This window comes from Notamacropus eugenii, chromosome 5 (assembly GCF_028372415.1).
Source record: "Notamacropus eugenii isolate mMacEug1 chromosome 5, mMacEug1.pri_v2, whole genome shotgun sequence".
NCBI lineage: Eukaryota > Metazoa > Chordata > Mammalia > Diprotodontia > Macropodidae > Notamacropus > Notamacropus eugenii.
Window position 1 is genome coordinate 292896245 of NC_092876.1, and position 72089 is coordinate 292968333.

A 72089-nucleotide genomic window follows, 5' to 3' on the forward strand; every position below is an offset into this window, starting at 1 on the left:
AAGGAGAAAGAGGGAAATCCAAAGCTGGTATGTGAGGACTGAGGCTCTTAGTATTCTTCTTAGAACAATTTGATGGAGTCATGGAACAACTGGGGGTATATCCCAATGGCTTTATCATTGAGGGTAGACTCAACCACCAGGAAAGTCTATGGCACATAAAATATCCAAGAAGAGAAAGACCAAGGTACAGCATACTGCTCCTAACCCTAACAATCTCCTTAGTCGTCAGGAATATGAGGAAAACCCTCAGAAGTAGTTTTAAATTTGAGAAATTTCCCTGGATGTTCAGACATTTAACCATACCCATACTTAGGACAAGAAATTGATCTGAATCTGCATTTCTCTTCATGAACAACTGAAGCACTCAAAGATACCAGAACTGCAGGGAGACTAATAATTCAATAGTAACAAGGTTGGTCATTCTTTCTTCTTAATCTCACAACCAAATACTACTTCTACATGGTCATAACTGCTTAGGAGGCAGTTCACTTCCTCCATCTATCTTCTTCAGCCTTTCCTAATTGAAATACTAAAGATTTTAGCAGCTTTGTAATAAAAAAAAAAGCAATTCCCAAAGTATATCCTGGAAGAGTAGTTATGCCAGTGCAAATTCATTCTAATACTTTAATTTTTCTATAGCTATACTTGTGAATAATGAGAATTCACATTCATTTTGGTAACTCTAAAGCAGAAATGGTTCCTTAATCACCAAAGAAACATTCTTTTTTATTTACTGTATACTGATTTTCCCCCAAGGTTCTGTCTTAGGTCTCCTCTTGTCTTTATAATTTCTCATTTGGGGATCTAATAAGGTCCTATGGCTTCAATTATTTCTATGTATAATATTGAAAAGATGAAAATTAATATTACCTCTAGTTTCTACTATATGGATTTCTACTGCATTTTTCTACAATGTAATTGATTTTATGCTGTATTGATTTAATAATTGAGTCTGTATCTGCCTAAAGCCACCTTTCTATATCCTTGAGTTTAGCACAGAAATAGAGCTTTCCCTTTGAGTTAGCTTGAAGTTAGTTCAAAAGAAAAGTTGTTATCTCTCATACTATTATTCCCTTGTGTGCTTCCTGGATATATTTGTTAAACCCCACAAATTACCATCCCTAAAAGATATATTGTCTCTCCTTGCATATCTTTGTGTAGTTAGGGGAGTTTTTGTCTCTTCCAAGGAGTCAACAAATCTCACAGTTGTGATCCTCTAGCAAAGACTACAAGATGCAGGTGGGTCCCATAAATTAATCAAGCATTGCGTAACTGTCAGAGAGGGATGGTTATTAGACCCACATAGGTGCCAGCCAGTGATGCAACCATTCATGTTGTCATCCCCTGTTGATGCTATCTATCATGTAACGAATTACATTGTCTTCCCCATCTACCCAACTATTCCCCAAAACTATATGAAGACTAGTGAGCCCTTCCTTGGAGTCTTTGATCATTGAGAGTCCATTGACCCAATTTACTGGTCACTGATAGCCTAAATGATAAATTGATCATGCTCAGACCATTGTCTCTAAGTTTACCTTCATTTTTAAATGTAACAATATGTAGATATTTCCCATATCTATGTAACTAGTCATAGTCTATCTTCTAAGCTATCATCATCTATCTTCAAATACCTCTCTACATGCTATCATTTTTGGATTTGCTCCTGGTCACATAGCTAGTAAGTGACAAAGATGGGCTCATTATGAGGACTGATTACTTCATTCATTTTGTTTGTATCTTCAGAACCTAGAACAATGCCTAGCATATAGCAGGTTAATAAATACCTGTTGGCTTATTGACTGCTTAGAAACTATGCCTTCTACTCTTACTCTGATGTTACTTTCACTATACCATACTGAAGTGTTCTTTTTAAAACTAAGCTTCATTTATGAACAGCTACACCTGCCGAATACATCTCCCTAGGAATAGCAATCTATTTCTATGTTTATCTATATGTGTATCTATATCTATATATAATCTATCTATCTATCTATCTATCTATCTATCTATCTATCTATCTATCTATCTATCTATCTATCTATCTATCTACAAAACTCCCCTAACTACACGAAGACATGCAAAGGCAGACAATATGTCTTTTAGGGAGGGTAATTTGTGGGACTTAACAAACATATCCAGAAATATATATATATATATATATATATATATTATATCTCAGGCCCTGCTTAGGATAAAGTTGTGCTTTTTCACTTGCCAGATATTTCATATACTTTGAAACATTAATATCTTCTTTTTCTTACAGCATTAGCACCTAACAAACTATTACAACCTTAAATTTATCCTTTCTTTCTCTTCTAACTACTACTTTAGTTCAGGATCTCATCACCTCTTACATTAACTATGGTAATAGTCCTATAATTGCTCTCCTTGCTTTTAGTCTAGTAGTACATTACACATATGCAAAATAATTTTCTTGACCCTATGTCAATCTTAAGTGATCTCCATTGCCTCTAGGATTTCTAACCTAGGGTTTGTGAACTTTTCAAAAAAAATTTTTTTTGATGACTGTATTTCAATAATGTTGATTTTGTCATCCAATATATTTATTTGAGCACTTAAAAATAGTATTCTGAGAAGGCATTCATAGACTTCTCCAGACTTCCAAAAGAGTCCATGATATTAAAAAAAGTGTAAGAATCCCTGCTCTAGGATAAAATACAAAATCCTAAATCTGCCATTTATGGCCTCCCATGATTTTGCTACTACCTGCATTTTTAGACACCCCCCACACACAGACCCACATTCCTTTTTCTTTTCATACATTCTATGTGAAATCAGTCTTGAATACTTGATGTTCCCTATATTCCACATAATTTTTCTTCTCTCTACATATTCACAGAGAACATGATGGAGAACATATCTGAAATGGACCTCTTCAGTACTCTCACCTACATCCTTCTCATCCTTCAAGTCTCTGCAAAGGAACCATCTCCTCTGTGAAGCCTTCCCCAATTCCCCAGCTATTTAGTACCTTCTCCTTGTTCAGATTAACTTGTACAATAATTCTATACTTCGTACCTGGTGTATCTTTTCCCCCTGCCACCCCCTCCCTTCTCAATATATTGTAAGCTCCTTGAACATGGAGAGGCTGAGAGGCTAAGACTTTCTAAGCTTTGCATGTCCAGTATTTTGTGTTCGGTGATACACAAAAGAGCCACTTAATAATAGAACAGAATTCCTACACATGCTTCTTAAATCAATAGTTTTTTTTTTTCCATTTGCTTATAAATTTAGCTTTGCTCATAACTGCCTTCTGCATCATCAGGATGTTTGTGCAATCTATTAGATTCAATAAGGTGGCCCACAATACCACATTGTTCATTTCTTCAACCAAATACTTGAGTCATATGGTCATGTGTCAGTGTTCATGAAGATCATTTTTTCTTTAAAAAGGTACTTAAATAGAATAGAATTGATTATATTGAACATATTATGCTGTAACCAGTTGATTTGACCAAAAATATAAATAGATGATTATTTATTGACAAAATTTTACCAGTTAAAAATGTTAATTGCTTTCTATTAATAATTTATGAGATTCCAAAAGAGTGGAAAAAATTGCTTCAAATTCACTAAGACAATATTTCTTCAGGTATATTTTCATTTATTTTTATTTTAAATTGATACTTTTATTTTTACATAAAAGTTGTTTCTCAATAAACATCTCTCCCCATCCCCCTCTTTGGTGAATTGAACCCCTCCATTTGAAAAAAAAAAAAAGAAAAATAAACCTCCACAAAGATAAGCAATATAGTAACCTTGTCTGACAATGTATATAATATCTTGTCTTTGAAGTTTCCTGTCTCTTTTACAAAAGGGAGTTCTTTTTTTTTTTACTTTCTTACCTGTAATAAATATTAGTTGTTATTATTGCCCAGAAATCAGTATACTTTTATTGTTTTTTTCACTTACATTATTATGGTATGTGTTATTACATGTATTGGTCTGGTTTTGATGAATTCAATATACATCTTGTATGAACATTTGATATATACATATGTCTTCCTATATCTCTAAATTCTTCATATTCATAACGTTTGACTCTACAATAATATTTCATTAAAGCCATAAACTCTAGGTTGTTCTGCAGTCCATGATTCCTCCCTGCATCTCCAAATGAAGTATCTTTCAATGAATATTTAGGTCTACGTTGGTCCCTTCTTTGTGTCTTTTACATAATTGAAATATGTGCACAGTAGAATGCATACTGTTTTTTTTTTTTTAATCACCCTGGGGTTCTCCTAAGTAATTCCACCAAGATCATAAAAAGACAAACAATGAACCCATTCACTTTGCTGTATGTTCTGACTATACACAATAGATTCATTGTTCCTCAAAGACAGAGAGCCATTGGGAATTGATTTTAATTTTTAGTCTATTAGTACATTTCCTTATCTTCTGTAACCTTGACACCTAGAATCTTAAGAAGTAGGCTAAGAGAGCCAAGTGTAGGTGCACAGCCCAATGTAGGTGCAGAGTGGAGTGCAGTCAAGTGTAGGCATTGAGCAGAGAGCAGTAGCAAGAACAGAACTGGAGTGGGCTTCAAGATGCCATGCCACCAGCAGGAACTGTGGGTCCCAGATTCCTCAAATCATACATGGCGAAGACGGCTTCAAAGGTCAATGAGAAAGCTCTTTCACTTGGGTGAGAAGAGAACCCAGCACAGCCCCAGCCCCAGGCAGCAGCAGCTTCCATTGTTGGAGCCCTGGCCTAAAGCCCCTAGAGGAATTGAACAGCTGATCTAGATCTCAGCCTTGAGTGGGAGTCCTGGGGTGAGGAGTAGTGCTGGCTGGCATGATGGAACTTATGGAGGCTCTGGAGAGGGAATCCTGCTCACAGACCAGAGTGCAGACCACAAGAGGAATAAACACCTCTTCCTTGATTGTGCCACCTTAGAACTGAGAACTTACAGGTCCCCAGAGTATATTCTCTCCTTGACAAAGAACTCAAAAGTCAACTGGTTGGGAAAATGTCCTCAAAAAGAGAAGGAGAATAAGACAACAGAAGGTTACTTTCTTGGTGAGCAGATATTTTCTTCCATCCTTTCAGATGAGGAGGAATAATTTAGGTCTTCAGAGCAAGACCTGAAAGTCAAGACTTCTGCATGCAAAACCTCCAAAAGAAATATGCAATGTTCTCAGGCTATAGAAGAGCTCAAAAAGAATTTTGAAAATCAAGTAAGAGAGGTAGAGGAAAAATTGGGAAAAGAAATGAGAGTGATGAAAGAAAATCATGAAAAGTGAGTAAACAGCTTGCTAAAGGAGACCTAAAATAATGCTGAAGAAATTAACACTTTTAAAAATAGACTAACTCAAATGACAGAGACCCAAAAAGCCAATGAGAAGAATGCTTTAAAGAGCAGAATTAGCCAAATGGAAAAGGAGGTTCAAAAGCTCACTGAAGAAAATAGTTCTTTAAAAATTAGAATGGAACAGATGGAAGCCAATGACTTTATGAGAAACCAAGAAATTACAAAACAAAACCAAAAGAATAAAAAAAATAGAAGAGAATGTAAAATATCTTACTGGAAAAACAACTGACCTGGAAAATAGATCCAGGAGAGACAATTTAAAAGTTATGGGACTACCTGAAAGCCATGATCAAGAAAAGAGCTTAGACATCATCTTTCATAAAATTATCAAGGAAAACTGCCCTGATATTCTGGAACCAGAAAGTAAAATAAATATTGAAAGAATTCACCGATCACCTCCTGAAAGAGATCCCAAAAGAAAAACTTCCAGGAATATTGTAGCCAAATTCCAGAGTTTCCAGGTCAAGGAGAAAATATTTGAAGCAACCATAAAGAAATAATTCTTGTACTGTGGAAATACAATCAGGATAACACAGGATCTGTCATCTTCTACATTAAGGGATGGAAGAGCTTGAAATATGATATTCCAGAAGTCAAAAGAATTAGGACTAAAGCCAAGAATCACCTACCCAGCAAAACTGAGCATAATACTTCAGGGAAAAAAATGGTCATTCAATGAAATAGAGGACTTTCAAGCATTCTTAATGAAAAGACCAGAGCTGAATAGAAAATTTGACTTTCAAACACAAGAAAAAAGAGAAGCATGAAAAGGTAAACAGCAAAGAGAAGTCATAAGGGACTTACTAAGCTGAACTGTTTACATTCCTACATGGAAAGATTATATTTGTAACTTTTGAGACTTTTCTCAGTATTTGGGTAGTTGGAGGGATTACACACACACACACACACACACACACACACACACACACACACACACACACACACATACACACACAGATAGAGGGCACAGGGTGAGTAGAATAGGAAAGGATGATATCTAAATAAATAAAACTAAGGGATGAGAGAGGAATATATTGGGAGGAAAAAGGGTGAAATGGAATGGGGCAAGTTATCTCTTACAAAAAAAGGTAAGAAAAAGCTTTTTCAATGGAAGTGAAAAGCGGAAGATGAGAGGGAAAAAGTGAATTTTAGTCTCATCACAGTTGGCTTAAGGAGAGAATAACATGCACACTAAATTTGGCATGAAAATCTATCTTACACTACAGGAAAGTAGGGGAGAAAGCAATAAGTGGGTTGTGGGGGGATGATAGAAGGGAGGGCAAATGAGAGGGGAGGGTAATTAGAAGTAAACATTCTTGGGGAGGGATAAGGTCAAAAGAGAGAATGGAATAAATGGGAAGAGATAGGATGGAGGGAAATAGTTAGTCTTTCACAACATGTTTATTATGGAAGTCTTTAGCAAAACTACACATATATAGTCTATATTGAATTGCTTGCCTTCTCAGTGGGGATGGGTGGGGAAGAAAGAAGGGAGAGAAGTTGGACTTCAGAATTTTAGAAACTAATGTTGAGAATTATTTTTGCATGTAACTGGGAGATGAGAAATACAGGTAATGGGGCATAGGAATCCATCTTGCTCTACAGGAAGGAAGAAAAGATGCAAATAGGGGAAGGGAGGGGTGTGATATAAGAGAGGGCAGATTGGGGAAGGGATAATAAGAATGCATGGCATTTTGGGGTGGGGGAGGGGGGAGGGGAAAGATGGAGAGAAAATTTGAAACTCAAAATTTTCTGGAAATGAATGTTGAAAACTAAAAATAAATAAATAAATAAATTGGGAAAAAAAGAAGTATGCCAAAAAATAATATTATTTTTGTCCTGTCAATCAAGTTACTAACATAAGTAACACTATCCATCCCTACACAACCATCAATGAACACTATATTTATCTTAGTGTTGAAGCCTCTTAACTTTAAACATTGTGATTTTGTTCTGTATTTTCTGGTTTTCTGTTTCCTGGTTTTTCTTTTTCTTTTTCTTTTGTTTTTGGTTTCTGGTGTCATAGAATTTATTTTGCAATCAGTTAATCTGGCACTATTTTTATGTGATGGCACCAATTGTTATTTATTGCACTTTCTTCCCCAAACAGTGTTCTGCACAATTTTAAAGTTATATGAAGAAAAATATTTGGAATGGTTGCCAAATTCATATTTTGCTCTTTGTGCTTGTCGTTAACAATATATGCACTTGGCTGAAATTAATAGTAATCAGATATTGTTTGGAGGTCAAATGATTTAATAAGATGACTTCCTGTTAGTCTAGAATATTTCATTAAATATATACCAAAATGAATGACACACAGCTCACTTATCTGTTTATTTTGGCAGAGTCAATTCAAAATAATCAGTTTTCATTTATGTTGGGTTTCTTGACTATAAGTATTTCATACAAATTTCCACTCTGAATAACTAAGTAAAATTGGGAGGTTTCAAGTAGTACTAACTAAAATCCTGACATAATACAAACGTCTTTGAACTTCATTTGAATACAAAATCCAAAATTTTGTAGAAATTCAAATTAAACAATAGTTATTTCCAATTTGGATTTACTGCTAGTAATCCCGAGGTTCAGTGCCTGTGTTATCAATTATAAAAAAAAATTCCATGGTTTTGGGAAAATTGCCAAGATATTTACAAACAAAATGCAGTGAATTTAAAAGTAATGCCCTGAAATATTATAAGAAAAACTGTCACAATGAACTGAAACAATCAGCTGCAATAGCAGCTAATGTATATAATAAAGGACTTTAATGTTGGTGGGAAACATTTTAAAAGATGCACTATTATTCTCTAACATAAGCCACTCACTGATGCAAAATAATAACAGACTGTTCATTAAGCAAAATGGTGTACAATATTTTATATATAATATATGTATATAAATATATGTATAATTATATAATAATATTTGGGTGGGATTGATCTGACCATATGTTTTTTAAAAATCATATCTTAACTTTTTTAATTAGTAAAAAGTTATTTGGTGCCTTGCAAGGAAAAATTGCATGAATGAAGTTATTAAGCACATGTAAGGATAGGAAAAAAGGAGGTAAATGGACCAATCATGCAGTGAAAAGAGACTCTGAGAACAGCCAGGTTCAGTCCCAGTATTTTTTTACTGGGTATTTGAAGCATGCTTACCCTTTCAAATGCTAAGGTATGCACACACACACACACACACACACACACACACACACACACACGTACACATGAACATACCTATATCTATCTATACAGACATATTTGAGCAGATACAAAAGTATATATGTGTGTTTATACACATGTATGTATATGTCTATAGCACATATATCATCCATCCATCCATCCATCCATCCATCCATCCATCCATCCATCCATCCATCCATCCATCCATCCATCTATCTATCTATCTATCTATCTATCTATCTATCTATCTATCTATCTATCTATCTATCTATCTATCTATCTTTAAAACATTGTTATAGTTGGCCCACATCAATAGCCAAGCTGGTATACTGATTCATGTTAAGATACCTACAAAATATGAGGAACACATTCAGTTCATTGTGTAAGTCCTCTATAAAGATTTTTATAATGAGAATGTGTGGAGATTTTGCAGTGTCCACTGATAGAAAGAGCCTCCTCATAAAAGAAGTCTTAGCCCTACCAAAGTGGTATAAACGTTTTCTCTTACTGTTATTGGTTTTTGCTTGGTTTTCACCTGGACATGTAACTTTGCCATATAGGGGAATTCCCATGCTTATTTCCCTGCCACAGATAATCTTCTTTCCCTGCCTAGGAGACTGAAAGTTTAAGTGACTTGTTCACTGTCACATGCCAATAAGAGTAAGAGGAAATACTTAAATCCACATTTTGCTGATTCCATTTTAAAATTACTTTACAAAATCAGATTTTAGAAGCTCCATTTCCATTTTGTTTCAAGTGAACAATTCCAAAACTGCAACAGTTTGAAACTCAGCGCTCTATTCCAGTAGAATTCTTTTTGTAGATTTCAAAAGTTCCAGGAATTTTCATAACAGCTTGTCTTCCAATGACTTTCTGTATCACCAAACTATTAAAGTGATTAGTCATGGAACATTCAAAGTCCTGAAATAGTTTTTTCAATAAATATCTTCTGCTTCTTTCCTCTCATACGTGATTATGTGCTAGAAACTTCACCTTGCCCAGCAATTTTTTTTCCTAAGGAAGATATTTTAGAAAATTTTATTAGGCAGATTTATCTAATGAAAGTACATTTCAGATGAATATGTTTATGACTTATGGTTTTAATTGGCTCTGGGTTCTCTTTAGGGCTTGCTAAGGGCAACCAACTAGGTAGAGGAATATAAACTTTGGGATTTGCATTTCATTTCTTGCTTCATTAATTTCATTAACTTACAAATTGATGAATTCTCAGAATTAAAATACCATTTATTTTTAATACCCCCCAATCACTTTCTTAAAGTGTTCAAACCTTTTAATCTGTATTTTTGAATTTTAGTTCTGATTGTGTTTTCAAAGACATAATTAGATTCATGTCGTGGAGATAGAACAGTTGCAAAACATCAATGAATTAGGTAGGGAAGATTCCTTCTGCTGAAATCCCAACAGGGGCCTGTACATAGCATTTGGTGTGGTCAACTAGAATCATCCGCATTCTGCAGGTAAGAGTTTTAAAGAATTGTCTAAAATGATTGTGTGGAGTAAAGGAAAGTAGATTTATGCAGGACAATCCATTCTTGGTGTTTGGAGAAGAGACCCTATTTTCCTCCAACGACAGACAGACTGTGTGGGATTTTTAAGAATGCTCATGTAATAGGTGTAACCTTCATCCTGTTTCTCACCCATAACAATGACAAATGGTGACCAGAAGGAAAAGCAAGGAATGTAGTCAATCTTAACACTTTTGCTGTTTTTCTGAGAGAGGGGGAAAAAAGGCGTGTGTGCATGTGTGCGTGTATGTATGTGTGTGCGGTCATGTTTTTTAAGAAATAAAAAAGGAAGGGAAAGAGACAACAGTTTGTTGAAAAAAGGTAAAGAATTGCTCACTTTATAAAAAATATTTTGAGAGTGGTAATGTTCATCCTCTTCAGCTGGAGCCAAGTTCAGTGCCGATAATCTCTTCCTGTGTGCTTGGAACTTGTGTTTGCCCTTTCAAATGCCATTGAACTTTATTTTTATTTTTCAAAAGGCACTCATATAATTGACCCACATCCAAATTAGACTGAGACATAAATGCAATCTGTAAGATGCTCTGAAGACCCCAAAGACATGCCAACTGGGTATTATTGAAGCAGGCAAACCACTTTGGGATTGTTAGATTGTGGCTGATGTTGCTTGACCAATGTTACAAGATTTCAATAATAGGGCATACAAAAAATAATGGAATCAATTCCATATTGACCACATACTGTCCAGTTCTGACACTTTCCCTGATAAGTACATGCTTAAAAGAATTTGCTATTAAATAAATGACTTGAAAGACTCTTCTAATATTCTATTTGTGAACATCCCTGCCTGAGATTATTAGCTGTGTGACCCTTAGAAAGTCTCTTAACTTCTCTGAACTCACTTTCTTATCAGCAAAAAGAGCTCCTACTTCAGACAGTTTGTCATGAGTATCAAGTGAGATCATATATATAAAGCAATATAAAAATACCACTTATTATCCCAAACAAGGTTAAATATATATGCTTATAGCTCTCCTGTATAAGTTGTAGAATTTGACAGCACTTGTCTCACAGAGACGTAGCTTGTTACATTAAATAAATGCTTGCCATTTGGCTTGGAACTTTGGGGAAAAAACACATTTTTTTTTCTTAATGGCTTGTTGCGTGGACACATGGTGAGTCCAGTTTACTTTTCTGTAAATCTCATAGAAGTTACTGGAGCGTCAAGGAGAAATTAGAGGAAATCAGAGGTGAGTATGGGGCACTTTGACCTTCCTCTTTTCTGGATATTATTATGAACTTCCCCTTTGGTAGGGGAAATTTTAACTCCCTGGAGTTTCTGTCAGCCTGGACCTCAACCACAGAATTCTTTCAGACATTATTGCATTTTGTCCGCTAATCAGGGTGAGATGAGCAGGTAATTGGGATCTGGGGGAAATGAAAGTTTCTGATTCTTCAAAGAATCAAAGAATCTTGAAGTTGGAAGAGACAATCAGAGGATTAACTCCTATCAGACACCATGAATGTTTTCCAAAGGAAACTATCATATAATGTTCTTGGTAGAAGAAAAATTCTACATAGCAAATAGAGATATTCTACTCCAGGGGAGATCTGCTTGTTTTTTCCTTTTTATTCTAAGTGCTAAGTTTTGTCATATTCATGTTAACTGGTTAGTAATGTGTTTAAAACTGCAGCATGCTTATTATGATAAAAAATGCTTCCCAGTTAGTATTAGCTAATGTACATTAAATTGAGACACGATTGGTCTTGTATCTTTGAAAGATCTTTGGCAAGCATTTTCTGGAATCTTGGGATATAATTTGGTAGTAAAGGCATGAGGGAAAACAAAATCTAAACTAAACAGAATTAAACCAAGTTAAGCTAAATGAATGGAGTTATATTCCCTCAATTCTACTAATATCAATCAAAAATATTTTGAAATACTCTTTTCCTCAATTCATCTATAAGATAAAATATAAACTCAGCCTCATATTAAGGTCCTTCAGTGGCTTCAGCTACTTTTATAGCCCTATTAAACTCTATTAACCCTTTAAGCTTTCTACATTTTTGAGATACTTATTGACCAAATGGACCACTAACTGGTCTTTGATCTCATCTTTCTCCTGATGATCTTCATGTCTACCATATATCATACGCACATCTTTGCCTCCTGACATCCTTCCCTTCCTTCAAAGACCAGTTCAGAAACTCAAATTTTGCCTCAGATATGTACTAGCTATGTGACCCTTAACAAATCACTTACTCCCTTTTAGCCTCAGTTTCCCCATGTGTAAAATGGGATAAAAATGCACCTATCTTAGAGAGTACTTGTGGGAATCAAATGAGAAAGCATGTAGCAATTGAAAAACTTAAAGTACCTACATAAATGCTTATTGTTGTTGTTGTTGTGTGTGTTTAGCCTAATTTATAAGATTATGGATTATTTTCATTACTGTTGGATTAGAAGCCAGAATAAGAGTAATTTCTTTCTTGTTCTATTTTTAAACTTTTGCCCTCCAAACTTCTCAAACTGTCTCTTCTTAGCCAAATTCTTACCCTTTGATTTAGTTGAGCAAAGAAGATGACAGACAGACCTCTTATACTGATGAGAAACATATGGAGGGGCCATTTTCTGGTTCTCTCCAGCAGTCTGATTTCTGGTGTTCTGCACATGTTTATTTGGGATGTAAATCTCCTTTTCAACAGCAAGAGTTTTGATTCAATTGTGGAAGTTGTTTGGTGAAATTTCAGCCAAACTTTCAGGTCTACAATGAATTGGTATTTTATTTAGTTTCACAGCCATCTTTAGCTCTACTGAAAAAGAATGAGTTGTACACCTTCTGTTTGGGACCCTCCCACTCTTTTGATCCAACAGGTTTGAACCTTCCAATGTGACCTTCAGTTTAGGTCAGAGTTGATTTTTTTCTATTTCCAATGAACAAAGAATAGACATGTAAGAGCTTTGAATTATTGCCCCCCTAAGTCTACAAAGCAAGAAAATAATGTTGATTTTAGTATCATCTTTCTGCCCACAGTTTCCAGATTTATACTTGAGTGCCCTGTTTATCTGGGGGTATCTCTAGTAATAATTTAAATGGCATGGCTCTCATCACAAGTTGGATATGCCACAATTTTCAGATGCTGAATATAGATGACACTGAGCTCAAACAGATCCTAGCACGCAGATGTCTAATCTAATTTATTGGGCCAAATCCTTACTTTCTTTTAGCCAAAAGCACATTTAAATGAAATAAAATTAAAACTTTGTGTAATATCTACCTACATCCTGAGTCATTGACGGAAAAGGACTTAGTCTCTGGATATTTTCTGTTTCTATTACCTACTCAAAAACCATCAAACAATAGGGTTGGCCACTTGTAGGCCATTCTATCCCAGGTTCTAGAGCTGACACCATCTCATAGGAATAAGGAACTGCTAGGGAACATTGGAACGAGAGGTCTCAGCAAGAAGAAAACAGCAAGGAACTCTTCAAAAGCAGCAAAGCAAAAATAAGGAAAGTATCAGAGACCAAAAGTATAGCATTTCTAGTGAGGAGCCAGAGGGAAGTGACTATTGGAAGATGAAATATTGGATGTTTGCAAGGAGTGAAGATATTACTACATTATAGTGTCTGTATATTTATATATATATATATATATACATACATATATATACACACATTACTACATTATTATAGTAAGCAACAGAGGATGTGCTCTTGAGAGAGACCCACCCAGAGCAGTACTGTGAATTTTAGGAGCTGCACAGCTCCTTAAGGTGAGAGAAAGGAGGGTCTACCCTCCTCCAGGAGATTTCCTGACTATGTTGGTTTGGCTGAGTCCTTATGGTATCTTTTCCTCTATAAATCTAACTTGTTTTATATCTGATGGCTTATGAGCCTGAGTATTTGTAAGGAGAACTGATGTTATCATTAGAGATTCCTAGAATGGTATTCCCATGTTTCACCTTGGAATGGAGCAAACAAGCTAAAATTTAGAGGAGTCCTTAAAGTATTAGGAAGGGGAAGGGGATAAGCATTTTTATAGTGCTTACTGTGTGCCAGGTTCTTTTCCTAGGCATTTTAACAAATATTATCTTATGTAAGCCTCAAGATCTAGGTGTCACTATGATCTCATTTTACAGTTGAGAAAAATGAGGCAAACAAAGGTTCTCACTTGCAGTATCTGAAACCACATTTGAACTCAGGTCTTCAAGACTTTAAAACTAGCACTTAAGTCTTTGAATACAAGGGTTACAATACTAAGCAAACAATAAGCTACATACACACTAACTCCAAAATATATATTTTCCACCTTGTTTTATGTAATTTCCCTGATGTCTTAACCTAAACTATATATTTGCATAGATAGAAATGTATATCTCTGTATACCATCTCTCTCTCTCTCTCTCTCTCTCTCTCTCTCCCTCTTTTTGTATTTCTGTCTCTGTCTCTGTCCCCCTGTCCTTCATTTATCTTTTCCTTCCTTTCATTAGGTAGATTCTATATCTCTTTGTTTAGACTATACTTTTCCTAGTTACAGCATCTCAGACTTTTTGCTATTATGTTAGAAGCTCAGGTTCACCCCATTCATTAACTATTGAACTTAATCGCTCTACTTTTATTTGGCAAAACTCAGGATGTGAAGGAATTCATGGGTTTTCACCCTTGTTTATGAACCTTTCATGTGACCTTAAATGTTTTTTAAAGGCAATTACCCTATTTTAGTTTTCTTTCTATCTCCTCAATCTCCTAATTCAGTACTCTGGATATAGCAAACACTTAATATATGTTTTTTCTTGAGTGGATGATAGATACAAGACTTGGGGGATTGGTATGGCATAGAAAAAAGAAAACTGGCTTTGGAATCAGAAGATCTGGGCTGAGATCCAGTTCTAATACTGATGATGTTTTTGTGAAGAAAACACTTTGTAAACCTTAAAGCTCTCAATAAATTTGATTTATTATTCCTATTATCATTACTGTCTGTGTTTGTATTTCTACTGAGTCCCTAGCTTCCATGGTATCCTATATGCATTTAAAGTAATGATTTACTTCCTTCATTCACAGAGCTTATGGGCTCTTTTTCCATATAATAGGCCAGAAGAATTATCTGCTTTCTGATTCTTAGGCTTCTTATCTGCATTTTTAAAAGAAAGATTTCTAAATGGCTTCACCTTTTTTTTCTTGTCCATCATAATATTTTCCAAATAGAACATAATATAACATGACCTAATATAACACAGTAACATATCAGCATAGAATAATAGAACATAGTACAGAATAGTATAACATAATATGTAAAAAAATGGTCAAAACATATATAATTTTCTCAAGAATTGACTTTAGAGTGTTTTATAAACTTGGTGCCATGGTTAAATTTTGCTCCACAGATTAGGAATAACCACCAGATACAAGTAGCTACCATAGAGGTTCTATTTCAGACTAAATTCCAAATTCAGGTACAAGAAAACTCTAATATAAAGAATCAAGAATTAAAATGACCTCATGGACTATTCTTTTAAAAAGGTAATTTAATTAAATATTTCTCATTTACCTGTGAAATTTTTTTGACAATCTTTTTTTAAATTTTGAGTTCCCACTTCTCTCCTTCCTTTCCATTACTTCTCTCCTCTGGAGAAGGTGAGTACTTTCATTTCAATTATGCCTGTGAGGTCATGGAAAATGTATGTCTACATTAGCCATGTTGCAAAAGAAAACACAAGCATAATATAATAATAAAAAATAGTAAAACAAAGTATGCTTCAATCTGCATTCAGAGTTGTTCAGTTTTTTATCCGGAGGTGGATAGCATTTTTCAACATGGGTCATTTAGATTTGTCTTGGATCATGGTCTTCATCAGAGTAGCTAAGTCTTTCACAGTTAATCATCTTTAAAATTATGCTGTTACTTTGTACAATATTCTCTTGATTCTTCTCTCTCCAATTCTCATGAGATTGTATAAATCTTCCCAGACTTTTCTGAGAGCATCTCATTCATCATTTTTGTGACGCAATAACATTCAATCACAATCATATATTACAACTTGTTTAGCCGTTCTCTCTCTAATTGATGGACATCCCCTTGATTTTGAATTCTTTGCCACTATATATATATATATATACTTAGTAGTGGTATTACTGGGTCAAAGAATTTACACAATTTTATAGCCCTTTGGGTATAGTTCTAAATTTTTCTCCAGAATGGCTGAACTAGATCACAACTCCACTAACAGTGCATTAGTATCCCAATTTTTCTACATCCTCTCTAATGATTGTCATTTTCCCTTTCTATCAAGTTAATCAGTCTGATAGGTGTGAGGTGGTATCTCAGAGTTGTTTTAATCTCTCTAATTTAATTTCTCTAATCTGTAGTGATTTAGAGATTTTTTTCATGTAATAATAGCTTTGATTTCTTTTGAAAACTGTTCATATTCCTTGGTTGTTTATTAACTGGAAAATGGCTATTTTTGTAAATTTGACTTAGTTACATATGTATTTGAGAAATGAGACCTTTATCAGAGAAAGCTGTTGCAAAATTTTTTAACTGGTTTCCTGATTTCTTTCTAATTTTGGCTGCATTAGTTTTGTGTATTCAAAAGGTTTCTAATTTCATGTAATCAAAATTATCTATTTTACTTTCCATAATCTCCTCTATCTCATGTTTGGTCATAAATTCTTTCATTCTCCGTAGATCTGACAGGTACATTTTTCTATACTTCCCTAACTGACTTATGACACCACCCTTAATGTCTAAATTGTTTATTCATTTTGGTCCCTCATAGACTATTCAATCCAAACTCTTCATTTTCCAGATGAGGAAAGGGAGGACCAGAGAGAATAGATGCCTTGTCAAAAGTCACACCAAGCAGGAGAGGTGATACTTGAACCTAGATTCCTTGATAAGAACCAGTGGGCTTTCTACTATAGCGTTGTTTTAAAATCTGTTTCATTAAGACGCATTAATTTCTTTTTATTTATTGAGACATGGGAGTATTAAGAAGTTATTTTATGTTTTATAAAAGAGAGCTAGTTTGTTCTCTTATTAAATTTGGAAAATTAATTTTAATTGGCTATGCTTTTTATGTTTAGTCTGCCAGACATTTGATCCATTTCTTTATCTACTGATTATCATTTAGTTTTGTCTATTTTTTACTTTTACTAACTTTTACTGTTCCCTTCATTTAATGATTTGAGTGATTATGCTGTTTGTGCTTAAAATAGAGATTCATTTTAAGGTCTTGTCAGTTAGCCTTCACACCTTTAATGATACTCACTCTAGGCAATGAAAAAGATTTATTTAAATTTCACAGTCGCTTTTTATGTTTTCTTCTTCCTTTTGGGATGTGGAGATGCTTATATCAAATCAACAAAAAATATCAATTAAAAAAATAATACCTCTGACTTCTCTTGGGAATGTTTTGTTTTTGCTGGGTGAGTGACAGATCTGTACCTAGGATAGCAAAACTGGGGCATTTCTCTATGCTGAATTAAGATGGTGCTAATAACATGTTTAATTCTTTAGCAGGGAAAAACAACAAAGTTCAGCATGCATTTAACAGTGGGTGTGTTTGTCCTTCATTGCCAAAGAAGACCATGCCACCAGAGAAATAATGACATGACTTGCACTTGACTTTGTTTGGAGTGAGGGAGGGCTGAGCAGGTTATCAGCCTCACTTCTCCTCCAGAACCCTCTGAATCCAGTGACCAGATATTCATCAGGATGACTGGAGATGACCCAGGATGAGGCAGTTGGGGTTAAGTGACTTGCCCAAGGTCACACAGATAGTACGTGTCAAGTGTCTGAGGTGAGATTTGAACTCAGGTCCTCCTGACTCCTGCACAGCTACTATATTCACTACACCAACACAATTCTTTGAAATAGGAAGCTATCGGATATTAGGCTAAGGTGAATATGATGTCCATATCACTCTGCTTGCCCCCTCAGCTGAAGACATGTATTGTAATACTCGAGTCAGGCATGGTTTGTGATACTTCTCTTGTGTTAAAAAAAATTCCTAGTTAGAATTATAGTTCACTGATTCATCCGAAGTCATTCTGACATTTTTGACTTTGTTATTTGCTTTTGCAACAGCATCTGGTTGTACTAGTTTTGTTTTACTTTTATAGACACAAATCACCAAAATCCATGATTCCTTCTTGACATGTTCCCCACCTTACAAACATACTTACTACTTTCATTAAATCACTTTGGTCTCCATTTGTACCAGCATTATTATTTCCTCGTATTTTTTAAATGTATAAAGTGGCAGAGATCGACCCACTCCACCACCCTACCCTAAACCATTTAGTACTATCTCTATTCCTACTCATTGATTACACCCTCCTTCAGTTGAAGGAGCAACTACTTCAATTTTATAAGGCATTTTAGGTAACTGATACAGTTTTAAACGAAGCACTTTCTTATTTATACTTGCTAATATTTCAGGGGACTTGGATAAGTATTAGATTAATTTTAACTCATGAACTTTGAATTCATGAATTTCTTTGTTTCTGTCCAAAACCCAAAATAAACTTTATTTTTATATTGCTGATAGAAATACCTTCTTGGTGCTATGGGAATGATACTTGCCTGTGAGTTTGAAGACAGGTTCTAATTTCAACTCAGGTATTAAGTAGATGTATGACCTTTGGAAAGTTACTTAGCCTTTCTAAACAGTCATTTCCTCTTCTTTAAAAGAAGGGAATTGAACTAGATGATCTCTGAGGTCCCTCCTAGCTTTAGCAACTCACAGATCTCTCAAGGAAAATAGTTTGGATGTATTAGTATCCACTGAGTCTTTGGAAGTGTTGAGACTTGCATAAGGAATGCTCTTGCATAGTGGGTAATGATTTCCCATAAGTTATCATAGAATCATGGCAGTGAAATGATTTTTATTTACCTTTAACCTTGAACAAATTGGAACCACTAATCAAGTAATTAGATTCAACACATTTTTTTGTGTTTATCATTCTGTTCTTGTTGGTTGGCACTGGACTGTTAATGTGTTATTCCATATGCATGGTAAGTCCTCTTGAAGGACAATCTATTTTTGTTCTTTATGATTTGGGGAATTAAGTTGTTCCTAGCATTGATTTATTAATATATTATATTTTGATGTATTTCCTGTCATCAGCTTAGAGTTTTGCTGATAGGTCTGATTGAGAAAGGAAGTGTCAAGACATGTATGACCTTATTTCCAATAGTTTGGGCTACCCAACCAGGAGAAAAATAGTTAAATTATCATTCTAGTAAAGATAATCATTTTTAAATGGTAGAACCAGGATCTCTTTGGTGTAAGGAGGTCCTAGTGAGAACTTCCTCTACTTATTCAGACTGGCACTTTTTTGGAATGCATAATCTTAGAAAATTTCCTAGAGGCACTGAGAAGTCAACTGATTTTTTTTAGTTCACAAAGACAGTGCTTTTGAGAGGCAGAATTTGAACCCAGGCCTTACTAGTTCCAAGACCTATTCATACTGCCTTTCAAAAGTAATTATGCCTTTTCTAAACTGGTGAAGGAATCATTGAACTGAAGTTTAAATGACCATTACTGAAATAGTATCAATGCTCTTATTTCTTTTAAAATTATACAGCGACTTTGAGATGATGGTTCTTAGTTTCCCTCAACTTACTCCCACCCCCACATTCAATTCTTTATTTTCCCCACCTTCAATTCTGCTCCTGATTTTTCAAGAAAAGAATGAGTTGGCAAATTCTATTCTAAAGAGAGAAAGTTAGGGGAAAGAACTTTCTGAGTATATGAATGAAGTAAATTGTTGGTTTCTGAAAGAAAAAAAATTCTCCATCACTGATTGGGGGAAAATATATAGCAATTTCTTTGTAGGAAAGATTTCTTTCCTGTAAAGACTCTTGGAGGAAAATAAACCCTTCAGTTTCATGTTCAAATTACTTTTACAAGGAACTTTGTTCAGGGAAAAATATATTTCTTCACTAGTTATATCCTGAAAGATTGGATGCAACAAAATTAGTCATTTAAAAAGAGAGATAAAAAACATACTTTGACATAGGTGAATTTGAAATTCTCATAATTTAGATTATTTAGGATCTTGATTTTAGTTCATTATATTCAGACTAGCAATCTTCATGTGAAATCTAAAACCTTTAATTTCCTCTCTAGCATGAAGGCACAAGAAGATGAACAACCCTAAAGACTTACAAGTTGGAGATATGATAATAGAAAATTAGGCCATAGAAATGGCTTTGTAAAAGTAGAAAATTATCAGTCATTTCAAAAGTTTTAAGGTTTCAGTTGAAAGAGAAGTTCTACACATAGCAGTTAATTATGTTGGAGGACTTCCTAATTACTTCAGAGATATTTATGATACTTTTCAAGCAAGCAAATTCATTGTGCAGGCCCATTCTAGTTGGTATTCTAATCTACCTGGATGATTTGTAAATGATGCGTTGATAGCAGGAAAGTCTCTTTATTTTAAAAATCTCCAGGGTCCTAAAGATTTATTTTAGGCAAGATAATAGTTTTTGTTGAATGATTTCTAATTGAATATATCAAGAAGTAGAAAATCTTACAGCTCTCTTAAAAGGAAACCAACACTAATGATTACAAATTTGACTTATATTACATCATTGGCTCATTTTTTTCTCTTATAGACTTATCTGAATGCTAAAGTATGCAGTTTTAATTACTTCTCAAACATACTTGAGATTTTTTTAAAAAACAATTTCTCTCTCCAAGAATCTGGGAATATAGCAAACTCTATCTGAGCTTGGTGTCTGGATCTCAAAAGATGTCTTGAATGGAATTTCTAATCTGTAAATGGTTCTTATCAGTTACTACGTAAATACATGTACCACAGATGTTTAAGTGGATATATATAATAATGAATATATTTTCTAGCCCTGTTAGTATAGTGCTGTTTTGAAAGTAACATGTCATAAAATCCTAAGAAAGACAGCTAACATATATGCCCTCAGAAGCAAAATGTCAACAGGAGCAGTTTACACATTTGTTGGTTAGAGATGATTATAGCTACTTCAGCAGGAACAGGGGTGGGGAACCTGTGGCCTTGAGGCCACATGTGGACCTCTAGCTTCTCAGGTGAGGCTCTTTGATGGAATCTGAACTCCTATTCTTTGGTGTTTGGATTCCACCAAAGGGCCTCACTTCAGGACCTACAGGATCATATGCGGCCTTGAGGCTGCAGGTTTCCCGCCTGAGCTGGAGCAACTAAGAAATCCTCCCTGCCTGGATGCTATTTTTCTTTGTTGTTTTTAACAATATTTCCTTCTTAACTTGAAATACTGATAAATGATGTGAACATGAAAGTTTTTTTAAATGGCTACCCCAGAGCAGCTTGAAGTCTTTAAGCATGTTCAACCCCAAAGGTTGAATGTTATATTTATATTTTGAATGTATATTTTGAAGGTAAAAAATGGGTTTTTCTTTCCCAAATGAAAGACGAAAGATATGGAGCTGGTTGGATTACAATGTGTTTAAAGTCATGATGTTTCTATTTAATTTTCAAGTTTTAAAGGCCCTCTAGCCACTTCAAAAAAAAATCAGGAACTGAACTTATGGACTTTTTTTTTGAGAGATCAAATGTTTTAAATCCCCCAAATTCCAAGGAACAAATTTTTTGAAGTACCTAGAGAACTGTGTAAGTAAAATATAACCACAATCAGTGAAATGCATGATAGACAGTAGTGTAGGATTGTATATAAATATCAAATATCTACCTTCTCATGATTTTCTGCACCTGTCAATTCTTGTACCAGGAAGTACATGGGCCATAAAGTAAAGGAATTCAGTTGTTTTCTACTTACTTGACATGAATGATTACTTTTCTTGGAAGAATGCTTACTTCTAAAGTTATAATAAATGGCCCAATAAAATGAAACAGAAGCATAATTAAAGTTGTGTCTACAAGCACAAAGCAATATTTGAGATCTTTACATTTTCCCCTAATTTTATAATTGTGTGCATTCCTGTGTGTATGTCTATGTGCAAAACATAGTGAGCAAATTGGCATCTTCTACAAAATGTTTCCAGACCAGTGATATGTATGTGTTGAGAACTTTCAGTCCACTCATTATAATTTGAAAAGCACAATTAAATATCTAATTTGGAAAAAAAAAGCCACTGGACAGAACAAACTCTAATTCTCAGTAGCTTCCATGATGGATTAATATGATATTACCATTGAAATAGCAATTTACCTGGAAACTTGAGAAACAACAACACTTACTTCCAACTTGAGGTGAAAATTTAAGGTTGCCTTTCTTACAGAAAAATAAATATTCCCACAAGTACTTCTATTTTTTGACTCACTTGGGATATATAAACACCACCTTATCTGTAAGGCAGATTGAGCAAAAGAGCCAAGGATTTAAGCAATGGACAACATTTAAGAGATTTTTGTGAAATACAAGCTATTACTTTCAGTTCAAATAATGATCTATTTATAGTGCCCATTGTGTGCAAGGTTCTTTGCTAGCACTGGTGGTACAAAGACAAAAATAAAAGATAATTTCATCCCTCAAAGAGCTCAAGTTCTGCTACTGGCATACAACATGACATAACTGACATGCACCTATAATCATACTGGCTCTTACACAAATAATTGTTTCCCCTATCAAAGTAGTTACCATAGATGGTTGTTTTTCTGATGATATTCCAGTTGCTCAAATCATTGGTATAGAATTCTTTCTTATTAATTGGAAACTCTTTGTTATTAATTACCTTTAGTGTTTGTGACTTAATGTTTTGAATATTTTCAATAACAGAAATTTCTGTGGGGGGAATAGTAGATTTGGAAGATGATTTTCTAATTTAGTTCAGAAAGCTAGCACTGAAGAAGGATAGAGTTGAGTCAAGATAAGTCTTTGATTTTCTGGACACTTTCTCAAGATCTCTTTTTGATAAAAACAAATGAACTTACATAGCAGAGTGGGTAGATCACTGATCTTTGAGTCAGGAAAATCTGGATTTGAATCTTGCCCCAGTCACTTACTGCCTGTGTGGCTCTTGGAATGCCACTTTGCTCTTTGTGACTCAGTTTCCTCATCTTTGAAATGAGATAGATGGACTCTTCTTTTTAAATTCCAGATCAGAAAATACTTTTAAGATAGAGTTACTTATATGTGTCATGCCTCTCCAAGAGATGAAGGTTTTAGAAGAGCAAAGATAGTCTCTTCTTTAATCTTTGTGTCTCTCCCATCCCAACATTTAGTGTAGTGTTTTTTATGAAGAGGAAACTGTGTAGCTATTTTACAGTATTGAAAGCAACATGGTGGACATGAAAGAGTTCTAAGTTTGGAGTCAAATAATAGAAACTATCATTAGCTTCATTCAAAAGAATGACAATAATGAGACAACCTATCAAAATTTATGGGAGGCAGCAGAAGCAGTTCTTAGGGGAAGTTTTATATTTCTGGATGCTTACATGAATAAAATATAGAAAGAGGAGATCAATGAATTGGGCATGCAACTGAAGAAGCTAGAAAAAGAACAAATTGAAAATTCTCAATCAAATACCCAATTGGAAATACTGAAAACCAAAAGAGCAATTAACAAAATTGAAATTAAGAAAGCTATAGAACTAATAAATAAAATTATGAGCTGGTTTTATGAAAAAAACCAACAAAATTGATAAACCTCTGGTCAATTTAATTTAGAAAAACAAAGATGAAAACCAAATTACCAGTATTAAAAATGGAAAATGTGAAATCACCTCCAATGATGAAGAAGTTAAACCCATAATTAGAAATTATTTTATCCAACTATATGCCCATAAATTTGACAATCTTAGTGAAACGAATGAATATTAAAAAAAAAACCCATAAATTGCCCAGATTAACAGAAGAGGAAGTAAAATACTTACATAGCCCCATCTTAGAAAAACAAATTGAACAAGCCATCAATGAACTCCCTAGGAAAAAATCTTCAGGGCCAGATTGATTTACAAGTGATTTTTATCAAACATTTCAAGAACAGTTAATTCCAATACTATATATATTACTTGCAAAATTGTGAAGAATGATTTCTACCAAATTCTTTTTAGGATACAAATATTGTTGTAATATCTAAACAGGGAAGAGACAAAACAGAGAAAGAAAATTATAGACCAATTTCCCTAATGAGTATAGATGTAAAAATTTAAAATAAGATATTAGCAAAAAGATTACAGCAACTTATCATGAGAATAATACACTTTGATCATGTAGGATTTATACCAGGAATGAAGAACTGGTTCAATATTAGGAAAACTATCAGCATTATTGATCATATCAATAATAAAACAACAGAAACCATATGATTATCTCAATAGATGCAGAAAAATCTTTTGATAAAATACAATTCACATTCCTATTGAAAATACTGGAGAGCATAGGAATAAATGGAGCCTTCCTTAAAATAATAAGTAATATCCTGCCTAAAACTATCAGCAAGCATTATATGAAATGGGGATAAACTAAATGCATTTCCAATAACATTGGGAGTGAAATAAGGATGTCCATTATCACCACTATTATTCAATATGATACTAGAAATGCTAGCTTTAGCAATAAGAAAAGAAAAAGGAAGAAGGAATTAAAATAAGCAAAGAAGAAACTAAGTTATCACTCTTTGCAGACAATATGATGATATACTTAGAGAATCCTAAAGAATCAAGTAAAAAAACTACTTGAAATAATAAACAACTTTGTCAAAGTTGCAGGATTCAAAATAAACTAACATAAGTCATCTGCATTTCTATATATTACTAATAAAGTCCAACAGCAGGAGATAGAAAGAGAAAACCCATTTAAAGATACTATACACACTATAAAATATTTGGGAGTCTATCAGCCAAAACAAACCTGGGGACTATCTGAACACAATTACAAAACACTTTTCACCCAAATAAAGTCAGATGTAAATAATTGGAAAAACATCAGTTGCTCATGGGTAGGCCAAGCTAATATAATAAAAATGACAATTTTACCTAAATCATTATTTACTCAGTGTCATACCAATCAACCTACCCAAATTGTTTTATAGAGCTAGAAAAAGTAATTTCAAAATTGATCTGGAAGGAAAAAAGGTCCAGAATATCAATGAAATTAATGAAAAGAAAGACTAGAAAAAGTGACCTAGCCATACCAGATCTCAAATTGTATTATAAAGCAGCAATTATCAAAACCATCTAAGAAACAGAGTAGCAGATCAGTGGAATAGATTAGGTCCACAAGACTCAGTAGTCAATGATCATAGCAGTCACTGTTTAAACCCACTCCAGCTTCTGGGATAAGAAGTCACTGTTTGATAAAAACTTCTGAGAAAACTGGAAAATAGGTAGAAACTAGGCATAGACCAATGCCTGACACCGTATATCAGAATAAAGTCCAAATGAGTACATGATCTAGGTATAACAATTGATACATACCATAAACAAATTAGGGGAGAAAGGAATAGTTTATTTGTCAGATTTATGGAGAATGGAGAAATTTATGACCAAACAAGAGATAGAAAACATTACAAAATCCAAAATGAATAATTTTGATTACATGAAATTGAAAAGTTTTTGCACAAACAAAGCCAATGCAGCCAAGATTAGGAGACAAGCAGAAAACTGAGAAAGAACTTTCAAAACTAGTGTCTGTGATAAAGGTCTCATTTCTAAAATATGTAGAGAATTGAGTCAAATTTACAAGAATACAAGTCATTCCTCAATTGATAAATGGTCAAAGGATATGAACAGGTAGTTTTCAGAGGAAGAAATTACTGCTATCTACAGTCATATGAAAAAATGCTCTAAACTACTACTGATTAGAGAGATGCAAATAAAAACAACTTTGAAGTGCTGTATCATAGCTATCAGATTGGCTAACATGACAAAACAGGAAGATGATAAATGTTGAAGAAGATGTGAGAGAGTTGGAACACTTCAGATTGGCTAACATGACAAAACAGGAAGATGATAAATGTTGAAGAAGATGTGAGAGAGTTGGAACACTAATTCATCATTGGTGGAGCTGTGAGCTGATCCAACCATTCTGGAAAAAAAGTTGGAACTATGCTCAAAGAACTATAAAAATATGTATACCCAGCTATACTACTTCTAGGACTCTATCCCAAAAAGATCATAAAAATGGGAAAAGGACCCACATGTACGAAAATATTTATAGCAGCTCTTTTTGTTATGGCCAAGAACTGGAAAAGAATTGGATGCCAATCAGTTGGCAAATGGCTGAATGAGTGGTGTTATATGAATGTAATGGAATACTATTATGCTATCAGAAATGATGAACAGGCAAACTTCAGTAAAACCTGGACTTATATGAACTGATGCCGAGTGAAATAAACAGAAACAGGGGAACATTATACACAATAACAGCCAGTGTGTGAGGAGTATTTCTGATAGACTTAGCCCTTCACAGCAATGCAATGACCTAAAGCATTTCCAAATGACTCTTGATACAAAATGCCATCCACATCCAGAGAAAGAACTATGTAGTCAGAATGGAGAATGAAGCGGATTATTTTCTCTTTTGTTTTGTTTGTTTTGATTTTACTCCCATTCATATTAATTCTATGCAACATGACTAATGTGAAAATGTGTTTAATAAGAATGTATGGGTAGAACCCATATAAGATTGCATGCCATCTTGGGAAAGGAAGAAGAGGAAGGGGGAAAAATTTTAGAACTTATTGATGTGATTGTTGAAAACTGAAAACAAATTAATTAAAAAAAACGTTCTTCAAGCAAAAAGACAAACAAAATGAATATTTTCTTTTTTTGATTACATGTAAAAACAATTTTTAGCATTAATTTTTTTTTTTAATTTTGAGTTCCAAATTCTCTCTTCCTCTCCTTTCCCATCTCCTCTCTTGAGAAGGCAAGCAATTTGACACAGGCCATGCATGTGCAGTCATGCAAAATTTACTTTCATATTATGAAAGACACAGACCAAAAGAAAAAAAAAACACATAAAAATTTAGAAAGAATGCTTCTATCTTCTCTCAATATCCATCAGTTCTTTCTCTGGAAGTGGATAGCTTTTTTTCATCACGAGTCTTTTGGAATTGTTTTGGATCATTGTGTTGCTGAGAGTAGCTAAGTCATTCACAATTGATCATCATTAGTACTGTTCATGTGTGGTGAGGTGGGACACTGTTCCAAGTTTCAAGTTTTTGTTAATTTTTTTTGCTGTTTTCAGAGCTAGTTCTAGATGTATGTAAGTTTTCAGTTCTTCCAACGTGGTGTGATCCAAGGAGAGGTGTGGTCATTGTTCTCTTGGCTTTTACTGTGTTCTGTGAGTGACCATTACCTCTTTTTTTTTTGCCTTAGAACTGTGCCCAGGGTTCCTGATCCCCTGTATCAGCAAGCTCTAGTGTGCTAGTGCCCCTCCTCACCCTGGGTTTGTGACTGCAACTGCATATGAGCAATGCAACCGAATCTTACACTCAGCACCAACATAGGGTCTTCTGTAATGTGCTCCTTATCAGATGTCTGACCCCCTCCCCCACTCTCTGTCGACTAAGAACTCCAGTAACCACCACTGCTGATTCAGTTGTCCTCAACACCTTCTGCTGGTTTATTGGTGTGCAGCCTGTGCCAATGTTGGACTGTGTTCCACTCTCACCCTAGTGAGACAGACTTTTATAACTGACTTTCGAAGTTGTCCTAGATTGGAAAATTGCTTTGCCCTATCCTTTTGTTGTTTCTGCCCCTCCAAAACTATTTTAAGGTGTTATTTTAAAGTTGTTTGGAGGGGAATTTGGGAGAGCTCAGGTATGTTCCTGCCTTTACTCTGCCATATTGTCTCCCCCAAATTATTATTAATTAAAAAGTGAAAATCAAAATGACTCTTAAGTTTTACATTAAACTTTTCAAATAGAAAAAGATAACATGCTGAAACAGCCAAATATTGGCCAGTTTGGGATAGATAAATGCAATAATATGCTATTGGTAAAGAGGTAATTTAGACTACTTTGATAGAAAAGTGACTAAATTGTTCATCCCTCCATCAAGGGATGCTGCTATTACTATTTGAAGGCCCTAAATGTACCAAAATATTTATGGAAGCATTTTTGGTGGCAGCATGAACCTGAAAAGGAGAGTGGCCATTGATTAGGGGAATGACTGAAAAAATTGTGGTATGTTAATGTAACTGAATGGAAAAATTCATTGTTCTATAGAAATCTGCCATGAACACTCCAAAGAAACTTAGTAATACTTTATGAATCTTTGTAAAATGAAATAAGTGCAATGAAGAGAAAAATATATGCAGTGATCCCTGTAATGAAAAGCAAAACACTAAAGGACATCAGAATCCTGGCCATACATTGAATGATTTTGCCTCTAGAAGACTGATGATGAGATCTACCTTCTTGGCAGAAAACATAAAAACTATATAGATTCAGAATGAGGTATATAATATCAGACATGATAAATGCATGAGCTTTTTAAAAAATTGTCTAAAAGAGAATGTTTTATTGAGGGGAAGATATAAATTGCAAGCTTCCTGAGAGCAGGTAAACTTTATCTTTCCCTAGTGCTTAGCACAGTGATTTCTTGACAATTTTTTAGACAGAAGAAACTTTCTCTTTAATGGAATAGATACTCTTAGAAATTTGCCATGTCTGAAAATTTTGACATCTTGCATTCAGTCTGATCTTGAACCTCTCTGAATTGTCTAATTTGGTGCCTGAATGACAAACATAGCTGAAATATTTAAAATTTGATAGAATCTGCGGCTGGCATCAGTTTTGAGAACCCAAGATTGCCTGCATAGTACAATTAACATCAGAATTAGTCTAAAGAAGAGGATCTGCACACCGCAGGGGCTTAATGAGGGCTTATTATTATCTATACTTCAAACTATAAGAGACAAGAGCTAGGCATTTGTTCCTGGTAAATCTCTAGGTAAAATAAAGGAGTCATTTGATTAAATGAGAAAGAACATACAAATCAATCTTTAATATAAAATAAAAATAATATACATAGATATTAACTTATAAAATTATCCTATCAACATACTGATAATAGTAATACCCACATCCATATTTACATGTGGTAAGTTTTTTTTTGATGCATTCATAAAATGCATCTTTAATGACTACTTATGTTCTTTTCTTATACACCTTTTTTATCTCTTATAATCTGTTACTCTTACTCCTTTACTACCACATTGAATAAATTAAAAAAGAAACCCTGAAAACCCTCAATACCTACGTTCCATTAAAACAACTTACCACTTGCTATTTTTGAAAATAGGCAGCTAGGTGCCATAGTGAATAGAGCAATGGTCCTAGAGTCCAGAAGATCTGAGTTCAAATCCTGCCTCACTTACTTATATGTGTGACCCTAGCAAGTCACTTAACTCTGCTTGCCTCAGTTTCCTCATCTAAAAAATAAGATGAAGGAAACAGCAAGCCACTCAAATATCTTTGCCAAGAAAGCTCCAAAAGGATCACAAACCATTGCAAATGACGAGAAAGACTGATTATTGAAAACATATATTCTTTCCTGCATTTTAAGTTCCTCATCCCCTTGGTAGGATATTTCATCTTCATTCTTTTGGACTCATGTTCTATCTTTGTACTGATTAAAGTACTAACCCTTTAAAATTATTTTTCTCCATTATGTTACCATTGTACAGACATTTCTGTTGTTTGCTTCGTCCTACATCAGGGCATTTTGTCACTTTTCATGGGACAATATTATTATACTACCTTAATATGCCACAATTTCTTTAGCCATTTCCCAGTAGGAAAATGACACCTTAGTTTACAGTTTGGGGAACACCATAAATAGAACTGTTAGGAATATTTGTGTGTGTATAGGTCCTTTTCCTCTTTCCTTAATTTCTTTGGAATATAGCCTTAATAGTGGTACAGCTGGTTCAAAGACTACGTACAATTTAGTAACTTTTGGAGCACAGTTCCAGATTGTTTCCAGAATGTTGTACTAATTCACAGCTACAAAATAGTTCATTAGTGCACCTGTTTTCCTGCAACCTCTCCAAAATGCATTTTCTTTTCTTTGTTATCTTTATCAGTCTACTGTGTGTGAGTTAGAACCTCAACAACACTTTAATTTTCATTTCTATAATTATTAGTGGTATAGAGTGTTTTTTCATTGAAGTTGTTTATAGCTTAGATTTTTTTCTTTTGAAATGTAACTGTTAGTGATTTCTGTTCCGGAGAAACCTGCAAACCTCTCACGGGGGGTTCTTCGCGCTGCAGACTGGGAGCCGGGACTGGGAGCTGAGTACAGCCCTGCCGCGGCCCCGGCACTGAGAGGAACAGATTTGAGCAGGCTTCAGGGACGGGATCTCCAGCAGCCGCACAAGTCCCTCCACCCACAGGTGACGGGGGTCGGTGAGAGAGTCTCTTTGGTGGGTCGAGGTGGGAGTGGGGTGCCCCCATGGCTCGGGCCCCCTCGGGAGGCAGAAGCTGAGGGGCAGCAGCAGACTGGGGCTCCCCAAGCAGGCAGGAGCCTGGATCCATTGTTGAAGGTCTGTGCATAAACTCCCTGAGGGAACTGAGCCTGAGAGGCAGCCCTGCCCTGACCTGAGCATCTGAACTTAATCTCACACTGAATAGCAGCCCTGCCCCCGCCCAAAGCCCTGAGGCTGGAAGCAGCATTTGAATCTCAGACCCCAAATGCTGGCTGGGAGGATCAGGAGGCGAGGTGGGTGTGAGGAAAATATTCAGAGGTCAAGTCACTGGCTGGGAAAATGCCCAGAAAAGGGAAAAGAAATAAGACTATAGAAGGTTACTTTCTTGGTGAACAGGCATTTCCTCCCTTCCTTTCTGATGAGGAAGAACAATGCTTACCATCAGGCAAAGACACAGAAATCAAGGCTTCTGTGTCCCAGCCCACCCAGTGGGCTCAGGCCATGGAAGAGCTCAAAAAGAATTTTGAAAATCAAGTTAGAGAGGTGGAGGAAAAACTGGGAAGAGAAATGAGAGACATGAAGTCAAAGCATGAACAGCAGATCAGCTCCCTGCTAAAGGAGACCCAAAAAAATGCTGAAGAAAATAACACCTTGAAAAATAGGCTAACTCAATTGGCAAAAGAGGTTCAAAAAGCCAATGAGGAGAAGAATGCTTTCAAAAGCAGAATTAGCCAAATGGAAAAGGAGATTCAAAAGCTCACTGAAGAAAATAGTTCTTTCAAAATTAGAATGGCACAGATGGAGGCTAAGGACTTTATGAGAAAGCAAGAAATCACAGAACAAAGCCAGAAGAATGGAAAAATGGAAGATAATGTGAAATATCTGATTGGAAAAACAACTGACCTGGAAAATAGATCCAGGAGAAACAATTTAAAAATTCTGGGACTACCTGAAAGCCATCATCAAAAGAAGAGCCTAGACATCATCTTTCATGAAATTATCAGGGAAAACTGCCCTGAGATTCTAGAACCAGAGGGCAAAATAAATATTCAAGGAATCCACAGAACACCACATGAAAGAGATCCAAAAAGAAACTCCTAGGAACATTGTGGCCAAATTCCAGAGTGCCCAGGTCAAGGAGAAAATATTGCAAGCAGCTAGAAAGAAACAATTCAAGTATTGTGGAAGTACAATCAGGATAACACAAGATCTAGCAGCTTCTATGTTAAGGGATCAAAGGGCATGGAATAGGATATTCCAGAAGTCAAAGGAACTAGGACTAAAACCAAGAATCACCTACCCAGCAAAACTGAGTATAATACTTCAGGGGAAAAATTGGTCTTTCAATGAAATCAAGGACTTTCAAGCATTCTTGATGAAAAGACCAGAGCTGAAAAGAAAATTTGACTTTCAAACACAAGAATGAAGAGAAGCATGAAAAGGTGAACAGCAAAGAGAAGTCATAAGGGACTTACTAAAGTTGAACTGTTTACATTCCTACATGGAAAGACAATATTTGTAACTCTTGAAACATTTCAGTGTCTGGGTACTGGGTAGGATTACACACACACACATGCACACATGCACACATACATAGAGACAGAGTGCACAGAGTGAATTGAAGAGGATGGGATCATATCTTAAAAAAAATGAAATCAAGTAGTGAGAGAGAAAGATATTGGGAGGAGAAAGGGAGAAATCGAATGGGGCAAATTATCTCTCATAAAAGAGGCAAGCAAAAGACTCATTAGTGGAGGGATAAAGAGGGGAGGTGAGAGAAAAACATGAAGTCTACTCTCATCACATTCCATTAAAGGAAAGAATAAAATGCACACTCATTTTGGTATGAAAACCTATCTTACAATACAGGAAAGTGGGGGATAAGGGGATAAGCAGGGTGGGGGGGATGATAGAAGGGAGGGCATGGGGAGGAGAGTGCAATTTGAGGTCAACACTCATGGGGAGGGATAGGATCAAAAGAGAATAGAAGTAATGCGGGACAGGATAGGATGGAGGGAAATATAGTTAGTCCTACACAACACAACTATTATGGAAGTCATTTGCAAAATTGCACAGATTTGGCCTATATTGAATTGCTTGCCTTCCAAAGGGAAGGGGTGGAGAGGGAGGGAGGTAAAGAAGTTGGAACTCAAAGTGTTAAGATCAACTGTCGAGTAATGTTCTTGCCACTAGGAAATAAGAAATACAGGTAAAGGGGTATAGAAATCTATCTGGCCCTACAGGACAAAAGAGAAGACGGAAACAAGGGCAGAGAGGGATGAGAGAAGAGAGAGCAGATTGGTCATAGGGGCAATTAGAATGCTTGGTGTTTGGGGGGGGAGGGGATAAAAGCGGAGAAAATTTGTAACCCAAAATTTTGTGAAAATGAATGTTAAAAGTTAAATAAATAAGTTTAATTGAAAAAAAAAAAAGAAATGCAACTGTTCATATTATTTGACTATTTACCAACTGGGGAATGACTCATAAATTTGAAATAGTTCCTTATATAGCTTGAATGTAAAACATTTATCAGCTAAAGGTATTAAAAATATTTTCCCAAGCTACCAGTTTCACTTCCAGTTTTAACAATATTAGGTTTATTTGTTAAAAAAATCTTTTAAGTTTTATTCAACATCCGTTTTATCTTGTGTGATCCTCTTTAACACTTATTTAATAATGAATTTCTTACCTATCCATAAATCTGAAAGATAATTTTTTTATTCCTCTAATTTGTTTATAATATGACCTTTTATATCTAGATCATTTATCCATTTGAAGCTTATGTTGGTACATGGTGTGAGACATTGGTTTAATCCATATTTCTGCCAGAGTGAGATCCAATTTTCCTAACAGTTTTTCTTAACTAATGAATCCCCTAATAACTGGGTATTTGGGCTTATAGAACACTATGAAAAGGTAAGAGTTGATCAGTTATAGCCACTTATCAAGAGCAAGCCATGACAAGCTAAATATATTTCCTTTTTTGACAGGGTCAGTAAACTAGCAGGTCAAGGTAATTTCATACCCAGATTATCTCTGTATTTCAGCAAATCATTTGATAAAGTGCTAACACTTTTGTGGAAAAGATGGAGAGATGTAGGATGAGTACTATTGTGGTTAGGTGAGTTGAAAATAGGTTGATTGGACCACAAAGCCTTTAAATCATTAATATCATTCTTTCCTACATGCACACACACACACACACACACACACACACACACACACACATTTTCATGCGCAATGACTTGGATGAAGCGATATGTTCAGATCATTTCCAGTTTATTATATTCATTTCTATACATGATTAAGAAAGAGAAGAACATGAACAAGTTAGAATACAAGCAACAGAAGGCAATAAACACAGTGAAGAAATTTAGCATTTTTCCATATTAAGATAATTCAAAGCAAAATAAGATGTCAAATATAAAGAAGAGATAGATTGGAGAGACTGTGCTCCAAAGCTATGACTGCTTTCTAAAAGGCAGCTGGAAGAGCAGCAGAGTCAAGGCAGTGCAATAACGGAGCTTTCCTCCAAAACCCTCCAAATACCTTTAAACAATGACTCTAAAAACAAATTCTATATTGGCAGAACCCATAAAAAGAGGGATTGAAACAAATTTCCAGGAGAAGACAACTTACAATGTCTACAGGAAAGGTCTGTTGTATAAGCCTAGAACAGGCCTTGGGGTGCTTGAATTTTTGGAATCTGTGTGGGGTTCCAGACCTCTTATCCCACAGACACCAGGGACAAATTAGAAGGTCAGCAGGAAGGAGTGGAACACCAGGGTAGAAGTGGAGTGCAGTCCAGTGTAGGTACCCCCAGCACAGCCAGGCACCAGCAGCCCAAGAATAGGCCTGAGGAGTGACTGAATCAGCAATGGTAACAATAGTGGCTACTTCCAGGGCTCCTAGCCCACAGATGATAATGGGATCAGACAACTGGTAGGAAGAAGATTATAGGATTCTCTTTGCTAGCACTGAGGCACGATTCTGTTGCTTTGTCTGCCCTTGGATTCAGATCCCAGTCCTGGGTGGCAGTCCCAAGGTGAGGAGAAGCATGAACACAGGGGAGTTTGAAACAGTCATGGAGCAGGGACCCTACTCACAGTTCCAGAGAAGAAAAGAATGCTTGTGGTTGCTCATAGACCAGAGTACAGGCCAGGAGAGCAAAAAACACCTCTCCTTAGATCTTATGACCTTGGAATAACTGAAAACTGAAAACACCTGCACAAAACCCCTGAAACTTGGGATAGTTCACTCTCCACCCCAAAAGCAGCGCCCTACTTTAACAAACACTTAAAAGTCCAGTAATAGACTGGGAAAATGAGTAAACAATGGGAAAAAAACTCTGACTATAGAAAGTTATTATGGAGACATGGAAGACCTCAAAAAGAATTTTGAAAATCTAGTAAGGGAGGTGGAGGGAAAATTCAAAGAGAAATGAAAGTGAGATGAGAAAATAATGAAAAAAGGGTCAATAGCTTGGTGAAAGCAATACAAAAAAATACTGAAGAAAATAACATCTTACAAAACAGATTAGACCAAATAGCAACAGATGTCAAAAAAGTCAATGAGGAGAAGAATGCCTTAAAAAACAAAATTAGCCAAATGGAAAAGGAGGTCCAAAAACTCACTGAAGAAAATATTTGCTTAAAAATTAGAATGGAGCAAATGGAAGCTAATGACTTTATGAGAAACTAAGAAGCAATAAAACAAAGTCCAAAGAATGAAAAAAATAGAAGACCATGTGAAATATCTTACTGGAAAAACAATTGACCTGGAAAATTGATCCAGGAGAGATAATTTAAAAAAATTTGGACTACCTGAAAACTGCAAAGTGAAGAGCCTAGACATTATCTTTCAAGAAATTATCAGGGAAATTTCTCTGATATTCTAGAACCAAAGGGTACAATAGAATTTGTAAGAATCCATTATAATGAGGTTCCTAAGTGAAAACTTCCAGGTATACCATAGCCAAATTCTGGAATTCCCAGGTCAAGTAGAAAATATTGCAAGCAGCCAGAAATAAAGGGGGCTAGATTTGTTGTCCTTGATATTAGAGAGCCAGAACTAGGGCCAAAAAGGAGGAAATTACTGAGCAAGTTGTTTTTGTTTTTGTTTTTGTTTTGTTTTGGTCACAACACCAGATAAATTATCCTAGGAATGAGAACCATCAAAAAATGTTATCAGCTTCTCCAAGGTCTATAGAATTTCCTGACCTTAGACATTTTCAGGGAGAGGTCAGATAAGCACTGCTTAGTAATGTTATAGAGAGTACTCATATTCTTTCTGGAATACATGGCTTTCAAGGCCCTTTCCTATTCTAAGATTTGTATCATGAATGAATAAAAATACATTTATAAATGCTTATTACACACCAAGGACTATGCTAGGCTGTTTGGATACAAAGAGGCAGAAAAAGACAATCTCTGCTTTCAAAAAGCTCCCTTTCCAACTGGAGGAGACATTACATGTAGGAGAACTGTGTCACAGGGTGAATGACTCGGCCCATTGGTCTTTTGGAATGCATCAGCAGATTAGATGGCTACGCTTGTCGATCCTGAGCAGATAGCAGAATGACAAATGCTAAGTTCCAAGAGACATTAGGATTCCATGGCTGTGTGGTTCCCAAGATGTAGTGGTACAGACAACCCCAAACATTCAAACTCAAAATTCATCCTATATCACTAGAAATTATTTGAAAATAATTAGAACACATTAGTTTGCAAACCTTAGCATACATAATTTCATTTGGTTCTCCTAATATTCCTGTGAGATGGGACCTATTATTTTATTCATTGTACACATGGAAAAATGGAAACTCAAACAATTTCAGTGGTTTGCCTAGGGTCACTACTAGAACCTATATTTTTTGACTTTTAAGCTGCCTCTATGTCTGCTGTACTACAGGCCTTAGATGACCCTTGGAGCTGTTTTTTTTTCCAGGCAGAATTATTCATCTACAGTTTTCATCTTTATTTACATTGTCAAACCATGTTAATTTGTTTCAAATAAGTCTTGTTCTTTCCAAGAATAACAAAATAAGATTTAACTATATCACCAATCCAAGGAAGTGATACTTCCTAAATCAGTACAAATTTTTCTCTTGATTGTTTTAACAAGTTCCTCTCTGGATTGTTTTTTTCAAGCAGTCGGTTCAATTACCTTATTTTCTTTTTTATATTGCTATTCTAATAGAAGCATCATTTGTTGCTCAAGAAATCTCCTTTCCTGGTAATTCTAGTTTTTAACTTAGCTTTCTCTTTTTTTTGATACCAATTAGAAACCAGGCACTTGCAGCCTAATAATTTATTTACTTTAATTTTTTACATTCACAGTTGAGTTTTGGCCACCCTCCTCTATCATCTCACTGTAAAATAACCTAGTCAGATGAGAGAATTTCTTTTTCAATGCTTCTAATGAATTGATGTAACCTTGATTTCTGTTTAAAAACCAGAATAGCAAAACAAACTTTGATCTAATAATCTGCATTTAAAGATATAGTAATCTTTAAAAATATCCACCAGTGTTAACTCAGTCATGCTGAGGGATGTGTATAAAATAGGGCTAGATCTTTACAAGGCCAACATTTTCAAAAGTTTGCCTCCTTCCTATACTTTTCTACAGAACCAGTCTTATGAGTAGGCAGAATAGTAGCCTATGTGGAGTGATTTGAAGAAATTAAGAAAGTTTCTCCTACCTTCTTGCTCTGTCAAGGTACTGACAACATCAGAGAGAGTGGCTTAAAGGAAAAATGAGAGGGCACCCAAGAAAAATTCTATCAACTTCACAATTTCCCATATGAGTGATCCTGCCACTCTGTACTGTTTAACAAGAATTAGAGGAAACACTGGAGATAATGTAAAAATTTAAACTGACTTGAAGGTGACAAAACAGGGGTTTCCCAGCTGTAAATTTTTTTCTTGAGAGGAGTAGTTGGTTAGGCTTAGGATCAATGCTTGACAGAAGCAGAAATCACTTCCCTATTTTTGTTTTCTATTTTTGCTTTTCATATTTTCAACTATCATTGGCATCAGGTGGTCAAAGCCCTGAAGCAAGAACTAAAAGCCTAGAGGGGAATGGCAGGAAGCCTGTACAGACCAGAAAAAGAAATATGAGTGTTTGTGTTTATTTTTCCCTCTAGAAAGTCTTACTTATTGGGGAAAAAAACTTTAAAATGAATTTGAGATATCCCCAAAACATCAACTTAATAATATAAATGTGGTAGGGACAGAACTATATTGAAAATTCAGATATATGTAGTATTTCATTTATTTGACAAACTTTAAAAAATTTATTTTATTTAATTAATTAATTAATTCATTATTATTATTATATTTATTATTCCATATATGACTTTTAGTTTTCATCACTTCCTTTCTGAACAAAATCCTTCTTCCTTGGCTTCTCACTCGTTTTACATATCCAATGGATTAACAAATCCCATAATTTTTATCTTCACAACCACTTTTTAATATCTAGTTTATCTAGCACAAATTGGCGACTACTCTAGGTCAGACCCTCCTTAATTTTCTTTTAAAAAATTGTGTAGTATTTCATTTTCCTCAGTTACATGTAAAAACATTTTTAATATTCATTTTTAAAACGTTGAATTCCAAATTCTCTCCCTTCCTTCTTCTCTCTCCCATTGAGAAGGCAAGAAATTTGATATATTGTTTATGTATAATCATTCAAAACATGACCATATTAGTCCTGTTGTGAAAGAAAACATAGATAAAAAAAACCCTGAAGAAAAATGAAAAGTCTAAAAAGTATGTTTCGATTTGTATTCAGACAATACCAATTCTTTCTCTTGTGGTGGATAGTATCTTTCATCATAAATCCTTCAGAAATGTCTTAGATCATTGTACTGATAAGAATAGCTAAGTTATTTACAGCTAATCATCTTACAATATTGCTGTTACTTTGTATACAATACATTTCACTTTGCATCAGTTCATGTAAGTCTTTTCAGGTTTTTCTGAGAGCAATCTGTTCATCATTTCTTACAGCATAATAGTATTCCATCATAATTACATAGCACAATTTGTTTAGCCCAGCCTGATTGATGGGCATCTCCTCAATTTCCAATTCTTTGACATCAGAAAAGAGTTGCTATAAATATTTTGTACATGCATATATAATATGTCAAATTTCTTGCCTTCTCAGAGGAAGGAAGGGAGAGAATTTGGAATTCAAAGTTTTAAAAATGAATGTTAAAAATGTTTTTACATGTAATTGAGGAAAATAAAATACTAAACAATTTTTTAAAGGAAAGTTAAGCATGGTCTGACCTAGAGTAGCAGCCTATTTGTGCTAGATAAGCTAGATACATGCATTTTTGTAGATACATAAATATTTTTGCTTTTTTAAAAATCTCTTTTGGGATAGAATTCTAGTTGTAGCTGTACTAGGTCAAAGGGTATGATAGCCCTTTGAGCACAGTTACAAATTGCTTTACAGAATAGTTGAATCAGTTCACAACTGTACCAACAGTGCATTAATGTCTCATTTTCCCCACATCCACCATTAGTCATTTTTATTTTCTGTCCTATTAGCCAATCTAATAGGTGTAAGGTAGTACCCCAGAATTGTTTTAATTTGCATTTTTCCAAACACGAGCGAGTTACAGAATTTTTTCATATGACTATAGATGACTTTGATTGCTTATCTAAAAGCTATTCATATCTTTTGAACATTTGTCAATTGAGGAATGGTTCTTATTTTTATAAATTTGACTCAGTTCTCTATATGTTTGAAAAATGAGGTCTTCATCAGAGAAACTTGTTTCATTTTTTTTTACAGTTAGTATTGCTAACTCCATTTACCTCCATCCTATTTTTCGCCTTCCCCATTTATTTTATTCTTTCTCTCCTTTTACCCTGTCCTGTTTTTACTTTTGACTACCACCTCCCCCAGTCTGCCCTTCCTTCTATTACATTCTCCCTTCTCTTACTCCCTTTCCCTCCTGCTTTCTTGTAGGTTAAGATAGATTTCTATAGCCAATTGAGTATGTATGTTATTCCCTGTTTGAGCCAACTCAGATGAGAGTAAGGGTCACTCACTCCCCCTCCCCTTAAATGTAAAAGTTTTTTCTTGCTGCTTTTATGTAAGATAATTTAGCCCATTTTTCATCTTTCCTTTTCTCCCAGTACATTGCTCTCTCCTTAATTTTATTTATTAGATATGATCACTTCATAATCAACTCATACTTGTGCCCTCTGTTTAAATATATTCCTTCTAACTGCCCTAATACTGAGAAAGTTTCTAAGAGTTACAAGTATCATCTTCTCATGTAGGAGTGTAAACAGTTTAACCTTAGGTAAATCCCTTAAGATATTCTTTTCTTGTTTACCTTTATATGTATCTCATGAGTCTTGTATTTGAAAATTAACTTTTCTATTCATCTCTGGTCTTTTTATTGAGAATGCTTGAAAGTCCTTATATCATTGAAGTTCCAATTTTTCCTCTGAAGGATTATACTCAGTTTTGCAGGGTAGGTGATTCTTCGTTATAATCCTAATTTCTTTGTCCTCCATAATATCATATTCTAAGCCCTCAGGTCCTTTAAAATGTAGAAACTAAATCTTGCATTACCCTGACTGTTGCCTCACAATATTTAAACTGTTTCTTTCTCACTGCTTGCAATGATTTCTCCTTGACTTGAGAGCACTGGAATTTGACTGGAGTTTTCCTTGATAATTTCTTGACAGATGATGTCTAAGCTTTTTATTTTGGTCGTGGCTGTAAGCTAGTTCAATAATTATAAAATTATTTCTAACGGATCTATTTTACATATCAGTTGCTTTTTCAATGAGTTATTTCATATTGTCTTCTATTTTTTTCATTCTTTTGATATTGTTGAATTGTTTCTTGATTTCTCATAAAGTCGTTAGTTTCCATTTTCTCCATTCTATTTTTTAAGAAATTATTTTTTTTAGTGAGGTTTTGGACCTCCTTTTCCATTTGGCTAATTCTACATTTTAAGGGCATTATTCTCCTCATTGCCTTTTTGTATCTCTTGGATCATTTGGCCTACTCTCTTGTTTTTTAAGGTGACATTTTCTTCAGTTATTTTCTTCATTTTTCTTTTTGCGTCTTCTTTATCAAGCTGTTGACTCATTTTTCATGATATTCTGGTATCAGTCTCATTTCTTGTCTTAATTTTTCTTCTACCTTTCTTACTACATTTTCAAAATTCTCTTTGAACTCTTCCCTGACCTGAGACCAATACATATTTTTCTTGGAGGCTTTGGATATAGGAGCTTTGACTTTATTATCTTTTTCTAAGAGTGTGTTTGATCTTCCTTGTCACTATAGTAACTTTCTTTGATCAGAATATTTTTCTTTTGTTTGCTCATTATTCCAGCCCATTCCTTGACTTTTAACTTTTTCTTAAAGTAGAGTTCTGCTTCCAGGGTAGAAGGTACATTATATCAAGCTTCTGTTTTGTGTAGCTGTTTTGAGAGATACTTCTCAAAGCTGTAGTTTTTCAATTCTTCCAGGATGTTATGATTTAAGGAGAGGTACATTTACTACTTTCCTGACTTTTACTCTGTTCTGTGAGTGATAGCAAGCACTCTTTTCTGCCCTGGAACTGTGACAAGGGTCCCTGCTCTACTGCATCTGGGAAGTTCTAGTGTACTAGTGTATCTACTTGCTGTGGGACTGATACCCAGTACTATAACCCGGATTGAGTATGGGCAAAGAAACAGAGTCCTGCCTCAGTGCTAGCAAAGAGATCCTTGTGATCTCCGTCTGATAGTTGTTCAACCACCTTACCATCTGTAGGCTGAGAGGTCCAGGAGTAGATGCTGTTGCTTCAGATTTAGTGGCTCCCAAGGCCTACTCTTGCTTTACTGGAGCTGGTTTTATGCTGGCTCAACCAGCATTGGACTGTTCTCCCCTCTCTCTCAGGTGCTATAGACTTTTCCTACTGACCTAAATTGCCTTTGGCTGTAAAATTATTTCACCCCATTTTTTTGTGGGTATCTGTGCTCCAAGAATTGTTTTATGACATTTAAAGGTGTTCACAGGGGCTTGGGGGAGAGTTCAGGCAAATTGCTGCCTTTTCCCAGTCATCTTGTCCTCACTATCCCCTAATTAACTTTCTTGGGTTATTGCAGTGGTTCCTTAATTGGTCCCCCTTCTTCAAATCTCTCTCCACTCCAATCCATCCTCCAGACAACTTTCCAAATTATTTTCCCAAAGCATAATTCTTATTATATTACCCTCTCTCCCACCTTAATCAATACATTTCAGTGACTTTCTGTTACTTCTAAAGTTAAATATCCTCTCCTCTGTTTGACATTTAAAGCTCTCCACAGGACAGTACCTCCCTACATGTGCAGTTTTCTTAAATAGCCTTTCTTTTATTCACTGTACCATCTAACCAAACGGACCCCCAAACTGATTTTTACCCATTCATTTGCACTACCTGCGTCTCATACTTGGAATACACTTACTCTCACTTCCCATTTCTGGTTTTTAAGAATTTTTAATTTCCTTCAGACTCAATTCAAACAACATCTTCTGTACGAGGCATCTCCTGTTTCCCTCACTGCTAGTGTCTTCCTATTCAAGGTTGTTTCATATTTACTTTGTTTCTTATAGATACCTCTGTATAAGCAAATTGTGTCTTATGCCATATTGGAAACTCCTTGAGAATAAGAACTGTTTTACTTTTGTCTTTTTGTCCTTATCACTTAGCACAGTTCTTGAATACTTACAAAATGTTTCTTAATTGACTGTTTGATTACTCTATCCTTTGCTGCATTTCATAGGAACAACAAAAAAGGTGAAAAATGAATTCCTTCTCAATGACTAATGATTCAAGAAATGGCTAATTTCTTGATTTCTCATAACGAGCTACCATTTGCTCCATTCTAATTTTGAAGGAATTATTTTCTTCAGTGAGCTTTGGGACCTCTTTTTCCATTTGGCACATTCTGGTTTTTAAGGCATTCTTCTCCTCATTGACTTTTTGGACCTCTTTTGCCATTTGGGTTAGCCTAATTTTAAAGGTGTTATTTTCTTCAACATTTTTTTTTGTTTCCTTTAGCAAGCTGTTGACTCATTTTTCATTATTTTCTTCCATTACTCTCATTTCTTTTCCCAGTTTTCCTCTACTTCTCTTACTTGATTTTCAAAATCATTTTTGTTCTCTTTCATGGCCCGAGACCAATTAATATTTTTCTTAGAGGTTTGAATGCAGAAGTTTTGACTTTGTTGTCTTCTGCTTGTATGTTTTGATCTTCCTTATCATCAGTGATATAAGAAAATATCTTTTCATTGAGAAAGTAAGAATCTAGAGTCTGTTTATTTTTCCCCTGTTTGCTCATTTTCCCAGCCAATTACTTGGCTTTTGAGCTTTTTGGTATGTGGATGACTCCAGAAGCAGTTTTTATTTCAACAGTGGCTGCTACCACCCTGGCGCTCGGGCTGGGGCTAGACCACACTCTCCTCTCAGCCTGGTGACCCTTCCCATTGACCTTCAAAGTTGTCTTTAGTGTTTGTGGGTTGAGAAGTCTGGAAACCACAGCAGCCACCAGTGATTTAGTTGTCTTAGGACTGCTCCAGTTCTGTCTACACTGGCATGGACCATGCTGAACTGTGTTCTGCTTCCAACCCGAGGCTAAATACCCATCCTGTTGATCTTCCAGGTTGTCTTGAGCTGGAAGTTTGCTTCAGTCAGTTATTTTGTGATTTCTGCTGCACTAGAATTTGTTTAGAAACATTTTTAGAGGTTTTTTGAGGGGTTTGAGGGGAGAACTCTAGTGGGTCCCTGCTTCTACTCTGCCATCTTGGTTCCACTCCTCAAAACATATTTTTTTGTTTTTTTTCAAGCTCAGATTTTTTTTTTGCTTTAAAGATTAGCATTTTAATAATTATATTCCTGATAGATTATAGTCAGGATTTCTCCCTGTAGGGGTTTTATGTGTTCCAACTATTTTGATAGCATCACCTGGGACTGTTTTTCTTGAAATATTTCTCTACTAACGTCTTCAAATGTAAAGTTGTGATTTTTTTCCTCCGTGGATAATAGATTTAGAGGTAGAAGGGCATCCATTACTTTGCTCTCATTTTACAGATGAGAAAATAGAGACCAAGAGAGGAGGAATTACTTGTCACCCAGATATGAATCCAGACCCTCATATTCTAAATCCATTGCTCTTCCCACTGCACTATACTTCTTCCTGATAAAAAACTCAATTCCATCACAGAAAATGTTCTTAACAACAACAAAATTTCAAGCCACACAATGGCCCATATATTTCATCTAATGTTTGAGTCAAAATAATAACATGGGCATTTCTATTAGGGAAAGAGTCATTACGACAGTCTACTTGACTCCTGTAATAATATAGCCTACATGATAAGAATAGTTTCATCATTTTTAAATATGTAAAAATTATTCTTAGTTCCCAGGCTATACAAAAACATGCGGTAACTGGGATTTGACCCTTTTGCCATGGCATGCTAATCCCTTTTAGATTTTTCTTTATTCAACTTAATAGTACCAGAATTAGGCCATCCATCCAGCTAACTCTTAAAATATATCCCTCTCCAGACTCCCCTATAATTCAATGAACAGAAGATCACTATTGTCTGTAAAACCAGACAGGAAATGCCATTGTGCCTACTTGTCTGCTGTGAACAACTAATAAGGCTAGACACTGATGTCCTGAAAATTCCTTCTTTTATTTTTGTAGTGTTTTCATGGATTTCAATTAACCTAATGTTTGTACTTCTTGCATTGTCTTCCAATATGTTACTGTGTCCTGATTGTCCATTAGTTGTTCTTTCAATTGGATTTGATTTTAAAAAATTTATTGATCTTGGCCCCATTTCATTTATTCCATTATTTGCTTCTTTTTAAAAGTCCTTGATGTCATTTTGCAATTTCCCTAATTATTTTTTCATTTCTTGTGTTTTGTTTTTTTATATTGAATTATAGTCTTCTTTGAATTCCTTTAATATATTTATTTTCTAATTCAATTTGTTTTTGATCTTTTTTTCTCTCCTACCATTGTTGCTTCAACTTGAATTTCTAAAGGAATTTTGTCCTGAGAGCCTTTACATTACAGAACACATATATACATATGCATATATGTGTGTATCTTTAAAAATATACTAAGATGACATTGCTAGAAGACATGAATGGTCCTATAGTGTCAGAATTATGAATTGTTCTGCTACATATACCTTATTCATACGTTTCATGCATATGTGCCCTTCCACATGTGTTACTGACACATGTATTCTACATATTTATACCTTTCCATGTACCTTTCTTAACTCCTACAGAGTTGTGAAGATCAAATGAGATGATATATATAAAGCATTTTGTAAATTTTAAAGCACTATTCAAATACTAGCTATCTTCCTCCTCCTCCTCCTCCTCCTCTTCCTCTTCTTCATCATTGATACCAATGGAGTGCATGCATTTGTGAGAGAGTGTGCCCCAATATTCCATGAAATGCAACCTGAGGAGAGGTCTTTACCCAGAGGGGTGCAGAGTTCATTCATCAGCCCTTGCTTTCTACCAGTAGGGTCATAGTGCTATGTTATCACATCATAACTATGACTGCTGACAGATCACATCCAAGAGTGGGGATGTGGTTTATGTTTCAAGAAAAGAGATTGCAAATGGGTCCTGTTTGGGTCAGAACAAACAAGTCCAGTTCCTTGGATACTCTAGGAAAGATCATGTTGACAGCAAGTTGGGAATTATTGTATCAATCACACTTTAATAAGGTACAAAGAGTACAGAGGGAGATGGTATAGGGTTAGGGCAAGAAATGGCATGGGAGAAGGACCATGGGACAACATGGGAAATGGACATTGAGACAGAGAGAGCACAATGAATCACTTCTAAAAATGTGAGTCAGAATGGGTAGCACACAGGCAGCATTGACCTATAACAGATGAAAGTTTTGGAGTCTTATTCTTATAGGATTCTACTGGGGGTGGGGATGGATTGTCTTATCTGAATCACTTTAATATCTGAATCACTTTAGAGTTCCCTCACTACCATAATGCTTTTCTGATTTTATTGAGTATCTGGTGCTCATCCGTAGGTTATAGATTAAGAGCAGTTGTACTGTGGTCTGGCTGTCTTTTCTTAACTAAGTACATAGTCTTTGAGATGTGGCCTTGACCAATTTATTAGGCAGTTTTGGCAAGTTGCTTCTACATTTGTCTTTATACTCTTAGGGTCTATTTGCTAATTATTGTTATCTTACATACTACTTACATACTATACTAACAAATGGGTTGGTCTTGGGGACTATAACAAGATACAATTTCAACACACTCCAGCTCATGGTGGGGTTTTATTGCTACTTTTAACGGTGGTGACATTTCATTAAATGACTTTGCCTTGTAATATTATGCATATATATTTCATATATATATGTATGTATTCTATAATAAACTAGGATATCATAAACACTATATCCTAGTGTATATGTATATATTCACACACATATGCACAATACACATATGTACTAGTATGCATACTAGTACATATGATGTATATTCTAAAGACATATATATGTGTGAATTTATGTGTATATCTATATGTGTGTACATATACATATATATGGAAGATGTTAAAGCTAAGCAGTCAGGGCTTCCGCCTTCAGATGTTTCTCAATGCTTTCAGAAATGGTTCTGAGAGCTACTTTCAGCTCCAGCCCCTTCCTCAGATGTCAGTTGCAGCAAAGGGGTAGGGATGCTGAAGAAGTGAGATCCTTCTTTGAGTCTCTAAGCCTCGCTTTTTTTTTCTTTAGTAGGAATAGAGAAGATAAAAGATGCAAACTGAAGAGAGGGAATCCCTAATGTTTTTGAACCTTGCTTGGAGTGATCATCAAAGAACATAATTATTAACTCATTATAAAAACAAAGAAAAATTGTCTAAGAATCAAAAAAGGAGAAAAAGAAGTTACATTAAAATGCTGATTATAGCATTTTGGAGTTTTCAAAACCAGTGAAGACAAATGGTGAGCAAAAATATACAAAAGTTTTAAACAAAATAGAATTGGACCTCACAATCACATACCTGAAAATAAGACTATATAATCAGAAAATAGTTATTTTTGTCAAAGATAAAATTACCTGAAAAGATATATCAGCATAAACCCACAACTAAAGAGGTCCATACAAATAGCACAGAGAGAGCTCCAAACTGATGGAATGATTTTGTAACATAAATAATAATATACCTTAATCCTGATACTAGGAGTAGTTTAGTCATGGCAGCCCCTGAACTCTCTAAGCTTTGGTAATGCAGAGTGATTGAATGGAAAAGATGTACTAGGATTAGGAACTTCAGAGACTCCTGGGTTCTGGTTATGTCTATTACCTGTGCTTCACCAGACAAACTTGATTCTCTTGTTAATAGTGTTTATGTAATAGTGCATATTTTGATATATTATTGGAAAACATCTTGTAGGAAGAAAACCTTTAAGGTATTGCTTTTCTTTACCAGTTTGCTATAAACAAGTATAGTGATTATGATTCAGTTAATGGGGTTTGAGGCAAAGTTTACTCAAGGAGAAAGAGGGCGTATTTCAACTTATGATCATAAAGTATAAACAGAGTACTCTACTGGAACAAGCCAAAGTACACAAGTACCCTTATCCAAGGATGGTAGCCAGAAGGAGGGAAATGGAGCTTATGGCATCAGTCACAGTCCAGGTGAGTACCCATGGAGTCAGTGACAATATCCCATCAAGGGAAATAGTTGATGTTGGCAAGATGATGGCATACCTCACTCGACTCCTTTGAGTTAGCTGCTAAGTTAAACAGGGTATAAAGTTGGACTTATGAGTCAGGAAGACCTGAGGTCAAATCCTATCTCAGATACTTTCTAGCTGTGGGACCCTGGACAAGTCCTATAGCCTTTCTGAGCCCCATACGAATTAAGAGGTTGAACTATACTTCTCAGATTCCATCTAGCTCTAAATCTATGACCTTATGATTGAGGCAGAATTTTTTTTAATCAGTGGCAGCATTCTTTTATACTTCTACCCTTTCTCCTCCACCTCCTCTTACTTTCACTTTGTTGCATTAGCATTGTGGTTTTCCCAGATGATCACCACTGCCATTATTTAAAAGGATGTTTCTAAGGTTCTGAAGACAATTCTGAGTTTTGAGAAAAGAAGGAAAGTTTTGAACAAATATTCAAGGTGACTTCTTTGAAGGATGTCTAAATTCTCTTATGTTTATTTTAAACTTAATAGTCTACCAATTTCATAGGGTTGTTGCATGCCTTAAAGTGCTAAATAAAGTTGAGCTATTATTAGTTCTTATAGTTGCAGCTCACATTTCTTCTGTATCCCTTATAACACCTGGCACTATTGGATGATTAATAAATACTTGCTGACTTGACTTGATTTAACTTGACTTATCCTTCATATGAATCCAAATAACAGCATTATCATGTGTGAAGCAAGGGAAACCACTGAGAGAGTTGGGAACAGATGTCTAATCATTGTTTCCTTTTTTCCCCTTCTTCTTTTCCATAGGCTGGCAGTCTGCCTTAGGCAAGGTGGCTATTTGCTTTAGTTGGGGTTTCAAGAGATTGTGATGATATGCTGCCTGGGGCATAGTGAACCCAGCCACACTCTCTAACCTATCTGTTTAATAAGGTCATAAAAAATACAGTAGAGGAGTAGAGTTGAGTTCATCATTTAAATGTGAAATGTTAAATGTGAAACCATCTTTGAAGATAAATAGAGAATTTATTTTCAGAGCTGCAACCAATACACACACACACACACACACACACACACACACAGAGGCATGAATTTGCATGTCAGTCAAGCCAGCAATAAGTATTTATTAAGCACCTACTAAGTGTTGAGGCAGCTAGGTGGTGCAGTGGATAGAATTCCAGGCCTGGTGACAGGAAGACATCTTCCTGACTTCAAATCTGGCCTGAGACACTTATTTCTTGTGTGATCTTGAACAAGTCACTTAATCCAGTTTGCCTCATTACCTCATTTGTAAAATGAGTTGGAGAAGGAAATAGCGAACCACTCTAGTATCTCTGCCAAGAAAACTCCAAATGCACTCATAAGGAATCTGAAATGACTGAACAACAACCACATGTTAAGTCCTGGGGATAAAAAGAAAGACAAAAGACAGTCCCTACTTTCAAGCGACTCATAGTCTAATGGGGAAGAGAACATGAAAAGCAACTATGTACAGACAAGATATATGCAGATTAAATTGGAGCATATCAATAGTCTCTAGCATTAAGGGGGATGAAAAAGGTTTCTTATAAAAGATTAGCTTTGAATTGAAGGAAACCAAAGAAGCCAGGAGGTAGAAATGGGGAGGGAAAGTATTCCGCTATTATGGGACTGCTTGTGATATTGTCCAGAGTCTGGAGATAGACTGTCTTATGTGAAGTACAGCAAGGGCACCACTGTCTCTGGATCAGGGTTAGGCAGTACAATGTTAGGAGGAGTAAGGTGTAAAAGACTAGAAATGTAGAAAGGGGAAACAGGTCATGACGGGCTTTGAAAGGCAGAGAATTTCATATTTAATACTGAAGGTAATAGGGAGCCATTGGGATTTATTGGATGTCCAGGGTAAGTTTTTCAAAACATGCTTCAGGACTAGCAATATGAAACCCTGTACCCAATTTTTATTTATTTTAAAATGTTTTTAAAGACAAAGCCATCAGAAGGTGAGCTCTTCTAGAGTGATACCTTATACGTGGAGGCTTTCCTGATCCCTCCAGCTACTAGAACTCTTCCCTTCTCAAAAGCAAACAAACAAAAAAAGCCACACACCTCATATTTGTTTTGTATATATTTTATGTACTTATGCATATATTACATACATAGTATATGTTCTATATATGTATATAGTGTATGTATGCTTGCATATATGTGTGTGCATATATGTATGCATATATATATTATCTTTCCCTATTGGATATGTTCCTTTGTATTATCAATGACTAGCACAGTGCCTAATATATAGAAGATATTTAAATGCTTAGTGATTGGCTGATTTGCTCCTGGATATGGCAAAGGAAGGGAAAAAGGGACATCTGGCATGTTTCTATTTTGCCTAGTTATTGTTTTTCTAACTGGGTGCTAAGCTCACTTGCTTCTCTATTGCTCAGAGTAAAAGACCCTTCAGTGCCTCCTAAGTTTCTGTACTTTAGGGAAAAATAAAGTTTGCTCTGAGTTGGTTATGACTATTCTGGTTTCATCTAGATTGTCTCTTTCCATGGATCTATTTAATATCACTTAGGATCACACAATGATAGATTTAGAGACTAGGTAGTCTAGTATTCATATTTTTGTAGATGAGGAACTGAGTCTCAGACAAATTAATTGATTTGCCTCAGGTCACACAGGTAGGAAGTGAAAGAGGTGAGCTCTGGACCAAAGTTTCCAAAACCTAAATGCAGGATTTTTCTCCCTGTAACTGTGTTATATTGCTCCTTCAGAAACTATTTTTCTTTTTCAGTTAAGTAGAGAAAATGCATCAACTCATATGAACCAAAATGTAAGGCTGATGAATCGAATTACCTTCCCTACCCTTGGTAGTTTTCATTAGTGTCTTGTAGATTGTATATTACATTAGATTATAAACTCCTCGAGGGCAAGGACCATCTTGTCTTTCTTTTTCATATTTATTTCCCCAGCACTTTGTACAGTGCCTAGCACATAGCAGGTACTTAATAAATGTTTATTGACTATTGACTATTATTGATTCTTGGACACCATACTAATCACAGTATTAAAATGTGATATAGGGATGTGCTCAGGGTCTTTTGAGATATATTTTTATTTTCACTTGCATGAAATACTCTCTCAATTTTCTGAATTCCTTTTGCATATTTTTAACTTTTTAAAAAATTAATTTTAATATATATTTTTAAAATTTCCCCCTCTCTTCCATCTCATCTTATTTGCCATCACTTCTTAATGCTATCTATGTACTAGCCTGTAATAGCATTTCTATCTCATTCAGATTCATTGTTTCAAATCTGCAGTGCATTGGCAAAACAGATTGTTACAGATCATATGAAAAATAACAATAAAAGGTTAGATGGATGCACATGAGGGTCTCTCCTCTGCATGTAAGAGGATTGTAAGAAATTCTCTTATGGACTTTGGGATGTGAATTGTAGCTACCCAGAAATTGTGTTTTTTTTTTCCTTTCCTCCTTGTTCTTGAGTCTATCTCAATAGATAAAGGTATTGCATAGCTGAACTCTAGACAAGTAAAGTGTCGTTCTCAAAGAAATATAGAACACTATCCCTGCTTAGAAGTAGCTTATAAACTATCTGAAAAAGAATGTCACTGAGGAAAAAAAGGAATGGTCCCAGTTATGACCTGAGAATGTTAATAGACCTGAAACACGAGAAAACAAAATCACAAACAATGCAAGACAAAGAAATATCTTAAGGCAGAAATGATAGATTGACAAATGAGGGCTATGAGTTCATAGTATGATGAGATTACTATTGATCAGAGTGGTTTAAGAATTGTCCTGGTTCTTGAATGAGTGGTAAGATTTAAAGAATCTTATTTCTGGGGTGAGAGAACAATTTGTTCAAATTCTTACCTTTGATATTTATTACCTGTATGCTCTTGGGAAAGTCATTTAACCTCTTTGGGGCTCTACTTCTTCATCTGCAAAATGAAGGGGTTGGTTTAGATGGCTTTTGACATTCTTTTCAATCTACTTCTGTGAGGTTAGGAGGGTATTTTGTATAGGTGCAAATGGACCTATGTACCTCAGTAGCCCATGGTAGTCAATGCATCACAAAATAATGCAGTCAAAGAAGGAAGACATTTTAGGTGGGAGAATTAGAGTAAATGAAAAGGAATTAAATAGATCAGCTTTCCTGGAATACCAGGGAACAATGGACGATAAAACTAACATGAGTTCTAATTTTACTTGAGACTGGTCTTAAAGCAAAAGGAAACCATATACTCTGCATCTTCTAAATTGTAGGATGGCTTCTCTAATTCTCTTCTAAAATAAATGACTTTATTGTGGACTTCTATAGGTTTCCTCCATCTTTTTCCCGGCTTTTATTTCTAGCTTGACATTAATTGACTTTAATGAAACCCTCAGAGCTTCTGGGCTAACAGAATTTATTTACACAGGGCAGAAACCAGAAAGCTGTCAGTCTGTAGGATTCTTCTACCCCCATCCTACCCCCCAAGCTCATTATAACCTAAATTTTACATTAGTTTCTTTTTTATTCGGTTAAAATTAGATCCATTTTAATTAGGTCAATGGTACTATAATGAGAGCAACCCATTTTAATTTCCAGGACTGTTTAATGATTTTGTCTTATGGAAATATTTCAATAATTGACTATTTACATCTCATTTAAAGTCATTGGGTTTTTTATCTTCTCTCAGTGGAGGATTTGGAGGATGCTATCTTTACTCACAAAGTAAATGTCACAAATTAAGCACCTATTAACTCATAAAAATGGCCAGATAATTTTATGACTAAAAACAGAATTACTTATTCATAAATTCAGTATCCTTTTGTCATCCTAATGTTTCCTGCTGATATGGTCAGAATGTTAAGCCTTCCTGTTCTCAACTGCAGAAGCACACGCTGACATGACCTGTTCCTATAGTCACTGTATCATATTCTTGGCCTTTCTAGCCTTACAATACTCTTTTGTCATATGCTATACAAGCTAAACAGAATTCCCTTGATGAAACTGAAGTGTAAATTCCCCATTCAGTCTCTTTCTTTCTGTGACTTTCTGCTTTTCAAGGTAGGCTGCCGGATAACTCCCATGGCTACCATCATCATTCATGAAGGGTTAATCCTAAAGATCCTCTAGAATAAAGAAATCCAGGATTATAATTTTTAGGCACAAAGCATTTTTAGAACTGTCCATATTTCTTTTGTAATTCCTCCTTTTTCATTGCTTTTTCAATTCTTTTATGTCAAGATAACAGTAGGGGCTGATCTGTCTTCGTCCACTGCAGCTTGCATAATTTTTTACCTGCTTGTGTATGCATGTGTATTCTTGTGTACATAGAAGGTAGGGTAGATCGTACCTCAAGTAGTATTTCATTTAGGGGAAAGCATAGCACCAAAGTCTCTTAAAACTTGCTAATCCTAGCTCTCTGGTCCCATCCTGAGCATCTTCCTATTGAAAGGAGAATGGGAGAACGGATCTGGAGTCTGACAACCCAAGTTTGAATGCCCACTCTATTACTTACTACCTATGTAACTTGGGGTAAATCACTTAATTGCTTGGGTCTAGTTTCCTTTGTAAAATGAGAAGTTGGACTAAGTGATTCAGAACTGGTCCTTTCTACCTCTAAATTCTCTAATACCTATGACCTTTGATGTAATCAACAGACCCAGATTTAGTGTAACCCCATTCAGTTATTGTTTGTTGATATATAAAGATTCTCTGCTGATCTAATGGACAAAGAAAAATTTCTATTTTTCTCTTTAGGGTACTGACTTCTTACAGATGGTATCTTGCACCTATCTGCTTGGATCCTATCAATCTGTTCCATCTCCTCCTGGCAGGCCCCCAAAATATTAGGACCAGACTAATCTTTACAATCCCTAAAACCTTGAAAATCTTTGTTTTGTGATGGAGAATGAATTCAGACACTAGTGATGCTAGGCAACAAAAGACAAAGAATGTGCTAGAGGGACACTGGCAAATAGGAATCAGCTGAAGTAAAATAAGGGTTGGCAAGACACACTGTATGGAACGCATTTTATACATTCTTTCACTTGTCTATGAAAGTAGTAATATTGACCCACTCTCAGTGAGTTATACTTTGTGATTTTCTACAGAAGTGCAGATGGATTTACCCTTTCATAAAAATTTCATTACTCTCTATTAGTCAACACTATCCTATAATTGGTCTATGTGTGTCAGAAAGAAAGAAGGTTCAAACAGATATTGATGTAGGGCTACAATCAATCTACATCAATTCAATAAACATTACCTAGTCAGACAAATTAATTGCTTTTTATATTTTGCTATCATTAAAGGCTCATTTTAAATATCTTTCTCTTAAAACTCTGAATCATTTAATAAGTTTTTTGTTCTCAGTCATTTCACTTGTGTCTGACAGCTTGTGATCCCATTTGGAGTTTTCTTGGCAAAGATAATGGAATGATTTGCCATTTTCTTCTCCAGTTCATTTAACAGATGAGAAAATTGAGGTAAATAGAGATAAATGCATGTCCAAGGTCACATAGCTAGTAAGTATCTGAGGCTAGATTTGCACTCAGGAAATGATTCCAGACCTGACACTCTATCCATCGTGTCACGTAGCTACTCCTCATTTAATGTAAAAGGTAGTTAATTCTGTCAGACTACTAAGCTCATGAGATAGAACCCTAATTTGAGTTTCCACATGGGCAACTAGTTTCATTCTCTTCAATATCTGTAGACTGTGCCCTTTCATTTAACTGTCTTGCAAATGTACATGCTTTTGGATGCATCGTATTATGAGAGACTTTTCTCACAACAATTGTGCAAAAGAAATAAATATTTTATTCATATCATTTCCCAGATGAGTACATTGAAGCCTTGAGATGTTAAGTGACCTACTGTGGATCAGAACAAGCTATTAGAAGTAAAGGCTTAGAGCACTGAGGAAAGGTACAGTCTTCTGCATACAATTAAGAATTGGGAATATTGTTGCAGACTATTTAAAATAACTAAACAGGGTAAGGTCAGAATATTGCTGTGGTATAGGAAACAATGAGTTGGTGGTCTTAGAAAAATAAGGAAAGACTTGGACCCATGAGGGAAGAGGTGTTACCCACCTTTAGAGAAACAGAGAACAAACAAGTATAAAGAGGTCTTACAGAGATGAATATAAACATATATATATATGTATATATATATATACACATACATATGAGCATGATTATAGGTATCTAAATATATGAATATATATTATGTATGTGCATAAGTATGAATCTATGTGTATATGTATATATGTGTATGTGTGTGCATATACACACACACACATACTCACACAAACACAGACACACATATAAATATATCCACTTTTAATTGTAGCCTTTCTGGGGGAGTTTGGGAGGGAGGAAGGAAGGAAGGAGAAAAAAGAACACAGTAAAAGTTGCAGAGCAGAGAATAAAAAAAAACTTACAAGGAACCAACGAAAAGATGGACAACCCAAAACATAATGAGTATATATTATATAGGCTTTCTTGAAATGGAAATTTATTATTGTGTAATCTCAATACTCTCGTTCTGCTGTGCACATGGCAATGCTTTTTTTCTTTTCTTATTTTCTACTTAAGTTTATAATAGGTTTCTTTTTTTATTGTGTATTTTAGTTTAAAATAAATTGACACAAAAGGACTTAGAATAGTAAAGAGTTAATGAGATCTCTGTATGACAGAAGGTAGAGAGGAGAGAGATAAAAATAAATACAAAGAATTCCAAGAAACTGAAAGAAAGGAAGAGGACAAGGATAAACAAAAGGAGACAGAGAAGTGGTGGTCTGAGAGGTAGGGGAAAAACCATGAGAAGTGCAGTGTCATAGAACCCAAGGAAGGAGATGCTATAAAACACCAAAAAAAAGGTGATCAAGTTCTCACAAAGCAGATGAGTAAACCAAAATTTTCATTGATTTTATTGATTGGTGGCTTGAAGAGAGCTGTTTCAGTAAAATTCTGTGGCTTAACACCAAATTAGTTGAGAAAAAAGGTCTGAGTGGGAAAGTAAATATAGTTAGGGTACACTCTTTTTTTAAGAGTTTGGCAGCAAAAAGGAGAAAGACAGGAGCAGTAAAATCAAGGGAAGAGCTTTGTTCTCATTTTTATTCTTAGGCTAGAGAGATCAGAAAATGTGTGTAGGATGAGGATAAGGAAAGGGAGAGATAAAAGATGCATGGAGGAGTGGAAGTGACTGATGGCACAAAGTCACAAAGATGGCAAGAGGAGATGAGCTCCGATGTGGCAGTGGTGGAGTTAGCTTTTGGAAGAGAATGACCATCATGGACACTGGTAGGAAGAAGCAAGGACATTAAGTTTTCAGAGAAGAGAAAGTTCAAGCAAAGAAATTCAAGAACTTTGCCTCAGATGCTGTCAATCTTCTCAACAAAGTAGAAAGCAGTCCAGTAAGAGTGACACTGAAAAAAAAATAACTTTGAGAATTTCTCCCATAAGACCAAAAGAGTAGGCAAGGAGCCTAGGCCATTATCTGAAATTTCAGAGAGCAAAAGAACAATTTATGTTACTTCCTAGTTCTGGGAGCTCCTGCTGCCCACTTTGGAAAATGAAAGAAGTGGATGTAGAATACTGTGGTAACATCCCCCAGTTTTGATTGGTTCATTGCTAGTCTACTGAGACCCCTCCCCAAGGGATCCTTTCCCTCCAATTATAACAAATTGAAACCCATCCATCTGTCAATGCTTCTTGGAAATATGCTACATTTTTAGACTGTATAGTGTGACTTGGGAAATGAATATATTGAATGTCAGAACCATGTCACTAATAGTCATGCTTTTATCTGATAAGGAGTCTATTCGTCCAGAAAAAGCAACTTAAAGTAGGTAATTTATATTTTAACATTTTCTTTTGATCTGTCACTTGCTCTTTCTCTTTAGAGCTAAATGGTTTCAGCATACACTTGGGGAGACTGGCAAAAGGAGGAAGTCTTACTTTTTAATTAGAGCAAATGTGCTAAATGGATATAAAGTAATTTGAATACAGTAGAGACCTCTTAAATCTATATCAATAAATCTGTGGTTTCAACAGGTCTATCCCTATAGCAAAGATTTAGCTAAGGTTGGGCCTGAAGTACAGCAATAAAATGAATTTGTTGCTAATGTCATCATGTGTTTCAGTAATTCATGATAAAGGATTTCCTCAATTTATAGGCATCTATTAATGTAATGTTAATAATTTAAGAATTTTTCAGATTTGAGAATATAATTGGTGGTTGTGGAGGCAGAGCTATAATTAGGAATGCATTGCCTGGGTGTATTTGGAGCATTTAATATAAAAGCACTTCAGTGTGTGGTTGAGATTGTTGGGAAAGAAAGGTCATCATAGTAGTTGAGAAACTTGGAGTTGTAGGAGAGAAAGGTCTTCAGAGGGTATGTTAATTAGGCCATAGACAAAAAGTATTAAGCAAGTCCTGTATGTATTAGGGAAGAGGGAAAATGACTCTGAGTTCCATAGATGATATCAACAAGGATCTCAAGAGGATGGAATGAATTTTAAAAGAATAGTGGAAATTGCTGAGTAGAGGTGAATGCTGAGCAAGGCTTTGTTTGTTAGATGTGAGAGAAGGAGCAGCCAGACTTGAGGAGGGTGCAACAAGATGTTCAGGAAAAAGACAGATGTTGCTGAGAATCAAAACATGGAAGGGATATAAGATGAAGAGATCTGACCACTGGATCTTAAATCAGGAAGACCTGAGTTCAAATATGACTTCAGGCACTTTGCTGGCTATGTGATCCTGGATAAGTCCCTTAACCCCCATTTGCTCAGCTTCCTCATCTGTAAAATGGTGTTAATAATAGTATCAACCTCCCAGGATTGTTGAGAGGATAAAATGGCATCATATTTATATAAAGTCTTGTAATTTTCAAAACCTTTAAACTATAATATAAGTGCTAGCTATTATCTAAAATGAATAGAATACATTAAGAATAGGAGAGAGTACAAGAGAACAAAGCAGGACAAAGAATAAAGGATCTGAGAAGTCATAGGTCTGAGTTACCTACAATGCTCAGGGGCTGGTGGGATAGGCACCTTTGCTCTAGATTCCATTGTCCCTTGTCCCCTTGAAAATACTGAACATTGAGTGGCAGGATGTTAGGGCAATACTTTCTCCCATCTTATTCTCCATGGTAACTGTGAGAAAGCGTAGCGGGGCAGTGACCAAGAGATACAGGATGACACAAAGTTGACTTGGCTGACAGTGTTCCCTCCTTCCCAGGTCAGTACCATGGCCAAAGCCCCTTTCTATCTCTATCACTGCTTGCAAGAAGCACAAATGTCTTTCACAGTCACAGAATACATGAATACAGGCAATGTTACAGCTGCTTTGTACTTAAGATTATTTTAATTACCTAACTATTTATTTCAGGGTATAAAAGCTATTCAGTTAACTGCTTTATATGGAGTTTTTACATGCTAATTATGAAAAGGTTTGTTTCCAATGTATTTAATGATCAAATTGCTTCCATTTAAATATCAAAATATTTGGGTGAAAAATTCAATCAGCTGGATATGTGGACCGTGTAGTGATTAGATTTTTTTTTTTTTTACTTTTGACCTAGATATTTATCAATCTGAACATATGTCATCAGCATTGTGCGAGAGAGTTTTTAGAAGAACTGAAAATGTTTTAAAAGATTATGGCTTAATGAATAGTCATGGTGTTTTACATGTTCATTTTTGTTTACTCCCCCATTTTTTAGGCACTTCTGCTAAAGATATATGCCTGAAAATATTATCTTTCAAGAAAGGCATTTTGTTATAATGAACAGAGAGTTTCACTTGGAGTTTGGAAAATAGGAATTCTAATCAAGTCTCAGCTCCATGTCCCTCAGCAAGCTATTTGAGCCTTCTCAGGATTAGTTCCCTCATCAGTAAAAACAGGATAATGAAAACATCTATCTCATTGTATTGTTGGTAATGAAATGATGTGAGCAATGTGCTTTGCAGATCTTAAAACCAGATATAAATGTTATCTATTATTTTTATTTATTTTAACTGTGCAAATGATGCAGATAGTTTTACCTACATTAAAAAAAACCATTTCATTGATTCTTATTCTACTTGGATATTCTAGTCTGTTCTTCCAATTTACAGAATTTTTAAATAGACTCGTTCTAGATTCCATCTTTAGGAAATTGGATGCTGTAGTGGATGAGAATGCTGGACCTTGATTCAGGAAGACAAAGTTGGTGTCAAACATTTTTACTTGTTCAATCATATATCCTCTTCTTTAGCTTCGTTATATATAAAATATGACTATTAATGGTACCTCCCAAGAGTATTAACCAGGTACTTAATGAATTCAAAATTTGTCTTTGCAATGTAATTTTTACTATATAAATTGTTCTGGCTCTGCTTGGTTCATTCTTCATTGCTTTATAAAAGGCCTCAACATTGTTCATCTTTATAATGTTGATATAATATAAATTTTTCTTCTGTTTCTGCTCATTTCACTCTGGATCAGTCTATTCAAATTGTTCTATGTCTCTTTGAAAGCCCTTATTTCCTCATTCCTTAAAGCACAAGTGAATTCCATCACATGATAATAGCACAGCTTCTTTAGCCACAACTCAATTGATGAGTATCCTCTTAGATTCTATACTTTTACAAATTAAGAGCTATTATAAATATTTTGTACGTGTGAGATCTTTTCCTTTTTCTTTGATCTCTTTTGAGTATAGGCATAGGAGTGATATAGCTCAATCAAAGAGCACAAACTAGTTAATAAGTTCTTGGGCATAATTTCGAATTGCTTTCTAAAATGGTCATATCCACTCACAGCTCCACAAATGGTTCATCAGAGTCTGCTTTCCCTGTCCTCCCAATGTTGATAATTTTCCTTTTTTTGTCATCTTTGATACTCTGATGGATATGAGGTAGAATACTGGAACTACATTAATTTGTATTTCTCTATAAATAATCAAAAAAATTCTCTTTACAAAGAAAGGAAAAGAACTCAAAGTTTAAAAATCTTGTGGATTTATTTATCTTCAGATTAACATTATTAATGCATTAAACAATCTACCTTTTGTCTAAAAAAAGCCATTTCCTTTTCCGGTGATTTGGAGCACTATTGTTTTTATAAAGTTATTGATAGCTTGGGTTTCCTTCCTTGAGCACTACTATTTTATATCCTTATACCATTTATCAATTGAGGAGTGGTTTTTATTATTACAAATTTAAATCAGTTCTTTATATAGCATGAAAATCAAAAAAAATATTATCAGGGAAACTTGCTGAACATAATTTTTTCCAGTTGTGTTTCCCTTTCAACTTTGGTTTTATTTAACTTGTGTAAAAACTTTGGCATTTTATATAATCAAATCTATCTATTTTGTCTTCTGTGATCCTCTCTATCCCTTGCATAGTCTATGCTTTCCTATACATCTGTTAGCTAATCTTTTCCCATGTTTCTCTTATTATGTGACCTAAGTGACGTATGCACTTAGAGCTTATCTTGGTATAAGGTGTAAGGAGTTTGTCTAAATCTCATTTCTTCAATATGCATATATAATTTTGTTAGAAAATACTTTTCCCCAAATAATGAGAACTCAACCCAGGGGCAGGGATGTTTCTTTAAAAATCAAATTCTAGGCTACTAGCTAATTTATTTCTGATATTGTACACCTACTCTCTTCCATTGATTTATCTCTCCTCTATTTAAAAAAAGTAGCAAATGATTTTGAGAATTGCTACTTTATAGTATCGTTTGAGATCTGGCTCTGCTCCACCTAACTTTGTTCCCACTTTTTTTCATTTATCTTGAGATTCTTGATTGTGTTTTTTTCTCCCTATGAGTTTCATTAATTTCTTCTAGTTTTATGAGAAATTCTTTGGTAGTTTTATTCGTATGACATTAAATCATTAATTTATTTTGGATAGGATTGCCATTTTTATTATTTTGACATTCCACCAAAGAGAAATTAATATTTTCCAAATAATTTAGATCTGCCTTTATTTTAGTAAATAGTAGTTTGTAGTTATATTGTATATAGTTCTTACTTGTATCTCAGTAGGTAGATTCCTAAGCATATTGTACATTCTTTAGTTATTTTAAATGGAATCTCTCTATTTCTTCCTGCTAGGCTTAATTTGGTATTATATGAAAAGACTGTTGATTCTTATGAATGTATTTTACATCCCACAAGTTTTCTGAAGTATTTCAATTAAATTTATGGGGTTTTTAGGGTTCTTCAAGTACACCATCATATCATTTGCAAAAAGTGATAATTTTGTTTGCTATGGTAATTCTCCAAATTTTTATCTTCCTATCTTATTGCTATAAAGCCTTTCTAGCATTGTGTCAAACAAAAGTGGTAAAAATGATAGAAGAAACCTAGAACTCATCTCATGAGGCAACAAAAATCAGTATTCAGAAAGAATTTTTATGTCAGAGATGACCAAGGTACAAACCATAAGGCAAAAAAACAAAACAGAAACAAAAAGAAAAACTCAAAAACACAATCAAAACCTCAAAGAAAAAGTATACCTTGTCCACAGCAAGAATTATAATTCCTCAAAGAAATGATGTGAGTATTAAAAAGAAAAACACCACTAAAAAAAAAGAACTCTGGTGGATAGACTCAGAAAAAGGATCAGTAGCTAAACAGATAAGGTGCAAGACCCTTTCTAAAAATCAGAAGGGACCAAGTGGAAATAATGAGTCTAGGAGAAAATAAGAATAATAAAAAAAGTTTAAAGATTGAGAAAATACAAGAAAACAGAAGATAGTTGACATCAAAGTCAATTCACCTAGATTACAGATCAAGGAGAAATAATTTAAGGATCATTGATTTACTGAAATCCATTCTCAAAATAAAAAAAAACAAACAAACATGTGTATCATTTTTTCAAGAAATCATTAAAGAAAATTATCCAGGCATACTAAAACAAAAAGAAAATGTGAAAATAGAAAGAATCTAATAATAACTTCAAAAACAAAACAACAATTTAGAATGAAAACTCCCAGGAATGTCTTTGTAAAAATACAGTTTCCAAATTTAAACAAACAATAACGATGTAATATTTCAAGCCAAGGAGCCACAGTCAGGGTGGCAGAAGACTTAATAAGTATCACCCCAGTGAGACAGAGCTCATGGAATGTTTTATCCCAAAAGGCAGAAGATAACGATGGTCTAATACCAAGAATAACCCACTGAGCAAAGCTGAGCATAATACAAGCAAAAAGTGGACCTTTAGTGAAATAGAGGACTTTGAAACATTCCTGACAGAGAGAGGTCTAAGAGATTCAAGAAGCAGCAGGACCACTTCTGCTAGGGAGAGGGAATATGGCTGTTGGAAGGCCACAGGAACAGAAACTTTGAAGTTTACAAAGTATTTTATATATGTTCAATCAATCATCAAGTATTTATTAAATAGCTATTGTCCCTAGGATCTATCTGAAGGGAGAGCTGCTCTCCTAACCTCAATTTTAGAAGGTTCTCCAGACCAGCTATCTCTTTATTTCCTATCAAACGATACTTCTCTCTTTTTCACCATCATTCCTCTCTTTTCCTCCATTTTCAGCTTTCTTTTGTGTGTTGTCTTCTCCAATTAAATCATAAGCTCCTTGAAAGCAGGGACCGTCATTCTTTTACCATTTTGTAGTTTGTTTGTATTCTCTTCCCCTGGTACTTGGCACAATGCCTGCCATATACTGAGTGCTTGATGTTTTCTTGACTGACTGTCTACTCTGTACCAGGTACTTGGCACCATAAAACAAACTAACAAGACAGAAATCAGGGGAAAATTTTAAATATAAAATGCCAACTATTTAAACTGTGGATTCAAGTGGAAGACATGAAATAATTCCTGTTCATAACTGGGATTACATTTTAATAAGGAAGAGAGCAAATACATATAAAATAAATGCAACATAAATATAAAGTGAATAAATAAAAACATCTAGAATAGTTAAATACAAGGTAGTTTGAGGGGGAGGGCACTAGAATTTTGGGGCAAGGGGAGACCAAGAAAGACTTTACAAAATGGTAGTATCTCAGCTGCATTTTAGAGGAAGAGAAAAACTCTCTCAAGTAGAGGTAAGAAATGAATCCATTCTAGGCATGGGTGATGATCATTGTAAAGGCATAAAGAGACGGCTAGAATGTCCTGTGTGAGGAACAAAAGGAAGGATAATTGGGCAGGACTTCTGATGGCAGAAGAGGGGATTATATCCAAAGAGGCTGGTTAGGGCTAGGCTATATAGGACTTTAAAAACTAGGAGAAATAATTTATATTTTTATTGGAGAATTAAGAGAAACCATTGAGGCTGGGTGAATAGAAAGGTCACATGATCACATATAGATTTAATCCTCTTCTGAGGAAAGATAATTGAGGAAGTATAATTAAAGCAAGGTCTTGTACAAATAAAGAGGGTCAATAATTAAAAATGAAGGGATGAAAAGAAGAGCAAAAATTCCTACTAGGACCTATTGTTGTGGTTTAAACCTGGGGATGCCAAAAACTGTAGTGGTTTCATGATGTATTGGGGTGGAATTGTCTCAGTTCAGAGTCAGAACACCTCTAATCCAAGTCTAGGCATTTATTGAAATTGACGCCTCTCATGGAGTGGGCTAAGTTCCAAGAGAAACCAGCAACTTCAAAGAGAGTAAGATGGATTTTTATAGGGTAAAGATACTATTACACAATCAAAATTTACATAGAACGTAGGAATATGATTAATATTAAAAAGGCAGGGGGAATTTATTAATGGATTAGGTAACAGAGGAGGAGTCCCATCTGTGGTTTGTTGGTTAAACATTCTGTCCATACTGTCCTCTAATTGGCTAGTTATTATGGGTCCTGTCTGGTAAAGAGAGATAGCCAGGTATTGTGATCCTGTCTTGGGATAGATGGATGATGTGACTGTGATTGAATACAAGAACACACCTGCTCAAATATGTGGGAATAAGTCTGGTCAGTAGCTATGTAGAAGCTGGGTTCCTATCACATGAACATGTCTGCTGTTTCTGTGTGAACTAAGAGTTCAGGGACACACTTACTCTAGTGAGCAGCGAGGCACACATGAAGAAGGACATTGGTAGGGGGCTATGTGGGTATAGTGGGCATATAATGAAGTTAGAATACGGGGGCTGGAGGCAGCTCTAATAGGACTCCATCACTATGAGATTCCCACTAGGAAGGCAGAAGAGGTAGAATGGAATCAGAGAAAAATAGAGTATGGTGTTTACCAGGCTTTTAATTTTCCTTGGAAATGAAATAAAAAAGTAAGTTATTTTAGCACCAATAGTCTTACAAACCCCGCAAGAGTCCATTTTTTCCCCCTGTGATATAAAAAGAATACAAAATATGCTCACAGAAGACTTGGCAATTATATCCTTTTTTTTTTTTTTTTAAAAAAAAACCTTTTGAAGTTGTGGTTTTATCCTATTGCTGTGACTAAAGCTGACTTTTGTATCCCCAAAGGACTGGATGATTTAAACTCTGAGAGTCCAGGAAAGGCAGAACTGAGGGGCCTTTGGCTGATAAACTTCACATTCATGCTCAGTGGAGGGGACCTTCATAAGGACAGATAGAAAGTTGGTAGACACCTGCCTAGAAAGACCCACTGTGCAAACAGGACCTCTCATCTCTGGTCTTTGTCACCTATGCTCTCATTCCATGGGGAAATAGAAATAACTTGGGTGAAAACAGACTTATTTTCACCATCAGCTCCTCTGTGTTCATACTTTTGTCTTTCATACTTATTGCTGACAGAACCTTCTAATCAATACATATGCATATATAGTTTTACGGGATTTTTGGAGGGAGTGGGGTAGGGAGAAGGGAGGAAAGAAAAGGGAATAGATATACAGTTTGGCATGGTGAAACAAATTTTAAGGCAAGTTTTATGTCTTTTTTTTTTAAATCAGGGTTAAAGGCAATATTTATTTGCTTATTTCTTTGTTTTACATTTCTAAGACACATTACATCTATTGGGCCTAATCTTAAAAAACTGTGAGAGAGGTAAATCTAGGATAAACTCAGAGAAATCTAAAGTTTTGATGAAATAAGAACACTTAAGATCTTCTAAAGACTGAAATTCCAAATCTCAGGTATTTTAGACAAGAAGCTCACCAAGTTTGATGGGAAATGTTTGGAGAATGTATCAAGGGAACTATCTTGAAATCATTCTTACATGCTAAACAATGATTAATCTCCTACATAAACTACCCCTCCCATGACAATTTAAAAATAAGTTAAAAAAATTGAACAGGCAAAAGTCACTTAGAAATGAGGTTTAGAAGGACAAATTATGACAGGAAAAGAAAGGTTTATATCCTGAAACCTTCAAGGTCACATGTATCCCTCTAGGTCTTCAAGTGTAACACTTGGACAGAATCCAAAATTTCAGTCAAAGGGCCACACTTGAGGACATAGAGGGACATGTGCGGCCTTGAGTTTGCAGGTTCCCAAATTGTCCAAGTCAACTGAAAAAATGTAGATGTTCAGAGGCTGTAGTCTGTTTTGGGTGGAATGAGGATTGTTACTCACCTTTTCATGCTGGTCCCAACAGGGAAGAAAGAGTCAAACCCTCCCTCTAGCTGTCCTTTTTTCTCTTAGAGTTTTCTAATGATTGGCCCAGTGATAGAGTTTCCATTAAGAAAAAGTTCTTTAGAGAGAAACAAGAACATACTTCATTGCATAGATCCTTTTCATTAGTTAGTTTGATTTTATGCTCTGGGACCAGTTTCACAATTTATAAGTAGGGTTGGTAAATTAGTAGGAAAATAATACAACCAGAAGAGAAGTAACAGCAACAAAAAAAATACTGCATTTTTAAAAATTTATTTATTTTTTATTTTCTACATTGATTTCTACAAGATTTTGAGTTCCAAATTTTCTCCCCATTTCTCCCTACTCCTTCCCTCTCCAAGATGGCATGCATTCTGATTACTCCTTCCCCCAGTCTGCTTTTCTTTTTATCATCCTCCCTCTTATTCCCTTCCTTTTTACTTTCTTGAAGGGCAAGATAGATTTCTATATCCCATTGTCTGTATATCTTATTTCCAAGTTGCATGTAAAAACTATTTTTAACATTTGTTTTGAAAACTTTGAGTTCCAATTCTCCCTCTCTACCCATCCTCTTTGAGAAGACAAGCAATTCAATATGAGTTATACATGTGCAGTTATGCAAAACACTTCCATAACTGTCATGTTGTAAAAAGATTAATTTTATTTCCCTCCATCCTATCCTGCCTGCCACTTATTCTGTTTTCTCCTTTGACCCTGTCCCTTTTCAAAAGTGTTTGCTTCTGACTACCCCTCCCCCAATCTGCCTTCCTTTCTATCCTTTCTCCATTCCCTTCCTCCCTACTTTCCTGTAGGAGAAGATACCCAATTAAGTATGTATGTTGTTCACTCCTTAAGCCAAATTTGATGAAAGTAAAGTTCACTCATTCCTTCTCACCTACCCCCTCTTCTCCTTCATTGTGAAACCTTTTTCTTGCCTCTTTTATGTGAAATCATTTCCCTCATTCTATCGCTTCCTTTCTCCTCCCAATATATTCCTCTCTCACTCCTTAATTTTATTTTTACATATAATTTCTTTATATTCAACTCACCCTGTGCCCTCTATCTGTCTGTCTGTCTGTCTATCTACTCCAACTCCCCTAATACTGAGATAAGTCTCATGAATTATAAATATCATCTTTCCATGTAGGAATGTAAACAGTTCAACTTTAATAAGTCTCTTGTGATTTCTCTTTCCTGTTTACCTCTCCATGCTTCTCTTGATTCTTATATTTGAAAGTCAAATTTTCTATTCAGCTCTGGTCTCTTCATCAAGAATGCTTGAAAGTCCTCTATTTCATTGAAGTTTCATTTTTTCCTGTGGGGCATGATACTCAGTTTTGCTGATTCTTGGTTTTAATCCTAGCTCCTCTGACTTCCGGAATTATATTCCAAGCTCACCCTTTGATCCCCTAATGTAGAAGCTGCTAGATCTTGTGTTATCCTGATTGTATTTCCACAATATTTGAATTGTTTCTTTCTGACTGCTTGCAATATTTTCTCCTTGACTTGGAAACTCTGGAATTTGGCAACAATATTCCTAGGAGTTTTTCTTTTAGGATCTCTTTCCAAAGGCAATCAGTAGATTCTTTCAATTTCTATTTTGTACAATGGTTCTAGAATATCAGGGCACAACACTGTATTTATTAAGTGGATATTACTCATGAGACAGCGTACTAAGCACTGGAATACAAAGAAAGACAAAAGACAGTACTTACCCTCAAGAAAATCACAATCTAAAAGTGGAGACAGCACGCATACAATTTTGTATGAAAAATATATAAAAAAATGTATATGTGTATATCTCCAATAAATTGGAGATAATCAACAGAAGGAAGGCAATAAAATTAAAGGAGAATAAGAAAAGGATTGATATAGAAGGTGGAATTTTGACTGGCACATGAATGAAGCCAGGGAAGTCAGATCAAGTTGAAGAGGAAGAGAACTCCAGGCAGAGAAAATGCAGTCAGGAGACAACGTCTTGCGCAAGGAACAGCAAGGCAGGGTGAATAATGAGAAAGAAGACTGGAAAAATTAGAAGTGGTTGAGTTATGAAGGGCTTTTGCACACCAAATTTAAAAAAAAAAATTATATTTGACCCTGCCAGGGAGCGGGAGCTCCTGGAGTTTCTTGAATAAGAGCTATACAAAAGTTCATTAAGCTGTCACAGGAGGTAGTGCCAGCCAAAGTGCTTCCTTTTGGGCTAATCTGACTTTCTCTACATCCTTCTGAACTGCCTAGCCACCCTGGAGTAACTTCCATATTGGGATTCCTTTTCTATTAATTGGTGATTGCCTCTTCCAGATTCCATATTATTCTAGATAGTCCCAACTACCATGTTTGACTAAACTTTCTACTCTACATCCTTTTTTCCTTTGGCCTTGTGACTGTGGTGAGAACATGGGATACTGTTGTTGTTTGTCCTTTGCTTTGATGAGGACAAATGACATGCCAGGGTGATGTCTTAACCCATGATGAATTGGATATAAATGAGGCAGAGTTGCCTAAAGTCATCACCCTCACTCTCTCTTCCAGAATCACCTCAGTCCAATGACAAGATAAAAGTCAGGACAACTTTAGCCATGACCCAGGATGCTATGAATGACCTTAGTGTCTTGGATGTCTGACCAAGCCACCTTAATGGCTTTTGGAACAATTGTTCTCATCCACCAATTCCACCTGGGGAAGTCTTCACATACTTGGTGTAAACACTCACCCTAACTCCCTAATAAGTTTGCCTGTCAGTTACCCTCAACCTGGGTGAGACCATTCATTGAGACAGTTTCCCTGGACTGTGGTCACTGCTCATGTTATAGCCTCTTGGAGCCGTAGATAAGAGTTGGGTGCCACTTAGACACCAAAGTTGGAAAAGCAGCCCTGAACTTAGGAAATCTTCACCAGAGATGCTAGTCCTTGAATACTCATATGCTAGAGATACAAATACAAAAGGAAAGATAGTTCCTACACTTTCCCCTGAGTTCTAGATCCCTTGACCATGATTAAATCAACACTGGTGTTGTTCTTGGATGGAGCAGGTCAGACTACTCTCCTACTTACTATCCCCAATTCCCCCTCCCCCCTCGAGAATTACTTCTCTTGCTATGCTGGTTCTTTTCTTGTATTTGTATTCCTAATTCTTACCATAGTGTTTGACTCATAGTAAGCACTTAATAAATATTTTTTTCCTCATTTATTCATGGTTAACACTAGAGTTGGGAGAAGGCCATTTCAGAGCATGATTCTCACTTTGCCTTCCGATGATCTGTTTCCAACATACTTTAGCATTTTCCATGGCCATAAAAGCTCAGCAAACTATCCAAAATTCTACTGAATTTTCTATACACTTGGACAATGTGTATTTAAATCAGAGTTGCTTTCCTTAGGGTGGTGAGAAGCAAAAGCCAAACCCTTCTCTAATATTCCCACCAGTTAAGGAGCGATAGAAATGATATTTCCACTATATTTACAAAAGTCACCACTACATTTACAAATATACTGCTGTGGGTAACATAATGATGGGTTAAAGAAAGAAGACAATGGAATCAGGGAGACTTTGTAGGAGGCTATTGCAACACTATAGATAGACTGAAGGTGGGAAGAAACAACAGTCTTCCCAGAGTGGTGACAATGGGAATAGAATAGGGAATTGATGCCATAATAGTCCAAAAATAAAATCAGCAGAATTTGAAGTGATTAGATATTAGAAATAAAGAGAAGAATCAAAGATAACACTAAAATGTTGAGCATGAGAGACAAAACTGATGCTGATGCCATCATCAGAAATAACAAAGTTAGGCAGAGAAAAGATTTACAGTTCAGTTTTTAGACATATTGAGTTTAAGTTGCCCATGAAACTGAACCATCCAGGAAGAGAATACTTACAGGCAGAAATCTATATCTGGAGTTCAGATTAGAGGTTAAGACTGGAAATACAGAGTTGAGATTCTTCTGTGATGACCAATGAAGCCATAGCAACATATAGCATACCGGTTGTCATTTATAGAATAGTGAGGAGTGACCTTTTGAAACTCCTAAACTCTGTGGTAGAGTTAAAGAAATTACTAAAATTGAGAGTAAAGCATAAGAATAGAAGGGGGTCAAGCACAGGACCTGTGGAATAGCTACTTTAAGGTTTTGGGAATAAGACTAAGAGTCAGAGAGTAGAAAAGAGGAGTGTGTATATAATGAGGAAGAAAAACAGTGAAAAAGTTACCTAGGAAAAGAAAATATCCAGAAACAAAGGATGGTTAAGTACCAAATTCTTGAAAAAAGTAAAAAGGAATAAAATTGAAAAAAAATTGTTGTTATCACAGGGCTTATTCCAAATAACAAAAATATTTAGTGACAGTTTCTAGCATGATTGGAAGTAAAAATGGGTAGTCCTGGATAAAATGATGAGGTCATCTAATGTTCAGACATCCAGTAACCTGTAATTCTTTTTTTTTAAATTTATTTATTTAACTTTTAACATTCATTTTCACAAAATTTTGGGTTCCAAATTTTCTCCCCATTTTTCCCCTCCCCCCACCCCTAAACACCAAGCATTCTTATTTCCTCTATCACTAATCTGCCCTCTCTTCTATCATCCCTCCCTTCCCTTGTCTCCATCTTCTCTTTTGTCCTATAGGGCAAGATAAATTTCTATACCCATTATCCATATTTTTCATTTCCTAGTAGTAAGTACAGAACTCGACAGCTGTTCCTAAAACTTTGAGTTCCAACTTTTCTTCATCCCTCCCTCCCCACCAATTCCATTTGGGAGGGCAAGCAATTCAATATAGGCCATATCTGTGTAGTTTTGCAAATGACTTCCATAATAGTCGTGTTGTGTAAGACTATATATTTCCCTCCATGCTATCCTGCCCCCCATTGCTTCTATTCTCTCTTTTGATGCTGTCCCTCCCCAAGAGTGTTGATTTCAAATTGCCCCCTCCTCCCATTGCCCTCCCTTCCATCATTCCCCTACCCTGTTTATCCAGTACTCCCCCACTTTCCTGTATTGTAAGATAGGTTTTCATACCAAAATGAGTGTGCATTTTATTCCTTCCTTTAGTTGAATGTGATGAAAGTAAACTTCATGTTTTTCTCTCACCTCCCCTCTTTTTCCCTCCACTAAAAAAGTCTTTTACCTGCCTCTTTTATGAGAAATAATTTGCCCCATTCCATTTCTCCCTTTCTCCTCCCAATATATTTCTCTCTCACCCCTTAATTTCATTTTTTAAGATATGATCTCATCCTATTCCATTCACTCTGTGCTCTGTGTGTGTGTGTGTGTGTGTGTGTGTATGTAATCCCACCAACTACCCAGATACTGAAAAGTTTCAAGAGTTACAAGTATTATCTTTCCATGTAGGGATGTAGACAGTTCATCTTTAGTAAAGTCCCTTATGACTTCTCTTTGCTGTTTACCTTTTCATGCTTTTCTTCATTTTTGTGTTTGAAAAGTCAAATTTTCTTTTCAGCGCTCGTCTTTTCATCAAGAATGTTTGACAGTCCTCGATTTCATTGAAAGACCATTTTTCCCCTGAAGTATTATACTCAGTTTTGCTGGGTAGTTTTGCTGGTCTTAGTCCTAGTTCCTTTGACTTCTGGAATATGATATTCCACGCCCTTCGATCCCTTAATGTAGAAGCTGCTAGGTCTTGTGTTATCCTGATTATATTTCCACAGTACTTGAATTGTTTCTTTCTAACTGCTTGCAATATGTTTTCTTGACCAGGGAACTCTGGAATTTGGCCACAATGTTCCTAGGAGTTTCTCTTTTTGGATCTCTTTCAGGTGGTGATTGGTGGATTCCTTGAATACTTATTTTGCCCTCTGGTTCTAGAATCTCAGGGCAGTTTTCCTTGAAAATTTCATGAAAGATGATGTCTAGGCTCTTTTTTTGATCATGGCTTTCAGGTAGTCCCATAATTTTTAAATTGTCTCTCCTGGATCTATTTTCTAGGTCAGTTGCTTTTCCAATGAGGTATTTCACATGATCTTCCATTTTTTCATTCTTTTGGTTTTGTTTTGTGATTTCTTGGTTTCTCATAATGTCATTAGCCTCCATCTGTTCCATTCTAATTTTGAAAGAACTATTTTCTTCAGTGAGCTTTTGAAGCTCCTTTTCCATTTGGCTAATTCTGCTTTTGAAAGCATTCTTCTCCTCATTGGCTTTTTGAATCTCTTTTGCCAATTGAGTTAGCCTATTTTTCAAGGTGTTATTTTCTTCAGCATGTTTTTGGGTCTCCTTTAGCAAGGTGTTGACCTGCTTTTCATACTTTTCTTTCATCTCTCTCATTTCTCTTCCCAGATTTTCCTCCAACTCTCTAACTTGATTTTCAAAATCCGTTTTGAGCTCTTCCATTGCCTGAGCCCATGCAATATTTATTCTGGATGTTTGCGATACAGAAGCCTTGACTTCTATGTCTTTCCCTGATGGTAAGCATTGTTCTTCCTCATCTGAAAGGATGGGAGGAGACACCTGTTCACCAAGGAAGTAACCTTCTATGGTCTTATTTTTTTTCCCTTTTGTGGGCATTTTCCCAGCTGGTGACTTGACTTCTGAGTTTCCTTTCCACACCCACCACACCTCCAGATCCACCCAGTTAGGCTTGGGGTCTGAGATTCAAATGCTGCTTCCCAGCCTCAGGGCTTTGGGTGGGGGTGGGGCTGTTATTCAGTGTGAGATTAAGTTCAGGTGCTCAGGTGGTGGCAGGGCCACCACATGGGGCTCAGTTTCCTCAGGGGGTTTATGCTGAGACCTTCAACAATGGATCTGAGCTCCTGCCTGCTCCGTGAGCCCCATCTGCTGCCTCCACTGCTGCCTCCCAAGGGGGCCCAAGTTATGGAGACACCCCACTCCCCTCTCAGCCAGCCAAAGAGACTCTTTCACTGACCTTTAGCACCTGTGGGTGGAGGGACCTGCGTTGTGGCTGGAGATTCTGTCCCTGGAACCTGCTGGGATCTGCTCCTCTTGCTGCTGGGCAGCCAAGGCAGGGCTGGGCTCTGCTTCGGGTCTGGAGCACAACAGACCTTTCAGGTTGGTGTCTCAGGGCTCTCTGGAGCAGAAATCTCCTCCACTCTGCCATTCTGTGGCCTCTGCTGCTCCAGAACTTGTGGGGAGTTCTTCTTTACAGGTATTTTATGGGCTGTGGGTTTGGAGCTAGCATATGTGTATCTTTCTATTCCTCCATCTTGTCTCCTCCCCCAACCTCTAATTCTTTAAATGGTTCTCATCATGCAAGAAAATTTACAATGTTATTTATAGTTTCAGGTTGGTGTGTTTTCTGACTCTATTTGAATGTGAAAAAGATTCATTTAATATGTTACCTACCTATTTTGAAACATTTGTAGCATAATCCTTTTCTCTAATCATCCAAAAATAATATCATTTCAGGTGAAATAACTCTAGTCTACTCCAAAGTCTGGATGGATAATGTCATAGTGATCAGTCAAACATAGCCTCTGCCTG